Below are 72,089 nucleotides of genomic sequence, written 5' to 3'. Positions count from 1 at the left end.
TGGATCAGAGTGTCACAAATACTCCATCCCTGAAAAAGCCAAGATGTACCACAACAATTTATACCACTTCAGCTATACAGAATGTTATTCTTCATCAATCTTTATACAGTGGTACATCCGGTTAAGTACTTAATTTGTTCCGGAGGTCCGTTCTTAACCTGTAACTGTTCTTAACCTGAGGTACCACTTTAGCTAATGGGGCCTCCCACTGCCACTGCGCCACCACTGCACAATTTCTGTTCTCATCCTGAAGCAAAGTTCTTAACCTGAGGTACTATTTCTAGGTTAGCGGAGTCTGTAACCTGAAGCATCTGTAACCTGAAGCATCTGTAACCCGAGGTACCACTGTATAGGAGAAAGGGCTGAGATTCACATATGAAAATTCTGCTAGCTAGTAGGATTTTTTATTCTCTCATTTGAAGAGCTGGCTTCCATGACTTCCCTCAGTTTTTGTTTTTTTTTAAAAAAAACGCTATTTTCATGGAAGACAAATTTCACTCATGTATTTCTTGGGTGTTTGTATCCTGGTCATGGTTAATAAATATTAGGATTTCTTCCTTAATAAAACAAATGATTAGTCATTGGCTGTAGAATCTGCCAGCAGTTCAATATCACTTCAAACCATGGGTGATATTCAACTAAGTTTTATTCGCATCAGACACACTGAAATGAATGGACCAAATTTAGTCATGTAAAACTTAGTTGAATACCACACATGGTTTCTTATTATAAGAATATGCCATTGTGAGACTTGTGCTTGTGTGCTCCCACACCTTCTCCTTCCTTCTTAGCACATGTGGGCAGAAGATTTAAAGCTTCTGTTCACAGTATGGAACAAGCCATAGTTTTATGACAACAGGAAACTGTGGTTTGCGGAAGCCATATTATTTGACAAAGCAAGACGTCAAACCAGGCTTCAAACTGTGGTTTGACATTCTGGTTTATTAGCGAACTATGGTTTATGTCTGTGTGTGGCCTTCATGTGTTGAGCAGTTTAAGCAATGCTCAATCGAGCAATTAGCACAGCTGTGTTGCCATTCAAAGACTGGAGTGGGAGCTTCTCGACAATCCCATACTGTTCCCTTGTCTTCTTAGTAGTTGTAGCATCAATGCAAAACACACGGGCAGATCTACTATCAAACTAATGAATCTTAAGCTTCAGGGCTCCTAATCCCGGAGGGGCCCCAGAAGTGACTATAGTCCACATTGCTTAACAAATTTGGGTCTAGTGGACCCAGTTTGACTCACATGACTCAAATTGATTAATTCTTTTGTTGTATACATTTCAACAATCCCAAAGTTCCAGAACCAGAAGCAAAGATGTTGTAAGGGTATGGTGAGCTGTCATCATCATCATCATAATGATAATAATAATAATAATAATTTATTTGTAAATACACTAAAAAATACACCAAAATGTCACACATTAAAAAGTTCCCTGAACAGGGCTGCCTTAAGATGTCTTCTGAATGTCAGGTAGTTGTTTATCGCTTTGACATCTGATGGGAGGGCGTTCCACAGAGCGGGCGCCACTACCGAGAAGGTCCTCTGCCTGGTTCCCTGTAGCTTTGCTTCTCGCAATGAGGGAACCGCCAGAAGGCCCTCGGCGCTGGACCTCAGCGTCCGGGCAGAACGATGGGGGTGGAGACGCTCCTTCAGGTATACTGGGCTGAGGCCGTTTAGGGCTTTAAAGGTCAACACCAACACTTTAAATTGTGCTCGGAAACGTACTGGGAGCCAATGTAGGTCTTTCAAGACCGGTCATGGAATAACCCCACTGAAGAAGATAAAAGTGGTTACCCAGACCTCGTTGTGAAGGGGCGCCCATAATACTTCGAGCTTCAGGGATCCAAAAATGCAGATCCGGCATTGCTCCCATGTGAGGTAGGCAAGGGAATTGCCTGTTCAAGCCATTTACAAGAATGTCCACAATACAGACTATAATTAGTGCTGAGTAAAAAGTAAAAATAAAGGAGCTACCAGTTAATTTCCAGAATCAGTTTGAAGTGCTGGTTTTGAGTCTTATGGGGCTCAGGAACCCAATAACTCCGTGGTCTCCTTTCCCTGCGTGAGCCAACCTGAGCATTGTGTTCATCAACTGTGGTCCTTCTCCATGTGCCCTCTTTGAGAAAGGTGTAGAGGGCAGCGCCACAAAAACAGGCCTTTTGGGGGGGGGCTCGCTGCTTATGGAATGCTGTCTCCGGGGAAGTATGCCTGGCACCATAATGTCTTTAGGCACCAGGAAAATCAATTTAAATTTACACACTTTTTTTCCTTAGTTGAGAGGCTAACTAGGAATAATAATAATAATAATAATAATAATAATAATAATAATAATAATAATATTTATACCCTGCCCATCTCGCTGGGTTTCCCCAGCCACTCTGGGCTGCTTACAGCAGAATATTAAAAGACAATGATTCATCAAATATTAAAAGCTTCCCTAAACAGGGCTGCCTTCAGATGTCTTCTAAAAGTCTGATAGTTGTTTATTTTTTTGACGTCTGATGGAAGGGCGTTCCACAGGGCAGGTGCTACTACCAAGAAGGCCCTCTGCCTGGTTCCCTGTAACTTCACTTCTCGCAGTGAGGGAACCACCAGAAGGCCCTCAGCACTCGACCTCAGTGTCTGGGCTGAACGATGAGGGTGGAGACGTTCCTTCAGGTTTACTGGGCCGAGGCGGTTTAGGGCTTTACAGGTCAGCACAGGCACTTTAAATTGTGCTCAGAAACGTACTGGGAGCCAATGTAGGTCTCTCAGGACCGGTGTTATGTGGTCAAGGCAGACGCATACCAGTGTATGCTCTGAGCTATTTGGATGCTGCATAGCTACATCCCCCTGCCCCCATTTCTGATTCTGCTAAAGAGGCACCAAGGTCCATGGGTGGATCTGCTTTCTATATATATTGAGTTTGTTTTGCGGGGAGCTGCACATCAGAAATGTTCTTCTATGACATCTCTACCTTCAATATGGGCCCTTTCTTGTCCCTGCAGATATCCCAATCCTTGTGTTTCATAGTCTGCTGTCAGACTGACTACATGTACACAACACATTGTGTCATGCTTTATTTATGTCACACAGTCTTAAATACACTCCTTGTTTGTCATCTTTCCAAGCTATTTCCCACCTGCCGTGGGAGGGACGGGTCCTGACTGACTCCAGCTACAAAAACTGAGGCTGCTGAACAGACTGGGATATTGTTTGGGGGGTTTTGTCGGTGGGGTTTGGCTGCTATTGAAATTATATTTTTATATCTCTGTTCTTGATCTTATTATGACTTGTGTGGAAATTGTTCGATTTGGTTCTGTACCTTTCGATTTGTTATTTGACCACTTATGTTATTTATGCAATTTGTGTGTGTGTTGTAAGCTGCTTCGAGCATGGTTCCAACTATGGAAAGACAATATGTATATCAAATGATGTAGGTATGTACAGGATAAGTGAATACATCTCACTTCTGCTCAGAATGTTTGCAAGCACAATATGTTCCATCTCACGCAGGTAAGTTAACAGCAGAATAGCTCCTCCTTCTACATTTGTTTGTTTGTTTCTGTAAGAGAGGATGCTCAGCAGTCTAGCTGGGAAGAATAATACAAATCCTTGTGGGTTTGCGTGATCAAAAAGGAGAGAATAGCATTGTGAACCAGCTAAAAACGCATCTGTCGAATTGACTCTCACAAAGAGGTTCTTAACTTTGAATGCTACATTGATCAAAGCCTCCTCTCTTCTCACTATCCTTTCTAAAGCTGAGATCATTGAGCAGAATTTGGAAGGGATAAAAATACAACATCTGTATTGTTAAGCTTCAAAACACGGGGAAGGGAGGGGAACTGGACCATAAAAGAATCAGATTTATAGCAGCCTCATTAATTTGATTTAATACTTCAGTAAATTCATTTAATATTTTTTTTTTTAGCACTGGACAGAACAATGTAGTTTATTATTTCTCTCTGGCTTTCTGCCAACAGCTTGGGGGGGAGAGAGCTGGAACCCTTGCATGCACAATAGCTACTGTTAGAGGAGTCCTATTTATCATAAGATGGTTGCAAAAATGAAGAAAGAATTTATTGATTGATTAGGATAGACTCCACCCCCTGATGTGCATTCTCATATATGCTTCCTGTGGGCTAGTTCACACAGTCAGTTATGTCTCTACGTCACACTCCCCCAAGAATTTCTGGAAACACATTTATATACAGACCAAGCAGCCACACTAACAATTTCAATGATTTCTGTAGCAGATTTTCCACCTACCACAATCACAGAATTTTCCTGTGGAAAGTAGCAGTCATGTCCAAGGACAGACCACTTCATCAGGCAATAATGTTAATTTTCATGACATTTTTAAAAATTATTATTACATTGTTGTTCTTCGATGTTTTATTGTTAACTTCTCCTAACAAACACATTTTTTGTATGCACTTTTGATTAATGTCCCCCTTTTTATAAGTCATTTAGCCTAATATAATGCATCTTAATACATTATTTTCACTAATACGTTCACTTTGCATTTGCAAACATTGGTTGGCCGACCGCATCGCAAAATTCAGATAATGGCGAATTTTGAAGAACAGCTGGGATGGTGCAAATTTGATAGATTCAGTTTCAAATGCAAACTGAATTTAATTTCTCTCCCACTCCTAATTTCCATTCAATGGGTTTTCTTTTTTAATAACTGAACATATTGCCTATAAATATAAATAAACAATGACTACTGTTTTAAGGTATTTTGCTAATCTGCTGGAGGGCTTTCACAGGGGGAAAACAACACATAAATAAAAAGCTAGCCTTGTATAGATCAATTTGCAATTTTTCTTATTATTATCCTAGCAACAATTCTGCAAGGTAGATAGAGTGGTCCAAGACCGCCTAGAGAATGTTGTGGCAATGTGAGGACTCCAGTGACCCAAACTCCACCATGGTAATAAGCAACTTTTAACATGACCTGTCACACAAGAGGCCTCTTTGAACCCATTGCTGAGAAGCTGGCAGAGATTTAGCATGATTTATTTTGAATTTCAAAAGGCATTCACCAAAGATTATTAAATAGGTTAAGCAGGTGGGAGGTGGGAGGACACATGCCATTTTGCATGAGATAGTGGTGAGGTGGTGGGGAAGCACAAGTACCGTATTTTTTGCACCATAGCACTCACTTTTTTCCTCCTAGAAAGTAAGGGGAAATGTCTGTGCGTGTTATGGAGGGAATGCCTACGGGTGGCATGCCTACGGATTTTCCTCCTCTAAAAACTATGTGTGTGTTATGGTCGGGTGCGTGTTATAGAGCGAAAAATACGGTAAATAAATAAATGATCAATTCCCTCCTATCTTATCCAAGTTTAACGTTCGCGTTCCAATACAGAGTAATTTCTTTGCTTTCAATGAAGTGGCTGTTTTAAGTTACATTTTCTCCGTACCAATTTCTGATGAAAAGCCTAAGCTTTCTTATCAGCAATTCCTGATTAAGGCATCATTAGCGAAAGCAAAGCTGGAGGCTGCCCAAACTATTTCGGTCCTTACATCAGGAAATCTAAAAGACAGTCTTCACCACTCACGCCACCACAATTTTAAAAAAAGTGATAAACTCAATAAATGGCCATTTGCCACTATTTAATGGCATCTCCAAAACTCTCTGCCCTAATGGCAGGACCAACTCTCAGCAGAGCAGTGCTGAAAGATAAGGAATATAATCTACTACAGCAAGAGAAATTTTGTGCAGGACCTTTTTGAACATAAGAAAGAGGTGTTTTTTTTTCTTTTCTCCAAAATGGCTGCAGCCTACCTGTTGCCCGTGCTTCATGTCAGCCTTGAGAGCACAGAGAGTGAGATGATTTGTGTGGTGAGTTCCCCCCCCCCAGTGGAAATAAAGACACATGACACAATTTTTTAAGGTTAATGGGCTAAATATGGCCACAACTTTATTGGTTACAGGTGATGAGTGGTATTGGCTTAGGCATTGGTCCTAACAGACTATCCGGGAAGGGTTAACCACATCAACTAGGAACTCCCCCGGGGTCACCACTCAGGGGCGTGCCTTAGGCCCTCACTTCCATAGGCTTCGGACAGGGCCACGCCCCCCGGAATCCTTTATCGGACTACCCTTCAATATGCGGGGCTACATGTCAGCCTTGAGAGCACAGAAAGTGAGATGATTTCACAGAGCTGTGTGGGATGTTAGGGGAGGGATAGTACCTTTGATGGGGGACACATCATATGCCGTCTGGGGTAGTTTATCCCCCATCCTTCACTCAGCTCTCACCTGTGGCTACTAGAAACTATCAGCATGTGACAGCGGCCATACCCATGGACTAGCTTTGACTGGCTCAAATGAGGGTAGCTGATGGGTCTCAAGCCTTCAGTGAGTTAGGGACTTCCCCTGCATACAAAGACAAGCTCTGGCAGATTGAGCAGATGAGAACAATAATAGGTCCAATGGTCAAAAAGGTGGTTTCTGCATGTGCTGTAGAGGGAAGCGAAGGGCAGATGGAGCTTGTCAACCTGGGAAGGTAGCCCATGTAGGAGAAGGAAACTCTGATCCTAAAGTCTCCATCTGAAGATCTCAGGCTTGTTCACAGCTTAAAAATACAGGGGGGCGGAGCACAAAATACATCATAAAAACAGGAAACAAAACAATAACCTCCCCACACACATTTAAAAGGCATAGAATGTTAAAACCCTAATTACACATTTTAGCCCCATCTCTGATCTGATTCAGGACTGGATTCTTTTTTATATAATAATTTTTATTGATTTTAACATATAAATTATAAAATGTACCAGAAAACTTATCACTTATACAATCTTTTCAGACTTCCATCAGCACCTCTGATAATCCACCGTTTTGTCCACTTCTTATACATTTCTTAACTTTATATTGCCTTTAAATCTCTTAACAAATTATCCTTCCCCTTATCTATTTTTGCAATACTTCCCATAATACTCCTCACAGAACTTCTTGCAAACCTACAAACGTCGTCTGATCTTCACAAATACATTTCAAATAGTCCATAAATTTACTCCAGTCTTCTGGGACTTCCGGGGTGGCGCCATCGGCAATGGCAGACTCCCTCTGAACTGGAGGGACTAGCTCCGCGCGAAACGGGTCTTTCCCGCTACGGCGAAGCGGGGACCCTTTAAAAATCACAGGCGGATGAAGCCTGTGACCATGGGACTTGGCGGGCACCTTTAGCACGCCCCAACCCGCAAAGGAACCCATTAACGGGCTCCGAAGCGAAGAGGGGGAAGTGGCACGGTGCTGTGAGTCAACTGCTATTTCCGTGGAGCGAAGCCGCATAGCCGTTGCCGGAGAGCGCTGCCTTCTTCTTGGGACAATTTGGCTTCTAAAATAATCACCTGTGAGTACTTAAACTTGGAACAATTGGACTCTAAATAAGGACTTGCGAGTAGAAAGGAATCGGTCTTAAAAATTTATTTCAATTTGGTACTGAGACGGGAAGGTCTAAACAGGAAGTCAGCCTTCCGTTTCTTTGTAGACTGAATAAAGCAAAGGCAATGTAAACTAGAGCTCAGAAAATCATCTTTAAAGGATTGGCTTTCATCATCTAAAATTGTTGAACTACCCTTCGGTAGCAGGAGAACCTGCAGAAGTGAGTTTAAAGTAAAGTAACTTTCCATCATTCTGATCCTGGAGCGGGGTGTCAGGACTGACGTTTGAAGCTCATTGACCAGAGACAAAAAAAAATTTTTTTTGACAGATAGCTAAAAGAAGAGAAACATAGTGACTCCATTGTTTCCTTCCGCATTTCAAAGGAACAAATATCGACAAAATATCTCAAAAAAAAGAAACTTTGTTGTTAGATTTGTCCTCAAAAGAAAGAACAAATAGAAGTTTTCCCCCTAGAGGGAGACTGTGAAATTGTAACTAATTCCAGGGAGCATACAGCTGTCATAGATTACAATCGTGGGAATAGACTTGTGACCTTGTAGGACAATGTATTCAGAAGCTCTGTTGTGCACTTTTTATAAAACAAATGCCCTACTGGAACAATTACATGAGAAGACGAATTTGATGACCGACTCGACCAGAAATTTTAAACAGGCAGTGGGAAATTTTGAACAGGCAGTGGGAAAATATATGGAGCCCACCCAGGAATTAAATCAGGAGTGTGTCCTGACAGAACAGATGAGAGAAGAGGATGCTGCTGAATCCTGGGCGCCAGAGATGGAAGGAGCTGCGGACCTGCAGGAACATGAGCTTTTGGATTTGACAAATGAACTTGGAAAAAACCAGACTTGGGAAGATAAAGCTTGGACTGGTTTGGAAATGAGGGGTTGGATTGATCCCCCTGTGCAGGGATGTTTGGACTTCCCGAGTCTGGCAATGGGCCGCGAGAGGTTTGGAGCTGTGGGGGCTCTCAATTTTGGGAGGATTTTGAAACATGTTTTTAAATACCACACGGAGTTTAATTTGGACTATAGAAAAGGGGCTGATTTGTTGGAAAGGGTCAAAAACATTACCAAGCTGGAGTCCCCACGAGTGAAGGGAGAATATGAAGAAGAGTCGCGGGAGGGACATGGAAGAGACTTAAGGGCCTCGGATATAAGGTTTCTTTTTCTTTGTACTAGGATTGTTTTATAAAATTGATGAATGTTAGAAGGATGTTGAAATGAAATGGCTTGGCCCTAGCAAAAATGTTTAAAGAATTAGGAAAGAATATTATGGTTATGAGAAGTTGGTAAAAATAAGACTTAAGCTTTAAGTTTTAAGGTTTTCTACAAGATAAGATGATAATAGATTAAGGTAATGCAATGAAAGATTAGGATAAATAAAGAGGGAAAGGATTTGCTGAATTAATAAATTGAATTGGAATACAAAAGAGGGAGGTGTGAGGAGGTCCGGGAAATAAGCAAATGAAAGATAAGCAAAGGAAAGATGGAATTGTTTTTAACTATTTTTATTTTTGTATTTTTCTTTTTTCATTCTGTAACACTTTAAAAATCTTAATAAATATCTATGAAGTTATGGAGGGGGAAAAAATTACTCCAGTCTTCCGTGAATTTCTGGTCCCGCCGGTTTCAAATTCTTCCTGTTAGTTTATCTAGTTCTGCATAGTCCATTAAATTCATTTTCCATTCTTCAATCGTCAGTAATTCTTCTTGCTTCCATTTTTGGGCCAATAATATTCTTGCTGCTGTTATTGCAGATTCAGGACTGGATTCAGAGCAGGGTTCGTGGTCCCTAGGGTGACCCAAGTCAGGTTAATTGGATGCACCTCAGATTGGAGGCATGAGGGCTATCAGAAATGATACTGCATGTGAACAATCACGTGATGCCTTTTCCTTTGCCCACATGATCAAAATGGTCAAAATGGTCAATGAGAGGTGGAGAAGGTGATAATCCACCCCCCTGTCTGGAAACATTTTCCTGCCCCTAGCAATGAAGCATCAATTGCAATGGCAACCTGAAAATATTAGTATTGACACAACTGAAAGAGGGTGGAATTTCTAGTTCCTGCCTAATGTTGAAACTAGTGAATATTTATCACAATTTCTATGCTAAAGATATTATTGGTAGGGCTGCCATACATTTCGAATTTCCCATCAGATATAAGCGTCCAGGCAGAATTTCCAAAAATCACTAAAAATGTCCAGGAAAACCTGGGCGTATGGTGACCCTACCGATAATGTCTTTAGCATTTTGATTTGGGGGTGAATTTCCTAAGAAATAGCTAAAAGGGCTTCCGGATATTCACTTTTTGAAATATGGTAAACCTAATTATTATGGGACGCGGGTGGCGCTGTGGGTAAAAGCCTCAGCGCCTAGGGCTTGCCGATTGAAAGGTCGGCGGTTCGAATCCCCGCGGTGGGGTGCGCTCCCGTTGTTCGGTCCCAGCGCCTGCCAACCTAGCAGTTCGAAAGCACTCCTGGGTGCAAGTAGATAAATAGGGACCGCTTACTAGCGGGAAGGTAAACGGTGTTTCCGTGTGCGGCTCTGGCTCGCCAGAGCAGCGATGTCACGCTGGCCACGTGACCCGGAAGTGTCTCCGGACAGCGCTGGCCCCCGGCCTCTTGAGTGAGATGGGCGCACAACCCTAGAGTCTGTCAAGACTGGCCCGTACGGGCAGGGGTACCTTTACTTACTTTACTTAAACCTAATTATTGGTTACTTCTGATATGTTGTACTGCACTAAGAAAAAGATAAGAAAAGAGAGAGAAGTATGGTGATTTCATCTTCCATGGCATCATGCATTTGCTGTTATTATTATGAACTATGATGTCTATTAATTCAGCCACTAAACATGTTGAAAATCCTAAATGAATAACTTTAACATTGTTTCTGTAATTTTTGGCAAATGAAAAGAAATGTCTTCCATGGAAGGAAACATCTTTCTCGACATTATTGACTAAAGCTGCCTTGTCCCAGTAGACTTGCTTTTAAAAATATCCAATGTTTGCTTTCCTGGTTAAGGCAAGACCTCCCAAACAACTTTAAGTAGGCTGCAGTTGATTTGCTTGACTTTGTTTCTATTGCGGTGAAAGATGACTTCCATCTTGCAACTAAAAAAAAAAAAAAAAAAGATTGGGAAAAATAGCAGGCACAAAGCCCACTTGAAGTTAATATATAATTATTGAAGAATTCAAATTGTTCTCCAGGAGAAAGCTGAAAGGTTTCCATTAACACTGAATAATGTTTCTATTTTGGAGTCATTACCCTTTCTTGATAAACCGCAACTCCTTTTCCCTTTGAAAAAGACACAGGAACATAGGAAGCAGTGTTGAACAAAGTCTGACTGTAGCCCAGTATTTTCAACACTTGACTGCTATCACCACACCAGGGTTTCAGTGAGGGGATATTCCCAGCCCCACTTGGAGATGCCAACCATTGAAACTGGGACCGCCTGCACAGAAAGCAGTTTCTCTACCACTGAACTACAGGCTCACCAATAGGGCTTTAAAGGTAAAGGTAAATGGACCCCTGACCATTAGGTCCAGTCGTGGCCGACTCTGGGGTTTCGGCGCTCATTTCGCTTTAATGGCCGAGGGAGCCGGCATACAGCTTCTGGGTCACGTGGTCAGCATGGCTAAGCTGGCGAACCAGAGCAGAGCACGAAAACACCATTTACCTTCCCGCCGGAGCGGTACCTATTTATCTACTCGCACTTTGACGTGCTTTCGAACTGCTAGGTTGGCAGGAGCAGGGACTGAGCAACGGGAGCTCACCCCGTTGTGGGGATTTGAACCGCCGACCTTCTGATCAGCAAGTCCTAGGCTCTGTGGTTTAACCCACAGCGCCACCCGCGTCCCTAATAGGGCTCTTAATCTCAGGGTTGTGGGTTCAATCACCACATTAGGTGAAAGATTCCTGCATTTCAGGGAGTTGGACTAGATTACCCTCCTGGTTCCTTCCGACTCTACAATTCTATGATTCTATGACTTAACAGAGTCCCAAGATCACAAATTTTACACATTCACATGGCAGTTCATTCCAATTTCCACAACTTTCCCCAAACTATTAAGCTCTGCATTGTATGTGAGCTTTCTCCCAATGTAAAAGCCCCTTCTGAAACTATAGTGGAACTGCAGATGAATATAATACAAATTTAAGGCTATTTAGCACTAAATATAGGTGCCAACTCCCTGGGGCCCTGGGTGCCCGAGCACCCACAAAATTCCCCATGAAGGGGCTAGGCAAATGTCAGTGCCAGGGCCATGCATGCTGCATGGCACCCATGCCCCCGGGCACCCATGGTCACGGGGCCAAGCTGGCACCCCTGCCACTAAACTTGCACTAGATTCCACTATAGTTCCCAAAGTGACTTTTACACCATGTGAAGGAACGCTGAAATACAATGCAGAACTTGACAGGGAAAAGCCATGAAGATTAAACTCCACATATTTGTGTGAAGAGGGTTTGATTGTTAGCCCCATTACTGGGAGGGCAATAGGGGACTCCTAGCAGCTCTCAGCAGTTATAGCAAACCACAGTTCACAGAATTCTCTTGGGGGAAGCCATGGCTGTTAAAATTGGTATCATATAGCACGGGTGGCACTGTGGGTTAAACCACAGAGCCTAGGCCTTGCCAATCAGAAGGTCGGCGGTTCGAATTCCTGTGATGGGGTGAGCTCCCGTTGCTCGGTCCCAGCTCCTGCCAACCTAGCAGTTCAAAAGCACGTCAAAGTGCAAGTAGATAAATAGGTACCGCTTGGGCGGGAAAGTAAACGGCATTTCCGTGCGCTGCTCTGGTTCACCAGAAGTGGCTTAGTCATGCTGGCCACATGACCTGGAAGCTGTACGCCGGCTCCCTCAGCCAATAAAGCAAGATGAGTGCCACAACCCCAGAGTCATCCGCGACTGGACCTAATGGTCAGGGGTCCATTTACCTTTAGTGCTGCAAGTGTATGGTATGGATGACTGTCCCAGGCCAGGTCTGCCATGAACCTAAGACAATATGTGCTTCCAAAGGAATGTTCAATCTTCTCCATTGCCTTTCAGGTTTTTGAGAGAAGTGGAAGGAGGCATCAAGGCAGCAGCAGGTATGGCTACAAGGCCTTTTTCAAGGCAAACAGGACAGAGGCACTTGACCACCCCCAAATGATCCTTCTCATTCTGCTTTGGGTCCTGTAACCAGCAGAGTCAACATAGCATTTTGTACAGGTTGGGTTGGGATTATACACAGATGCACGAGAATGCAAATCATTTCTCTCATACACACTGCGAGAAAATTTATAAACCCAATGAGATGAGGCACCGTTTCAGTTCTTCATCAGAAAATTGCATATATTTAAACTGGAACCCTGCCAGCCTTTACTGTTATTACTTTTTAACCAACGAGTATAAATGGAGGGATAAAGCAGAGAGGGTGTTCTATAACGCTCAGATAACATTGTGCCTGCAGGATGCTGGAGATAAGTGGCAGAAGCGTCATTAACATAACATGACAATGCCAAATTAATTCTAATTATCCTGATCACTGAGCATTTAAATGAAAATGAAGACATTAAAGGTAACTAATTACCGAGAAGGGCATTTCTTTGGATGAATTATGAGGGGGCTTAAACAAAGACAGCGTACAACAAAGGCCCTTTGCTGCCCAACCGTTTGTCAGTTTATTTGTAGCGATTTCACCAGAGGAAATTTGTTTCTCAGAAAACATGAAACGCAGAAAGCCCCCTTTTTCCCAGCTAATTGCATATTTTTATTGCATTTTTATCAAATGTAATAGTCCTGCTAATCACAACATAACTCGTGAGCCATTATCGTTATATTAGCAGGCTCAGTGGTCATAGGTCATAAAGTGGCTGGTTCACCAAGGGCCAGTTGGAGGGGAGGAGACATTACAGGTAGTGGAAGCATTTCCTAAACCACAGTCTCACAGCTGAAAGCTTTGTGGACGGATTATAGAAATAGCACACAATCTGCAGGGGGTGTGCAACCGCTCTCTTCTGGGGTTGAACAACAAGGTGGATGGGGGTGTTTCAGGGTGATTTCACCCATCCCTGAATCAACCTTGAGTCAGCTCAAAAGCCCCACAAAGTTTTGTAACACTTTGTCACTCTGTTTTTCTTTACTCACGCCTTGTCCGCTAATATAGCCTCTAAGTTTTTCTACATCTCTATGTTTCTCTACTCTAGACCTCTGGGTTTTGCAAGATATGGATGATTTGTTGTTGTTGTTGCTGCTGCTGCCTCTGTTAAAGCAGAGCAGTAGAGGATTATTATTATTATTATTATTATTATTATTATTATTATTATTTCTGGAGCTTTTCGGAGTTCTGCAGGAAGCAGTAATGCCTGTCGGAGGATGTCCCCTCTCAACACTCTTCCTGAATTTTGGTTTAACTGGAGAATTTCTGAAATTTATACCTTGCCTTTTATCAGAATCGCACAAAGCAACTTATATAGAAGCACAACCTAACAACAAAATCACAACCAAACCAAGAAGCGAAAAACAGCAGGTACCTTCAGAGGACTGTCCTCTGGCAACCCTTCAAAGAGAGGACTCTGTCTTCCATAAAGTAGAGCACAGGGCCACTGAAACACAGAGTATATCCATCTGCAGAGGTTGTTCATTTTAATGGCGGGCAAAGCCTTTTGTAGATTTTGCTTTGGGTGAAAAAAAATATAATCTTGAAGACCTGGGCTATTTAAAAATTTATTCCTGCATAATCAAAATGTACCTGCATTACAAATTGCTTTTTCAAAAGTTGCTTAGCATTTCAAAGGTTCAGCCTGATTCAAACCCTTAAGAGGAAACAAATGGATTAATTTCGCTTCTGAAATGAAATTATCGACCTGACAAGGGGTAACTGTCTCTCAGGTAAATAATATCAAGGATTTATTTTTTTTAAGGAAAGGCCTCCTATTGTCTATAATGAAAATAAGTTCTACCCTCCCCTTTTGAGTTCAATTTAAATGGTCTTTGCAAAGGCTATGGCCTTTGAGGTAAGAATTCATTAGCATTATTTGCATTCTTTTAATATCAGCAAGGTAAAAAAAAAAATCTGTTGCTTTTATGTGCCACCAAAATCCAGTCCCCAGTGCTTAAAATTCTCTTGAAGATAGCTAAGCTCAGATATTTGTACCTATCTAAGGGCTGGACCTATCTCATAGTTCTTTCTTTCTTTCTTTCTTTTTTGAAAAATGAGGTGCTGAAACTAGTATATTGATAAAAGTGTTGTGGGCGTCAGCACAAAATGGCTGCCAAAATGGGCAACGAAAAAGAGGTGAATGCCAGTGTGTTCTGTCACAAATAATCCACACATATATATCCCACATTTGATGATGATTGTGATGATTTGCTAAATTTGTATACCACCCTATACCTGTAGGTCTCGGGGCGGTTCACAACGCAAAGTTACAATATACAAAGCACAAAATATATAATAAAAATAATCAAAGCACAAAATACATTTGGCAGGTTAAAACAGCCCTATTTGTGTGTGTATGTGAGCAGGAAGGCTGGGGTGGCACTGAAAGACTGGGGTGGTGTTGTGGTCTAAACCACTGAGCCTCTTGGGCTTGCCGATCAGAAGGTCGGCAGTTCAAATCCCCGTGACAGGGTGAGCTCCCATTGCTTGGTCCCACCTCCTGCCAACCTAGCAGTTTGAAAGTAGGCCAAAAAGTGCAAGTAGATAAATAGGTACCGCTCCGATGAGAAGGTAAACGGCGTTTCCATGTGCTGCTCTGGTTCGCCAGAAGTGGCTTAGTCATGCTGGTCACATGACCCAGAAAAACTGTCTGCAGACAAACATCGGTCACCAACTCCAACCTCCTGCAATGCAGGTATTTTCTGTCCAATGTGTGGCTTGAACCCATAACCCTGAGATTAAGAGTCACATGCTGCTCTACCAGTTCACCCATTTCCTTTCTTCCCAGCCCAAGCATCTGTTCAGTAGCCTCAGCTTTCGTAGCTGGGGTCAGTCCAGGCCCCACCTTCCCAGGCCAGGTGGGAAAAGGCCTGTAAGGCAGGGAACAGGTCTTCCAGGAATTACAGCCAGTTCATTTCAGTAACTCACTGATCATTTAGGCTTTAACGTTTTCTGATAATCTTACACTTCAGAGCACAGGAGTAATCATCCTGCTCTTGTTTTAATGAAGAGTACAAGAGAGGTGTGGAACTAATCAAGCAGAAATTCCATATCATCTGCCTAGTCCTGTAAAACCATCATTTTCATAATGAAATCATCTTATCACAATGCCAGACAAGGTTAAAGCAAGGAGCTTTCTGGATACCAGGCTATTAGCATTTGGGTTGACATGATACCTGCCTTTGTCATTTCCATCAAACAAACGGCAAAATCCTTAAAATCGAATAAAGAAGAGTGGATCAAATGGCTGCATAAGTTCAGATCTCAGATGAGATCTTATAGTTTTATTCAGTCATTTTGCAGTCAAAACTCTAAATTCCCTTGATGGTTTGAATTAGGGCTGTGCACTGGATCTGGCGGGATCCTGGAACCCAAACTGAATCAGGCTAATTTGGGTCAACCCAGGAATTGACCAGATTGGGTTGAGGCAGCCTTAGATTGCCCCAAACTTGATCGGCTCCACCCAGAGTGCTCCAGGGCTGATAGCCAGGAGACGAGGGATATACATAGGCAGCCTGCATGCTTCTCCTTCCCACTGCCCCCAAAAATCTATCTATTCACATATTGTACAAGGCCCAATGACCCTAATGACACAGTGTCACCAAACCAGTCATTTATCCCTAAATCCACCTCTGGAAGTGGCTTTCTCCAGTCTGGGGACCAGGGAAAAATGGGTGTGTTGGCGGGAAAACCATAGGCACCACTTTGAGTTCTCTGGAAGAACAGCAGGACAAAATGTCATCAGGGGGAACAGCAGGACAAAAATATAATTGTGTCAGGGGTGGAAGAAGATACTGCAAGATGCTTGGAATCTGGACACCCTCAGCTGCTTAACAACTCATCTTCACAAATCATACCTACCAATATCATGTTATTATGGATTAACATATATGACACTTCATGGAGGGAAAAAACAACCCCTAAGACTGATTCCTGATGTGAAGAGTTTACAGTCCAAACACGTAGAAAGAGAAGAAATAGGGAAAGGAGAGAGAAAGTATTTATAACCAACCAAAGTTAGCCATACTTAAGCTTCCTTGCATTTGGAATGATGAACTGGGGGGTTTGGAAGCCTTGAGCAGTCTCCTGGAAAACAAGAAGCCTTACACAACTTCCTCTCCCATCCCTCTGTACTTCTTCAATAAACCAAATTTCAGGTGAAGCTTGCCTGAAACCAATACAGAGGGCTGGGAGACTTCAGAGGAAGTTGCATAAATGTTCCATTTGGCAGGGCTTTTGCCAAATCACTGGTCAAGGTTCACATATCTTTCCAGTGAACCTGGGCTGTTTCCAGTGAACCGTGGCGATGGATGGTTTCGGATGGAAAGGCTGTGGTTTCGTAGAATCCTGACCTATAATCAGGCAAAAACTTAAGCCATTTAGGGAGAGTTTAGTCTTCAGTTCTGTGGTTTGTTTGATCAGAAACCTCAAAGCAAATCTCAAGTGACCTGGAGCTTTAAAGTAGTTCACGCAGAACTACCGTACCCAAACTGCTGAGTTTTACAAGGGAAACGTCTGCTCTTTCGCTGGTCTCTGAACACACAGCAAAGCTGACACTCTGTTGCATACTCTGCACAGTGTACTCAGCTAAGGGTCACCCAAGTACAAAGCACATGCAATTGCTGTCAAATGTGAAGGTTTAGCAGATCTAGAAGTCAGTTAGTGTTCTTTAAAAAGCTTAGACATGGTGGCCATAAAAGGAGCAACACCCCTACTCCCATTCCTGAAATTTGAGCCAATTTTTGCATTTCCATCCCCTAAGAATGAGATAGAGTGCATATATATATATATTATGCCTGGGTGTTCCTTCTTCTGCCATGATGTGTTCGACCACCAGCCAAAGGCAGCCAGTGGCCCAGAAGCCCAAGCGCAGCCCGAGGTCATGTCTTGTGGCCCTTTCAGGTGCTTGGCAATCCCAAATGGGTAGCAAAACCAGGATATTTAGCAGACTCCTATGCATGGCTCAGGACTGCAATACTTCAAGGACCACCTCTCCTCATATGAACCAACCTGAACCTTCCCAAGCCCTTTGTCATGTGTCGCCTCCGTGAGAGGTCCAGAGGGTGGAAACATGAGAAAATACCATTACACTTACCTGAAGGATAGAGAACCTATTAGTGTTTCCTTAATATTATTAACACAAGAATATTAACACAAATAGCAGTATATCTGAAGGAGCGTCTCCACCCCCATCGTTCTACCCGGACACTGAGGTCCAGCACCGAGGGCCTTCTGGCGGTTCCCTCACTGCGAGAAGCCAAGTTACAGGGAACCAGGCAGAGGGCCTTCTCGGTAGTGGTACCCGCCCTGTGGAACGCCCTCCCACCAGATGTCAAAGAGAAAAACAGCTACCAGACTTTTAGAAGACATCTGAAGGCAGCCCTGTTTAGGGAAGCTTTTAATGTTTGATGTATTATAGTATTTTAATATTTTTTTGGAAGCCGCCCAGAGTGGCTGGGGAAGCCCAGCCAGATGGGCGGGGTATAAATAATAAGTTATTATTATTATTGTTATTATTATTATTATTATTATTAGCACTGGTGCAAAACATACCATCAAATGCCTTGTTGGGGAGAGCATTCCATGCATGTGGGCAGGGGCACAAAAGGACCTTTCTCTTGGTATTATCCTCATCACCTCTCTTGGAATCCACATATATGTGGATCTTAGGTTTCTAATACACATTTGTAATACTTTCATCCTCATTTGATCACATCATAATAGGACAGGGCATACACACGTGTGATTGTGCTATTGGCCTGTAAGTATATATGTCACAACAATTCAGTACTTCTGTGTCAGATTCTCTCTCTCTGGCCTGTACCTTTCTTTAATCCTTTTTCCATTTTGTTTTCTCTGCTGATAAGTGCACATTATCATTTATCCTCTTTTCTTCTCTCTATATCTGGCTATTGCATCTCCCAGAGACAGAGCAAGCTAAAAATTGTGGTTGATGTTAGAGTTTGATACCCAAGTGTGGAAGTATTGTGAGTGACAAAGGCTAGAGATTGATGGTGCTGTGATAGAACTGCCATTACCCTTGTTGTGCCCATTCAGCACTTGGTCTCTCTTCCATTTTTTATTTTCTTTTTAAACAGAGGTTCAAAAACCTGCAAAACTTGCCTGGCCAGAAATGATGAGAGAGCAAAGGAAATTAATGTATACACGCTGGACAATTGAGGTTCTGTCATACAACCTTCACCTCTCTATAAAGTTGTTATCTGTCTCCATCCAAAGGAATGTCACCTTAACACCTTCAGATCCACCTCCTTCAGAAGATGGGAACCTGTGGTCCTCCATATCTGAGGTCACCAAGATGTTGCTCATAATATATTGTTGGACTACAACTCCCATTAACTGCAGCAGGCATGGCCAATGACCAGAGACTAGTAGTTTACAACATCTAGAGATCACCATATTGACATTGCCTTTTCTAGATCTTGTTCAGGTCTGTCAGCCCTCATCTGCATAGCAAATGGCTTCATTTCATTCTGCATTTGGTTCATATGTTGTGTTTGGAAGAAGTTTTAGTTGCTGGCGGTTTAGAATTTCCTAAGTTTTAAAACTGCACTTGATCGTGGTTTTGATTCCTATGATCGTGGTTTTGTTTGTTTTTTACTTTTCCAGTGAACCGCCTTCTGAGGGCATTGCGCCCTGAACAATGGATTGTACATCTAATAAATAAATAAATAAATAAATAAATAAATAAATAAGCAAGCAAGTTCAGAAAGCAACCAGGACTACACAAACCACAAAGAACAACTTTATTTGCAAACTTTAAATAAGAATAAAAAGCCCCTTCCAATTGGCGTTGGAATAAGTGCAATACTTTTCTCCACGATGCAAAAAAAAAAAAAAAAAGAACAACAACAAAGTATTGGCAATCTTGTGAAAGGCAAATACATTTTCTGAATGATTTATTCCAGTTAGTTAAATAAGCAGAAATTATCAACAATTCCAGAGTGGTGCAGGTACAAATAATTTTTCCTTGCCAGAGGCGGGAATGGAATTTGCAGTATCACCATATCACTGCTTCACTGCTCACCTCACATAAACCTTATTTCTAATTAGTTGGAGCTCCATGAGAATCAATCAGAGACTATATAAACATTCTAAACCCATACTGTGTCTGCCACTTCAAATTTACCACTAACACGTTACATTATTTCTGTTAAATATTCTCAGGAAGTATGCCACGTTGCACCACAGGCATGCTTTAATAATCCTCCTGTCTTCGTTGCCTCTTAGACTTTTCTAGCCCTTTTTTAAAGGACACCCAAACATATATAGCTAGGTGACGGTATATCACCAAGTTTTTTTAGACAGAGGCAGCAAGCATGGTGCCTGAAGAAACTGATGGACTGCAATTCCCATAATCCCTAGCCATTGGCCATTGTCCGGCTGGGGTGGGTGGGAGTTGGGGTCCAATACCTGGAAGGCAATGTCTGGAGGGCAAAATGTTGGCTACCCTGTTTTAGACACACACAAATCATGTTAAGATGTTCAGAGTTCTCTCAATTTTCAATCTGAAAGGTGCATTTCACTGCAGTCATGTTCCAGAGGTTTTGAAAAGATTCTTCAAAAACTTAATTAACCATAAATGTTTTTTTTTCTAAAAAGTGGAAGAACACGTTCTAGACCTTCTTGATCATTATAGAAGACCCAGACAAGATGCTGATGGAATTCCCCTGGTATGAATCTGCTACACAATTTTGGAAATGTCTATTTCTCAAGTGAAATCCTCCACATAAATTTACCATCATGAAGAATCATGTCCAGTACTTCACACATGAGAGCTATGATGTGTGTCTTAGTCTGCACAGCTTAAGATGAGGAAGGAATCTGTCCTACTGGGATTCCAAAGTGGACTCACCTGAATTGATGACTCACCTGAATTGATGTGGGTCGATCTTGCCTCTGGTTGGATCAGTCTGCAAACCTGGCCAACTCACTGCTCACCCCTAACTGCAGGTCATTCATGGACAAGTTGAAAGGCAGAGGTCTCAACACTGAGCCTTGTGATAACTCTACTCCTTACATCCCTCCACTGTGACAAGTGCCCATTCGTTACTTCTTTGCTTCCTGTTCATTTCAGAGAAAGCAACCTAGGAAATCCTAGCTTTCAAACTCCTACCTTGCAACTTTGTTGGACTGTAATTCTGGCTCCAGTCAGCATGACCAATGAACAGGGATGATGGGAGTTGCAGTCAGGAATGTTAGATAGGGTTGGTGTCATAAGGCTTGTTTTCTATATTTGCATCCATGGCTTGATAAATGTCTCTTATAAGTAAATTACAGAAATTCAGATGATATTTGGACATTTGCTGCATATATCCTTCTAGGCCTCTTAAAATATTAATCGCTACCATCAAATGTAAGATAGGGTTGCCATACGTCTGAATTTTCCCATGGCAGAAATAGTGTCTGGGGGTTTTAGATTTTGGGGGGAAATTTGCAAAATGTCTGGGACCCAGAAGTGTCTCCTGTCTGAGTATGACTTTTTTTTGCATTTGGGCTTTTTTTTTGCTAAAAAAATAGCTCAACAACTTTGAGCTCAGCATTTTTTCCCCTGTCCGGATTTTCGCTTCTTGAAATATGGCAACCCTCAGTAAGATATACAGAAGCTTAAATGAAACACAGCCACATATATCAATATTTGGACCTAAAAGACCTCCTATTCTAGCACGAAAAAGGGAGCAATCAATTATGCAAGTCAAGGTCCTTGTTATTAATTAACCCCTCTTTACTCTACTTATTGATCAAATGTAACTTCTATTTATTGCTCTAAAATTTCCTGTCAATAGCTTCAAGTGAGAACATTAGCAAGGATGCTGAGGCCTGCTTCAGAAAGTGCTTCAGAGAGGCATAATTGCCCCTGGAAGATTGAACTGCATGAATGCTTCTCTGCCCAGTTCAATATGTGTAGGAAGTGGCAGTTGTATTGTCTGTACCAATACTGCCCATGCCTCAGTGACTAGACCACATAGCGATTGTTCAGCTTTCCAAAAGTAGGCATGTTGCTGAAGTGATGCCTAAAGAGGGCCATCAACCACTTCCATGGTGGTTAGCCTGGAAAAGAGGAGACTGAGAGGAGATAAGATAGCCATCTTCAAATATCTCAAGGGCTGACACATGGAAAAGGGAACCAGCTTGTTTTCTCTTGCTCTGGTGGGTAGGACTGGAACCAATGACTTCAAGTTACAAGAAAGGAGATTCTGATTAAGCATATGAGAAAACTTTCTGACAGTTAGAGCTGTTCAACAGTGGAATGGTCCCCTCAAGAGGTGGTGGACTCACCTGCCTTGGAGGTTTTTAAGCAGAGGTTGGATGGTCATGGATGCTTTATGTGATGGCCTGGGATTCCGACTCGAATGCTGAACCTGAGGCATCCCAGCCTGCACAGGAGGAGTCCCTGCCTCCAGAACTAACTGAGCCAGAGCTGGGGCATGAGCCTGAAGGGTCCTCACCTGTGCTGGATCCTCAGGTGCAGGCACAAGCTGAGTCTGCTCTGGCTCCTGAGGTGATGGAGGACCCATTGCCTGCAGGTGCTCCACTCTCAGCCCCGTCAGAGGAAGCTGAGGTTGTCTCTGGGTCCGGCAACCCTCCAGCCTCTCCTGAGCTGCAAAGGCTCAGGGCAGAGAGGTGGAGAGAACTAAGTTCCTGCAGGAGGAGTGTCTCCTCCAGGCCATGAGAGGTGAGTCACCTGAGGATCGGGGCCACCCTATGCCTCGGGGCAGATAAAAGCCGGCCAGCCCCAGTCCCAAGTTGTGGGAGCAACATTGTTGGTTGCTAGTTCCTGTCTGAACTCTGTCCTGCTTTCCTGCCTGAGCTCCTGACCCGCCCTGGCTCCCTGCTTGCATGCCTGTTCCTGACTTCACCCGACACCCTGCCCTGCACCCAGCTTCAGCTACTACGGACTGCCTCCATGTTGCACCTTTGACCACGGACCGGACTTGGACCTTGCCTCTCGGGTAACCCATGGGACCAGCACACTTTAGCTGATATTCCTGCATTGCAGAAGATTGGGTTAAATGTCCTTGGAATCCCTTACAACTCTACAATTCTATGATTCTATAATTCATGGATAAAGCTATCAATGACTACTAGTCACAGTGACTGTGTTCTACTGTCAGAGACAGCATCCCTCTGAATACCAGTTGCTAATAATCAGAAGTGGTGCTGCTCTCGTGTCCTGCTTATGGGCTCCCCATAGGCAACTGGCTGGCCACCATGAGAACAAGATGCTGAACTAGATGGGGCTTCTTGTGTTCTGCTGTTCTTTTATGCCTCTTTAAGTCTGCCTGGATTTCCTGCACCACGAGGTAGAGGAAAGAAGGGGAAATATGAGGATTGGACACTAGGAAACTCCTGCAAAAGTTAGTGATCAAATAGAGGACTGCCCACCACCATTTTGCATTTGGTCATATTTGGTCAGGAGAGCATCATGTCATGGGTGGTGTTGCCTGATTCTGGAAAAGACATTGAAATATCTGGCCCAACAAAACGGGCATATTTCACATACACATTATCAATGGAAAACCAGAGCTGACATTATCAGGGATGATTAAGCTTCCTGATGATTATTTTAGCTCTCCTGTTCGTGCGTAAAATTGTCCAGGATAAGCTTACTGGAGTGGGAGGCTGAACACTAAGTGTGGACATCCCTTTCTCTCTTCCCCACCCCCCAACCTTCACAGCCCTGCATTCCTGCGATATTTCTCTCTGGGTGCTCTTTGGAGTAAAGTGGAAACATAAACAGGGAAGTGTCTTGCTCTGTGATTAATGAACGTGTCGGAATACATGAAACAGCCAAAGCAACAGATTCAAGCCTGTTGAGAACATGAAAGAAAATGAGAAAGAATTTCTTCCCATTGCCAGCTTCATCAAACGCTCCGATAGCACAAGAAAGTCAGTGGTCCGAATGGAGATAGCGTGCTGGCATTCACGCCTGGAATGAGATAAAGGGTCAAAAGGAAATGGGACACTTCTGTACCTTAATGGTGTTACATTAGCAAATGCATGAATAAAAAGGAAGCATGTATTGAGATGAATTTCTTTTGTTAGGGCTCATGGGTAGCTCATCTGTGGACCAGCGTTTGCACTTGAAACAATACCTGCAAGGGTAAAGAAAGTTTTGATTGGGGCATGCTCTCACTTCCCACATAGGAAATGGTGCTCTGATGGAGAGTGGGAAATTTATTTATCATTTGTTCTGCAAATGTATGGTGTGACTTGCATGCATTCTGACACAAAGAAGGAATTTGTTGTTTGTGCAAGCAAATGATTGTGTTGGAAACGAACCTGAGGTGGGCCTCACTCTGATAAATCTGAAACTGGATGAAGCAGCGAAAGAACAATGGTTAAATAAACTTACTGAATATACAGAACTTGAAAGTATGACATCTAAAATAAGAAACCAAGATGACAAATGGACGAGAAGTGAGTGGGAGTATTTAGGGGCATATCTACAACAAAATTACCAGTATCTCAAATATAAATTCCAGGTAGGAGATATCGTGTGACCAACAGTTGACAATATAAAGCTTATGAGAATGTGGAAATTAAAGTAAAGGAATTAATGTATATGCAGCTAAGGGAGATGTGTAAAGAACTGTCATGGAATGCTGGGTGGGAAGTCTAAAAGAACTACTATACAAGAATGGAAAATGGTGAAATTGTAAAACAGAAAAGAAGAAGAAGAAGAAGAAGAAGAAGAAGAAGAAGAAGAAGAAGAAGAAGAAGAAGAGACGTTTAGGTCCTTGAATAGTTTACATCATCCCAACCTCAGCACAACTAACTTAATTAAGGCTGCAATCCCTGGGAGTAAGCCTCATGTGACTCAATGGTTCTTACAGTGCATGGGATTGTCCTGTAAAACTATCAGTTCCAACACTGATGACAGGTATGGCTGCCAACCTCTTAGCATATTCGGGTACCATTTTGCTTACAGGAGTCCATTGATATAAAAACATAGATGCATATCAATGCACAGGTGCATGTACAGAAGTCAACTGATTTACACCAGCAATTCTCAAAGCATACCCCTCATTTTCTTAGAACTGTATTGCCTCAATCCCCCTCCCCCTTTGGCACACAAGGCCAAAGAAATGTGGTGCCTAAGATCCAAAGAACTGCAGAGCTCATTCTGCATGCCCAAGGAATCTTGTAAATTGTGGGTGGCATCTAGTGCACTTGTTTAATTAGGAGGAAGATTTACACTTGTGCAATGGAAATCCTTCTCCCTCCTCCACATGTGCCCCCACACTCTCCCCAAATTTGATCCAGAGGGTTGGGAGACCCCCCAAAATAAATTTAGGAGAACCCAGGGGGTGTGGGGTGTGGGGATCCATTGTGCAAGCATAAATCCTTACGAAACAAGCTGTTTATTGCTATATTGGATTCAGCTTTGTTTTTATTGAATTGGAACTCCTCTTCTCTCACCATGGCACATGACAAGAGCTTTTTTGGGGGGAAGGGAGGGTCTTGGTGGTTGAAGGGGGCATGATGGTAAAATTGATGGGGAAAACTTTCATCAGGCCAGTTTCACCTGGCCACTTTGTCATCTTCGTCTTCAACTTCTCTTTCCTCGTGCTCCTTTTTATTATTACTACCACAGGAGGAGAGACTGCTCTTGTGCCCGGGTCCTGCTTGTAGGTTTCCCACTGATGTCTGGTTGGCCCCTGTGGGCCATTGGCCTGAACACGCAGGCTCTTCTTATGTTCTAATGAATGTATTATTATTTTCTATGTAGGGACACAGGTGGTGCTGTGGTCTAAACCACTTAGCCTCTTGGGATTGCTGATTGGAAGGTCAGCAGTTTGAATCCCCATGACGGGATGAGCTCCCATTGCTCTGCCTCAGTTCCTGCCAACCTAGCAGTTCGAAAGCATGCCAGTGCAAGTAGATAAATAGGTACCGCTGCGGCAGGAAAGTAAACAGCATTTCCATGCGCTCTGGCACTCGTCACAGTGTTCCATCACCCCAGAAGCGGTTTAGTCATACTTGCCACATGACACAGAAAGTTGTCTGCGGACAAATACCGGTTCTCTCAACCTGAAAAGTGTGCCAGTAGTGGTTTAGTCATGCTGGCCACATGACCCGGAAAACTGTCTGTGTACAAACACCGGCTCCTCGGCCTGAAAGCAAGATGAGCGTCGCAACCCATAGTCACCTTTGAGTGGCCTTAACCATCCAGGGGTCCTTTACCTTTTACTTTATTATTTTCTATGTATTCATGGAAGGACTTCTGGTTGTGCAACAGAACCTCCCATCCTTAGCTTCTTTCTGCATTCCCCCCATCCGCCCAATCTGCTCCAGAAGGTTGGGAGAAAACCCAGAACAGATTCAGGGGCTGCACAGGGAAGGAGAGGGAATGGAAGCGCAACTGCAGAAACAGAAATCATTATCAAGTTAAGGAATGTACATCTCCAGTTTCAGCTGTCCACTTCACAATGGATTGTGGCTTAATTCTGTTAAGACAAAGCGCTAGGAGTTGTAGTGGGAGAGGGTGTTATGAAAGGAGCCTGCCTTCCTATGCAGTTCCTTGATATGGTTTGGCCATATGAGAAGCTAGCGTTTAATCTGTGTTCCAACCCTGGGTGATAGGCATTTTCAGGATCAAAGGACATTTACACATACAAACTGTTTTTAAGGGTAGGTTCAATTTTGGTTCTGTCAACCATGACAGAATGTCACTTTAATCTGCCCTTACAAAAGTCAGGATTCACAGGCAGTATGTTCAGGTTGCTGGCACATTATGCATTTTTTCCCTTCCAACCATGCTGATAACATTAAAGGAAAACACTGTAAAAAGGATGGTTATCATCTTCTTGCAGCCACATATAGAGTGAAAAGAATTCAGTAATTTCTGGCGAGTAACATCTCTTAGAGAAAAAGAATAGTTATGAACACGCCAAAAGCATTACAATGTAGATAGCCTTGTTTCTTTGGATTCCTAATCTGCCTGTGCCAGTTCATTTTTATAAAACCTTGTAGAGAGAGTCTCTATAAAAACCAGAATCTTAATGCTGCGAGGAGCTGTAAATGGATGTTGTTACTCAGGTTTATATAAGCATATTAATTGATTTATACAATGTTTTACATTGCTATCTATTGAGTGGCAAAATTTACAGTTTTAATGGTAATACTGGCAATGTTCCAGGCATTATAAACTTTTTACAAGTTTTCTGCTTTCTTATTTTGATTTCCTCCCTTTGATTTACGATTGCTTTCAACCCCTTTGAACTATTTTGAAAACGAATGCTCCTGCTGGAGACCTCGATAGATGCGTATAAATTTCAATTATGCATTGGAATGACATAACTAAAAAGAGAACAAACTATCTGATGATATGATTCACATCTGAGAAGAGTATGGCCATGGAATGTTCTTAAGCATTATTATTTTTCCCCAAGCAGAAAAATCCAATGGGATCTCTCTTCTCTGTATCTGTTGATAGGTTCCTCTTTATATGATTTTGTTTTACATACTCTTTCTGAGGTTTTCTACAGCTGTTAAGAAAATCTCACATTAGTATATATGTTTAAATTAGTATAGATTAATGGTTCTTGTGGTCCATGTGAGTTGACATTTGTTCTTTCTTTCGATAATATTTGCAGTTGTTCATACTGATATCTGTTTCTATGGGTTGCTTCTAATGCTGTACCAGTGAGACTTCTGTTTCCTCTTCTGCCCTGTGTGCTCCCAAAATCTGCGCCAGAGAATTCACCCAACACTCTAGAGTCAATTTTGAGGGTGGGAGGTTTGAGGGGACTGGAGATGAAGATTCATTGCATCCATCCAACTTCCTTGCACCTACAGAGCTGCAGAACTGAATACGGCTCTATATCTGTATTTGAAAACCAGTGCTGCTGCACAAATAATTCCATCCATTCTGGGTGCTGGTGTCTCTCTGTGAATATTTTCATGCCTGCTACAAATGTAAATATTGTCTGCCTCTCTGCTTATATTACACTTGTAAATAATCTTTATTTTTATTTTTAGAAATCGCATTGTGAGTATCCAGTGGGGAAGCAGGAGAAATTTAATGTGGATTGGAATTAAAATGTGGATCCTACCTTATTGTGCATTTCCTGGAACAATACATGAACTGAAATGAAGCTCTGCTTTGAAATTTGTACTTCTCTGAATTTTGCAATGCAGTTCTTAAACAAACAAATATGGAACTGCATGTGTGTATGTTAACTGACTGTTCAAGGGAAATGTGCATTATATTAAGGATCTACTGCAATAAAAATGTGCACACTGGCTGAAATTGCATTTTAAAACATGCACATTAGGGAGAAGTACACTAAAATACTCCTGAATTTTAATCAAGGTTGTTTTTAAAAAGCAAAATGATGAAATGTGATGAACTGAAGAGTAGAAAAAATGAAAAATTGTGAAACCAATATTCCACTCAGTTTTTCAACATGTCCGTGATGCTATATGAACTGCACCTAAGTCAAAAACCTATTTAATAGCTAGTGTTTCCATTGAACTCCCAAGGAGAATGTTCTGGGTCCGTCTGCTATCTTTAACGCTCCTTTTGTCCATATTGCTTCCTATAAGAACTAGCTTTCTGAAAATTGCCAAGTACCACTAGGCGTGATTCAGCAAACGTAGCATACCTGTGGTAGGGAAAAGGCCATACAAGGATGCTCTACATATGAACACTAGACGCATCTGATTGGCTAGTGATAGAAACAGGATTTTGGAGCAGATTGCCTTGGTCTGATTGAGCAAGGATCTTCCTTTGTTCTTTGACAGCATTAAAAAAAACAAGCACCCAACAACTTCGTACATCTTCTTCAGATCAGGAGCAGTGCATCCCATTTTGCCTTGTCCTGCCACTGTTAACAGCCTGCCACCACCCCTGCCAATGGTGAGGAAATGGGACCCACATCAGGGCCAATTTCCAGCAGTGAAATCTTGCTGATTTCTGGCAAGATCTCTCATGTTCTGGAAGATCGCACGAGATTTCACTGGAAATCAGTGTTGATGCCAACGCTGCTTCTCTCACACCAGTGGAGGTGGCGGGGCAGGTGAAATGTCCACAGGGGTGCTGTCTCAGGGGCTTCTACTGCCTGAGACAGTGGCTTCATCCTACCTAATGGCAGGACTGACCCTGCTTCAGATACACTATTCCATGCTGGTAGTAATTCTACTGACTTCAGTACGTAAAGCATGGCAGAAACGCAACACGGCCTGTTTCCTGCTCCTTTTTGAGTAATTTCTACAACATTTTTAGAGCATCTCTGTGTTTCTATATCATGCATAAAAGACCATTTTGTTCTCTTTGAAGTTCCGCGAGCTTTTAAAAATAAGATGCCTATCTAATCTGAACTCTTGTTGTTGTTTGGAAGGGGGAAGGTGGGGAGAAAACCAACAGAAGCCAAAACTCTGCAGAAACACTGCTACTCAAAGTTATTATCCCAGAAATGCGTATCATAAACAACTTTGCTTCTACTGTCCTAAGGAAACAGATGAAAGTGTAAATGCAAATCGTATTATTGAGTACTTTACCTTTATATAAAAATCGTTGGGTTGCTCCAAATGACCCACTAAACAAAGAAGAAATGCAAGCCGCTGGGGCACAGTTAATAGATTTTAGAGCCAGCACCACAACAGAGTGTGTGACGCGGGACACCAAGCAGACGCATAAAGCAACAAAACGCCATGTAGCTTAATTAACATCACACAAAAAATAGCTTCCCATATTTTAGGGATAATAATGGCAGACTTTTTTTTTTTTTTTTACAAAGGCTGAAGTGATTAAAACAACCAGCGCTGAGCCATTTGTTGCAAGTGCAGACTAATAAGGTCTGGAAGGAAAAGACATTACGCTCTCCAATTATAGAACAAGCTGCCTCTTTCTGTTGCAGGGAAGCACTCTCAGTGGGCCTTTAAATTTTCTCTAAAGGCTTGTTTCTTCTCCACAGTCCTCCCTTAGGTTTTTTAACCCCCTTTTTATAGGAAGCTGCTGTTCGCATTATTGCTCGGTGCCATCTGAAAGAAAGTGTGTTTTGCTACCAAGGACATAGAGGGGGGCATAGAAAGATTTTATATTTCCTTCCATTCTGGATAATCGTAATGAAGCCAACATGCAGCTCGCAACAGTTTACAGAGTGGCTAATTTAGCCACAATAATGGTTATACATTATGCAGGCTCCCTGTTTCATAGCAGGTTGGATTTAAGATTCCTTTGGAGACTGTTAGATGCTGGTGCCATTTTCTTCAGACGTGAACTATGATGGGAATACCACTTCTACTTCTTCTTCTTCTTCTTCTTGTAAGCCACAGCACTGAAATGCTGTTCTTTCCTGTCGCTGTAATTCAACCATCCTCAAATGGACGTCATCCATTGGACATCCTCAAACAGATGCCATCCAATGGTCCCAACTAGATTCTTATAGGAATATAAGAATCTAGTGGGACCATTGGCTGATTGGCAGCAACTCTAGCTTGTGGAAGACTGTCGTAATGTATTTAATCCCCTCCCTGCCCCTCCCCAAATGTTGAAATCTTTGTCACTTGGACACAGGGACAGATTCCAAGCAGCTTAGTCTTGCAGATCCTCCAAGTGTTCCTATTTTCCAGGGACAGTTCTGGATTTACAGAAGCCATCTCAGTTTCTGATTTGATCTCTGATTTGATTTGTCCTGCTTTTCCTTAGGACGTCCCTATTTTCACTGGAGAAATGTATGAGGGTATTGTAAGATGTCCTTCTTTTCACCGGAGGGTATGAAGTTATCTGACCCCTAAGCCAAGGAGATAAGTAACTATACAACCTTTAGAAGACATCTGAAGGCAGCCCTGTATAGGGAAGTTTATTGTTTTGTGTTGTATTAAGTTTTTATATATGTTGGAAGCCACCCAGACTGGCTGGAGCAACCCAGCTAGAGGGACATGATATAAATAATAAAATGAGGAGGAGGGTTTGCTCTTGAAAACAAAAATTCAGTCTTCTGAATCTTGTGGTCTCTTGGAGGTTGGTTTTCATCTGATTAATGTTCTATGTAGTTGGGTGGATCCAGACAAACAAGAATACTAGACTTTTAACAACAGCCATTCTTTCATATCTCTTTCTCACCACACATATATGCCTGAATAAGCATCAGTTTGAAATCATGTTCAGTTTCTTTCTTTCTTTTAATACTATAACTTGGTTCAATAAAATATACTGCTGTGTCTTTCAGGAGGATGACAGATATCTTCTCCCTGCAATGATTTTCTATATCTACACCTACATCTATCTGTCTGCCTTACACCGAGTCAAACCACTGGTCCATCACACTTTTCTCTACACTGAAGCAGCATGCACAGCAGCCCACTGATTTAGAACAGGATTGTACTAAAAAAGTGCAATCTAACACTCTGTTGTGTGATTTTCTTTTCAATGTCAACAATGGAACTACTCTCAGCAGCCAGAAGCATCATAGCTAGACACTGGAGAGACCCGTCAGGAGTGAACATGGACCACTGGTATCAAATCATATGGAAGACAGCCTTACTTGAAAAGCTAAACAACACACTGAAACTGACATGCAGACAAACACAAGGGTATGCCTTCACCCCAATATGGGTCTCCTTCATTACATGCGCAGCCGAAGAAGACAACAACAAGAATCCATCAACAGCTCGCAAATCAATATGGCTAACTTGACCCAACAATCCCTCTGCTCCCTCACAAACGCAAACAAATCTAACTGCAGTCAACTAAAGACAACAAACCATGCTCTGCTCCTCACAACCTCTCTCATTACCAAGGGAATATGATAAACGAATAGAAAGAGAACCTACCCAAGTGATACTGCCACAAAAACTCCACTCATACACTAAGTAAAAAAAAAAAAGTACTCTTTACAACTACACACCCCTCTCCCCTCTCTCTCATCCTTCTTTTCTCCCCCAACCTTATACTGTAAGGTAAAGGTAAAGTGACCCCTAACAGGTCCAGTCGTGGCCGACTCTGGGATTGCGGCACTCATCTCGCTTTATTGGCCGAGGGAGCCGGCGTACAGCTTCCGGGTCATGTGGCCCGCATGACTAAGCCGCTTCTGGCGAACCAGAACAGTGCACGGAAACGGCGTTTACCTTCCTGCTGGAGCGGTACCTATTTAGCTACTTGCCCTTTGACATGCTTTTGAACTGCTAGGTTGGCAGGAGCAGGGACCGACCAATGGGAGCTCACCCTGTCGCGGGGATTCGAACCGCCAACCTTCTGATTGGCAAGTCCTAGGCGCCACCCACGTTCAACTTTAATATATCATATTCAATGTAACTGACCAGTAGAAATGACTCTATGGCATGAAATGCATGTACATTTGTAACCTGATAAAATCTTTAATAAAAAATATTAAAGGGGGGGGGGAGACTAAAAGGAAGCCCCAGGTTCACAAGCAGACAAATAACGTGTGATTGTTGCCTTCATGTACCATAGTGGGCTTCCTGGAGACAGTGGCTGACCTATTACTGGAAACAGGATAAATCTCAATTTGCCCCAATTGTTCTTGTCTTAACTGTTCCAAAACAACTTGGTTTGATTTTGCTGCCATTGTATAACAGGCCAGAGAAAAGAACGGGGGCAGTTTAGTTATGTAAGGAAGTTGGGTTTTGTTTTCTTAAAAAGGTGGCTAAGTAAAAAACCGCTCACTCTGACTGCCCAAAGCACAAAGGAAACAATTTCAGCCAATGGTCTCAATTTCACGAGAAGAGAAATGTCTCTGCATATATTTGCATCCAGCCTTTGCAGGTGGCCAGCGCCTGTTCAGAATCCCAGCACCTGTGCCTGACTTTCTTTTGCCGACGCTAATCTCACAGCACATACAGTCTGACGTCTGCAGAACCCATTGCCTCTCCTCAGCTTGGGGGCTGCCAGTTCATAAATTTGCTGGCACAGTTGACAGACAACCTCCAAAAAAATGTGTAAATGTTTATGCATACCAATGTTTTGATTCTCCCCTGCCCCAAACTGTGCACGTAATAGCAAAGACTTGGAAATAAGCCCTGGTGTCTAACCCAATCATTTGACATGAAAGAAGTACTGCTACTTCAAGGGAACATTATCCCAGAATAATCATCTCTAAAACATTGGGAATACATAGCAGCTCACCTCATTTAGCATCTGGAGAGCATGGAACTCTGAAACTGTGTTCATTTGGAGCAGGTAATCTTTTTGAGTTATGACTGGCATAAACTATTATTTGGTACCGGGATTTTTAAAGGGTTATTCGCAATCTTCCAGCCATTGCTGTTAGCAGCAGTTGCTACGCTTTGCTGTAGTTTGCAGATTGTATGCCTGGGGGCAGGGGAGGAGGCAGGAAAGTTCTCCTGTGCCTGAAGTGCTTTTTGAGAAGGGACCACAGTGAAGTTATTCAGGGCAAAGTATAATGCCCATAGTTCAGTTGGTAGAGCATGGGAGCCCCATGTTGGGTGAAAGATTCCTGCATTGCAGAGGGGTTGGACTAGAATTCAGGCACAGGCAAACTCGGCCCTCCAGATGTTTTGGGACTACAGTTCCCATCATCCCTGACAACTGGTCCTGTTAGCTAGGGATCATGGGAGTTGTAGTCCCAAAAAATCTGGAGGGCCGAGTTTGCCTATGCCTGGACTAGATAGTCCTTCTGGTCCCTTCTACCTCTACAGTTCTGTCATTTTAACTTAATGTGGTTTGTGTGTGAGTGTGTGTTTAGGGTGGGGGTTAACCCAGAGCATTCAAGTTTAGAAGGCTCTCCGATTTTAGCTGTGCTGTATCTCTGGTGGGTTGTTGTTGCTTTAATTATTTTTACAAATGTCTTTCTTGGTTTACAAAAGTACATGCATTGCCTCTTTTCTCAGATAATATAATTTTTTCTACAGACCACTTGGAGAGCTTTTCTATCAATCTCCTGAATAGATAATGAAAACAAATAAATTAGCATGCAGTGCTTTTCTTTTTTCTTTATAAATGGATTTGATCTTTCTAAGCATTTTTCAAACCTCATACCTAATTAACCTTCTGTGTGTGGCCATCAGGTGACCACTTTAAATTAAATGGTGAAATAATTTTTAAACCTCTTAATTGTAGAACACAAGTGCTACTGGACCCTGGTCAAAATAGGCAGCATGTCCAGGTATGGGTTGCATGCAGGTAGTCCTGACAAACCATCAACAATTGCAGCTGCTTTTGCAGTACTCATATGGCTAGGGCAGTGATGGGGAACCCATGGCCCTCCAGATGTTGTTGGATTCCACCTCTCATTCCTTGCCACCATGGTCAGTGGTCAGGAATTATAGTAGGACGCGGGTGGCGCTGTGGGTTAAACCACAGAGCCTAGGACTTGCCAATCAGAAGGTCGGCGGTTCGAATCCCCATGACGGGTTGAGCTCCCATTGCTCAGTCCCTGCTCCTGCCAACCTAGTTCGAAAGCACATCAAAGTGCAAGGAGATAAATAGGTACCGCTCTGGCAGGAAGGTAAACGGTGTTTCCGTGCGCTGCTCTGGTTCGCCAGAAACGGCTTAGTCATGCTGGCCACATGACCTGGAAGCTGTACGCCGGCTCCCTCGGTCAATAAAGTGAGATGAGCACCGCAACCCCAGAGTCAGCCATGACTGGACCTAATGGTCAGGGGTCCCTTTACCTTTAACCCTGCAACATTTGGAGGGCAAGTGGTCCCCAATTGGGATTTTAGGCATACTTACACCCTCTAACTGTATTCATGCAAACGCCTGTTGCTTTATCAGTTTTAATGTGTGTGCTTGCAAAAACTGCAATATATATATATATATATATATATATATATATATATATATATATAAAATTTGGAATAATTGGAATTGGAATTATATCTATTATATAATTAACTGTTTGACACTCCTCAGTTGTTGTTGTTCTTTTTATCTAAAGAAAGCCTATTGGTTTGCATGTTTTATCTGTGGCTAAAGGGCTATGTATTAATTCTCCCATTTGTATTGATGTAAACTTCTAGAATGTATTTTGTATAACTAATCATTTAACTCTATCTTCAGTACATTGTATTTTATTATATCACTATGGCTTGTGGCTGATGCAACTAAAGATTCTTCTTCTTTCTTGTGTGCGTGTCTTGTGTGTGTACAGGTGACTTTTTTTTTAATGGGCAGAAATTTATTCCCGTATTACTGAATCTTAGACATGTCAGTGATTTCATCAGTCACATAGCTAGATCATTTTTATAGAAGAATGTTAATCATCAGCAATAATTCCTTTTAATTCTTTTTAATGAGCTCTTTTTATGAAGAGCAATATGTTAGCATGGCATCAGAACCTTTGTTTTTAGCCAAAAGGAACCAGATTGCTGTGAAATGGGACTTATTTCTGGAATGCCTGAATATTTTATACTCCAGATTATTTGTTTCAATTTGCAACAGCTGCTATTGTTGCCAATGACTTCTTATTTTAGCACTTAACACCCACTATTCTAATATTGGTGTATGTAAGTAAAGTCAGTGAGGCAGGCATCTGGCCAGAATGGAGGTGGGTGGGGAGAAGTAAGTCCATTATGCCAAAGCATAGCTACAAAACCACTCGGTCCCGGAGACGGCATCTTCACAATGAGCCATGCTTTGGCTTGTGTTGTTGTTGTTTAGTCGTTTAGTCGTGTCCAACTCTTTGTGACCCCATGGACCAGAGCATGCCAGGCACTCCTGCCTTCCACTGCCTCCCGCAGTTCGGTCAAACTCATGCTGGTAGCTTCGAGAACACTGTCCAACCATCTCGTCCTCTGTTGTCCCCTTCTCCTTGTGCCCTCCATCTTTCCCAACATCAGGGTCTTTTCCAGGGAGTCTTCTCTTCTCATGAGGTGGCCAAAGTATTGCAGCCTCAGCTTCATGATCTGTCCTTCCAGTGAGCACTCAGGGATGATTTCCTTAAGAATGGAGAGGTTTGATCTTCTTGCAGTCCATGGAACTCTCAAGAGTCTCCTCCAGCACCATAATTCAAAAGCATCAATTCTTCGGCGATCAGCCTTCTTGTGGAAATGTGCAAATCAGGCCGATGGACCTTCTTCTTCCCAGAGGGCAAGTTGCACAACACATCATACAGTAGTACCTCGGGTTAAGTACTTAATTCATTCCGGAGGTCCGTACTTAACCTGAAACAGTTCTTAACCTGAAGCACCACTTTAGCTAATGGGGCCTCCTGCTGCTGCCGTGCCGCCGGAGCATGATTTCTGTTCTCATCCTGAAGCAAAGTTCTTCACCTGAAGCACTATTTCTGGGTTAGTGGAGTCTGTAACCTGAAGCGTCTGTAACCTGAAGTGTATGTAACCCGAGGTACCACTGTATATACTTGCATTGCATCCTTCTGGGACTCACCGGGCTCAGTCTCTCTCCTTTCCTCCTTCCTCTTCCCACAAGGAACAATTCCAGAAAATGAGCTCCGCAAAGTGTATTTTCCCAAACTGTGTTCTGCAGCTTTTACAGCCGTCAGCTGTCATTTTGCATTACCAAGCCTTCTCCCGCTGTTTTGAGTCATCTTCGCACATTAAAGCTCTCCTCTGAATGAACAATGAAACTCTTCGGCTGCAGAAGGCTCCGTTCGCTGTTCCCTACATCAGGTTGAAATGCATGTTTTAACACAGAGACAGCTGGAGGCAGGCAGTCACCACCAGCCATACATGGTGTTCACTGTATGCATAGAGAAGGGCATAAATGTGAAGAGTTTACTATGTTTAGCGTAATAAGGTGATGGAGAATGTTGCTTCCTGCTTCTAGAAAAGAAGGAGCTTTTCAGCTGTTTGGTGCTATGCTTCTGTGAACAGTATCTCACACACCAAATCACCAAAAGTGGGGTCCATTTTCACTGCTCACAAACACTGCTGCAGTATTTGGGAGGCCTGACTCAACCCTAACTTAAAAGAAGCAGACCAAAAAATGATTGCCAAATCAATACCCTGAGCAGGGGCGAGGAGGCCATATTGTGCTGCTTGCAAAGCATATAGGGTTCTCGCCTTACTGTATTCTTGCATCTAAAGGCTGTTTTTCATTATTAGTTAGAATTGAGATGGAGCATGCCTATTAAGTCATTGTTGGCAAAATCTTAGTCTGAAGTGATTGCCATCTAAATATACAATTTGGATGCCAACCAGAAAACATTAAACATAGAGCACACTTAAGACCCATAGAAATCAACAAGAATTAAGAACTTATGTGCCATAATTTCAGGATTACTTAAAGCAGGTTTGGTCTTCTCTGGATTGCAATGTGTGTATGTTGCAAACACGTTCACATTCACAAAAATACTTTTATGCTCTATAATTATTTTCACATTAGTTGAGTTTTAGATGTCTGACATATTGAAAAATTCATGGTTCAGATTAAAAATGAAGTCAAATATTCAGTGCATCATGACTTTTCTAAAATCTTAATGTTACTAAACACAAAGGATAGCTATCCCCCATCCAGTATTAAGAGCTTTAGTTTTTGTCTTGTTGCCAATCACTTGTGAAAAGTCACAATTGTTGGCACTGAAAAGCATGTTTTCATTAATCATTCTATGACACTTTAAAAATTATGATCTGGATGGCAAAGTGTATACAGCAATATAAAATTAAAACCAAATCCAAGTGTAAATTAAATCTAGGGAGAGGTTTTTGAAATGTAAAAAGCAAATTGTCAAAACAAAAGTGATGCAATACGTTCAAAACATTCATCTCTCTCTCTCTCTCTCTCTCTCTCTCTCTCTCTCAAGGAACATTTTCCCACAGCAAAAGAGGGACATTGCCAACACGCCAGAAGACTCAGGACTCAGTACTGTGGAGAAAAAAAGTTATATTTATAAAATATGAAAGCCTGGAAGATCTGTAAATCAAATTAAAATGGGCCAAATCAAAATATAATTTATTAGTTCCCTAATAAAGAAGGAACCAGGTTATTTCCCACTCCTGGGCATGTTGACAGGAGATGTCTGTAGCCTTGAAGCAAAGGATGCCAAGCAATACTTCTTGTTCTGGGTATGTAAATTGACAAGCATGCCGTGGTTCCACCATCTTGGCGTTCACCCCAACATGCATGCTAAACCTAAAAGGCACCCCTCATAACTGCTTCAAAGCAGCATAACATGACCAGAGTTCCTTTAACTTAACACTTCCTAAGTTATTTACCCCACTTCCTCTTGAAATGTCTTTCAGGCCTGGACTAACAGCCAACTAGACCAATAAAACTCAGCACTGCTCCAAACACCCATCCATATGAAGTAGATGAAAAAGAGAAGTCCTGAGGTCATATAGGAGCTCCCCACAAAAACTCCTACTCAGCGCTCAAACAGGCAGCTACCAAAAGCCAATAGAAGGAGGGAGGGAGTGTGCTTCAAAGACAGGCCACCCCAAACCTCTCCCCAGGTAAGGCCTCCCAGGGAAAGTTTTTCCCAAGCGAATCAGGGTGTGGCCCATTTGCCCCCACCCACGTGCAAGAGAAGCATTGTGAAAATGGATTTGGGGATCCTGCAATTTGTTCGCATTAGGTGAGGATCGTGTCCAGTAGGTATTCTGGAAGGGCATGAGGGATTCTCTTTGTCGTTCCCTCCACTCCACCTATATTTGAGAGATCACATATGATCATTTCTCAGAAGCCCACCCTGGGCTTGTGTCATTGTGGCCCATGCTATGAATCTTGGCGTGCTTGACTAGCCGTTATTTGTTTTTGTGCCTATCCTGTTACAAAGTCATAAAAATATTCAGTGCTTTTTTTCTAAAAAAATAAAATATGTTCAGGGGTACTCTCATTTTGACTCACGAAAATCACTGGGAAAGGAAATGAAGCAGCCGTCGGAGGTGGTAACAACGAAACTGACCAATCACTGTGCTAGACCCCAATTCCTATTTCACACATTAAACACTCACTTCCGTCTGAGACTCTGGAAATACCATGACAGGAAATGAGGCCGCCATTGGGGGTAGCAACGGAACTGACGATTCGCCGTGCTAGAGAAGGAACTGTTTTTTGTTTCTTCTCCCATTAGATTCACAAAATGTTTAGGGGTATGCGTACCCCCAGAAAAAAGCACTAAAATACTTTTATAGGGAGGAATTCAGCGTCACACTGCCTGCTTGTCCGATGGAACAATGCCCCTCTGCTCCCCCCCACAGGAGGTTCTCTCTCTGGTGCAACTGTTCAGTTGAATTCAGCCCATTGTATTTACTGCTCTAAAATACGTGCAGTTTTAATCTACGACTCTTCTGTTTGCATAGTGGATTTTTATTTTTATTTTTTAAACAATGCATGCATAATACCTGCATTGATCTTTTAATTGACCCACTAATCTGAGGGTTCATATTTTATGTTTCTTTTGTTTCTTTTGTTTCTTTGTTTGTTTATTAGCACATTTATATCCTGCCACTGAAGTAAAAATTCACTAGTCAAGGCATCTCTTTCAGTCTGATAAAAACAGCCTGAAACAATGGCAAAAGACACAGTTAAAAAATAAATAAATCATAAAACACTGTCTGACTCATTAAAAGAAAGTGGAATACCTGTTAGTCAACGAGAGAATTGGCATGATGTTTGTTACCAGTTTTGAGAATGAAACATTATTATTTTTTTCTTGTCGGTCAATCGTACTAATGTTGAATAAAGAACTGGTAAATGCTTGCCACTCGTCAATAAATAGGAATGGTGTTTTGTTCAAATGTGGGCAGACACATTCACCATACAGAAAGCCATGGAAATCATACAGTTTTGCTTCTGTAATTTAGAGCTAGGGGATGTTGGAATTGAATTGTCAGGAAGCCAATACACAATATAACAATGAATAAAGAGGCATTGTACAAAAGATGCAAATGTGCGGGCATTGGAGTTGTTATGCAAATGGATATCATTTGGAATTCCTGTATACATACATTACTTGGCACAAGATCAATTGCTCGGCTCCTATTGAAGCCTGTGGATATAGATTCCTTTTGTACGAATGGATGCACATTACATCCATGAATTTCAAGTATTTTGATTGTTTAATAACTTAGTCTTGTCTTCATTTATATCCATCACAAGCAGTCTTCTCTATACAGAGACTCGGCCCTCGCACTTATCCACAGACTCCACTAAATGTTTATGAATGCCTAAGTTCAATTGTCTGAATTACATTCACTCACGTTTGGCTGCATGTCAGTAAAACCATTTCCAGCTTTAGCATCTGGTCTTTAAAAATGTTACCTGGCCTACTCTTTCTTCCTGCTATGACTGTAGAAGCAGTGTTTTCTTTTGCTTCTTAAGACCCTAAATACTGAAAACCATTCTCTCTCACACACACGTGTGTGTGTGTTCTCTGAAGGAATTGCAATATTGAAGACCGTGAAGGGAGTGGGGGAGATTGGTAAAATAAAATAAATAAAATAAAGAAGTCGACTAGCCCCCCAAGAAAACACCCTCGGAGTTTTGAATTGTTAACTTTTTCTCATTTTCTTGCTCTGGCATCACATATCTTGAGGAGAAAATAGTTACTGTGACAAACTAATGGATATAGACATCATTCAAACCAGTTTCATGCATACACGAAGTGTCAGTGTGAATAGAATTTCAAACAAAAACATCTAAGCAATTACCCAAGCAGGAAAGAATTATATTTGCTAGAAACAAAGGGAGCTTTGTCACCTCCTGACTTCATAGAAATAAGTGCACTTGTGTTTGTATGCATGTTCATGCTCCTGCAGTCACAGTTGGGCTTCGCCAGTTGAACAGGCCAGTCAAAAAGAGAGAGAGGGAGAAAGAGACATTTTCTGGAGCTAGTGTTAAGAATGTTAAGGTCAAGGTCAGGCTGAACATTATACTTCCTTCAAGTACAAGGCTACTGTGTCTGGAAGTTGCCTTTTTTGCTAGTGGGAACACATGGACATTCAATACGGGAGGGAGCCAAGCCCTTTCCTGTTCATTTATTTACTTATTACAATACTAGTCAGGTTTTTCGCCGGAACAGGCATTCAAGGCAACTGGCGATAATATAACTGATCGTACCCAAACTAGCAAGACTGTGTCTGTGAGGGGCAGGGCTTTTTTTTCACCCGGAACTTACCAGAAGGCACCTCTCATGTGGGAGCCATTGCCATTCTAAGAGAACGAGGGAGGTGTTCATAGTGAGTTTCAGCACCTCTTTTTCTAGAAAAGAAGCACTGAAGATGACTATCTTGCCAAGAACCAGTGTTGGACTAGAAGTGGGTTCCAATCTCTGCTTAGCCAGGATGAAGCCATGAGTCTTGGGTCAGCCACTCTTTCTCAAGCTGGCATATATTAGGGGGTTGCTATTAAGATAAAAGGGACATTATGGTCACCGGTGGTATCTTGAAATGCTTGCAGGAAAGACAAGATATGCATGTGCTAAATACTCACAACGAGAACAAATCAGTGAAGAGATTGTTGACTAACCATGTTGGAAGTGTGTGAGGGAGGAGGTGCTCCCCACCCTTCTGTAGCCACTCTGGAAGTCTCCTTGTTTTGTATATAGGATACTATATATTTTGGAAAGCTTTCGTTCACTATACATTTAGACACCTCTTAAGGATATCATAACCAAATTTTGCACGATGGCTCCTGAGATCAAGGAGCAGTCTATGTGTTGATACAGTTGGAAGCCATTTTGAATCAAGATGCCAGACTGAAGCTTTCAAAACATCAGGCATGAGACTGCTGGTATGTACTGTAGATGTTACAGAAATACATATGAAAACAGTAACACAGTTGAGAATATATGTCAGAATAGGCTTTGCTTGTAATCTACAGCCCACTGAAGTCAAATGATGGCAAAATCCATATCAGTGATTCCTAACCCATGTGTGGCAAGCGATACTGAATTATACTTTGGAAAATTGACCCTCTATGTGGGATATATACATCTCAGATATATAAAGATAAAGTTGAAATGTCCAGGAGAATCCCAGAAAATTTACCACCACTCAAAATGCTACTCAGAAGCTTGGGCATTCCCTGATCTGTTTTGACGCTAGGAATGTCAGATAATTCCAACAAAAATGGAAATGGAGGCAGAAATTACTGGTGTTTATCTATTCGTCCCATGTCCAGAGCAGAAATCAATTCAGCAAATATGATGGGTATTCACTGTTGTTGCTTTCAGTCCTTAAATGATACATAGTTGATTATATTTCCCCACATCTGCAATGAATTTCCTTTGCATTGAAATGACTGAAATGGAATAATGTAATCACAGCATACCTTACACAATTAATTAAATAAGCTACATAATTTCACCTTAGCAGACAGCGAAATGAATAACGTGGTTTTTGGTGGAATGTGAACTGCAGTGGAATGGAAACAGTGCCGCATGTGACAATTACAGAGCAGAACTGAAGCAGTGCCTTCTTACATCCCTCCCTGAGGCACCTTGCTAATGGTGCCATGTGCACAATGTGACTTGGTAACATGAAAAACGACACTGAATCAACTTGATTTGCCTCATTATTCAGGGCACATGCATAATTAGCGCACGCCACTACATGGAGCTGCTGCTGTTCCAGTCTCTTTCTCCATAGCAAGTGAGGACTGCTGCAACTTAGAGGGTGCTTCCAAAATTCTCTTCATCTAAATTCCCCCCTGATGGGATGGCAATGCTCCCATCGCAATCCTGTGTGCTCCATTTCTTAAAAGCAATTGCTTTGCGTGTACACAGAGGTGGACGGATAAGATCAGTTCCGGTTTGTTCCACTTTCTCATCACATCCATTTTTGCAGTAATATGTGGATTCTTAAAGAAGAAATCTGCTCAGAATTCTGACACATCCTTTCACAAGAAGGAATTACTCGGTTTTACGAGGTGGTCTGAGAGCTGCCTTTTAACTTTTCTGTCTTTCTTAACAGCTAACAGCTGCTTCGAACAGCTGTTGCTGCACGATAGAACTTTTTTTCTCACACCCCTTAAGGGGTGTAAACTGTTTTGTACAGCTAGCAAATGTGACTGCAAGTGCACACCTTGAAATCTGGGGCTGGGAAACACACCTGTGATGGGGGGTGATGACTCGAAGGTAACTTGCATCACATGCTACCATAGCTCTGTAATGTCTTAGATTCTTCAGGGGAACTGCACTCTAATCAGCACATAACTCCTGGACATGCAGATCAGGTAAGTTAGGAGATGAAAGCAGACTCAACAAGTTCCTCTCCTATTCCTGCCTGTGCAGCAGGTACAGGAAATCTGTGGTCCTCCAGATGTTCTTGGACTGCAACTGCTATCAGTCCAGTGAGCATAGCCAGTGTTGGGTGTGTGTGTGATGGGAGTTGAAATCCATTAACATCTGGAGGGCCACAGGTAATATGCACTGTAGATTTTGGTTTTGTCAACTCTTTCCCTAATCCTCTCTGCACGCATCTCTGTACTATTTATGAACCACAAAAAAACTTTTCGCATCTAGATTTTGCAAAACACTGCACAAAAATAATCTCTGATACCACATGCTGTCAAATCAATATTGCATTTTTTGGCTGTGTTTTATCAGTGTGCCTTGGAAACATACTGGAGTGGGAAAGAGATGCAAATGAATTGAAACCTATAGCAAGCTGTGCATGTGCCGGTTCTGGGATTAATTTTGGCATTCTCCTAGTTGCATTGAAATGCAGGAGGAAATCTGTTCTTTACTACCCAGTTCCTTTGAAGTTTACTTGGGGTCAATGGCCTAATTTACCTCCCTGGTAGGGATGAGCAAATCTGTCAATTTTGATTTCTCATAGTTTCTTACTTTTCCAATCTTAAATTTAGTTCTTCACATTTTGCACATCCATTTGCCCTAAAAAGCACATCCATTTGCACTAAGCATTTTAGTGCCACTTTATTCTAGGATAATATTTGTATGCAATTTGAATGCAAAATATATACATTTTTGCAAAGTAATTTCCCCACACTGCATTTTGTATATTATTTTCATGTTCATAGCTGTCAACTTTTTCCTTTTTTTAAGGGAAATTCCCTTATTCCGAATAGGATTCCTCGCAAGAAAAGGGAAAAGTTGACAGCTATGTTCATGTGATTTTGTATGTTATTTAGGCACACTTCACCCTGGCATGTGCGTTTTTGTGCAGATTACTAGGCCAGAAAACTGAACTGCAAAATACAGATAACTGTAAATTTCAAAGAATGACTGTGGTTCATTTCTTATATTGTTTCAGAAAATTCAGTTTGGGTTGCAATTGAAATTATTCGACCCCTGTTGCAAATCAGGTTTATTATCAAAATTTACAGACTTTCAGCTGTTTGCAATGAGCAAATTTTAAAAAAAAGCATTGAAAGAGCTCAACACAACGGATGCTTCAAGTTTGCCACTGGGGTTGAATAATTTTGATTGCAACTGCCACTATCTGGGAATAGGAGGGACTCATTTTGGTCATGCTGCATATGATGATTCTGTTTCCCTTGAACCACAAGACCATCTCTGGCATGGTAACTAGGAGCCCACTGGTCCCAGTTGCTGGTGTGCTGGCTCGGTTCATTGGCTTATTACATTTATACCCAATCTTTGCCCAAGAAGCTCAAGGTGGCATAATTTCTTTTCCTCCTCCTCCTCCTCCTCCTCCTCCTCCTCCTCCTCCTCCTCCTCCTCCTCCTCCTCCTCCTTTTATCTTCACACCAACATTCCTGTGTGGGAAGTTAGGCTAACAGTGAGTGACTGGGCCAGGGTGGTCCAGGGAGCTACATTGCCAAGTGAGGATTTGAACCCTAGTCTACCAGTTCATGGACGCGGGTGGCGCTGTGGGTTAAACCACAGAGCCTAGGACTTGCTGATCAGAAGGTAGGTGGTTCGAATCCCCGCGATGGGGTGAGCTCCCGTTGCTCTGTCCCAGCTCCTGCCAACCTAGCAGTTCGAAAGCACGTCAAAGTGCAAGTAGATAAATAGGTACCGCTCCAGCGGGAAGGTACACGAAATTTCCATTCGCTGCTCTGGTTCACCGGAAGCAGCTTAGTCATGCTGGCCACATGACCCGGAAGCTGTATGCCGGCTTCCTTGGCCAATAAAGCGAGATGAGCGCCGCAACCCCAGAGTCAGACACAACTGGACCTAATGGTCAGGGGTCCCTTTACCGTTACTACCAGTTCATAGTCTGGCACTCTAACAACTACACCATACTGACCATAAGCTCTTAGCATGTCTCATTCAGCAGGAGAACCACTTGCGGCACCAGTCAACACATACACACTGTGATTACCTTGCTACTACCTTGTGCCTCCTGACTTGTTTAGCCTTGCACTTCACCCAGCCCCTTCAAGATTCTGAGGAAACTTTCCCGCAGTTGGAATTGATATATAGCTTAGCTTCGCAGCCCCGGGTAATTATATGGCTCTCATCTGGAAAGTCAAATTATAGTAATAATAAGTGGAATATCCCCAGCATCTGTTCAAAAGGTTTTGGACAATTTAACCTTGGACAGCAAGGATCCTCTCAGCTCCAGCTGACTGACAATATTAAATGTCTGTCAGGTATCATTGTCTTTCATGATACAGTATCAGATGCCCGGAAAAAAAGAGGGGGGGAGAGATCTCAAATTATGGGAAAGGATTTAAAACTGACAGTTCAGGCAAAAAAAAGGATTGTCAGTTATAATAGTAGCTGTATAAGGACGACCAGACATGGCTGACAGAATACTTAACTTAGGTTTAGAAGACCTGCTTCCAAACCACACAGAACCAAGTAGAGGTGGTTCTGCTTTTCAGAAATGGAGATGTGTGGCCTTAAAACCCTATTAACAACTGAATTTCATCAGAGCACAGGATGGCCTGAGGCTATGTGTTGCTATCGTATTTTTTAAAGCTAAGCTGATCTCAGACTTAACAATGCATGGAGAAGAGTCCCATCTATGCTACTCAGAGGAGGGGTAGTGAAAAACAATTTTACCCCTCCCCTCCATTGTCTATCCTCAAAGGAGTCCTACAGAAAATGTGCTGCATTCTTAAGCCTGTTTTCCAAAAAACAAAATTTAGTTTTATTTCTGTGGAGGGAGAAAAGTATGCTTTGCAGCACCAGAGACACTTTTCCTGGGTACCAAATTTTCTGCAAATATTTGGTGGCCGACATAGATGCAGCCTTCAGCTGCTCTGATCAACCTTCCTGCACTCCGAGGTCTCCAGAGTTAGAGTGGGCTGCCGTCAATAGGAGTGTTCATGAGAAACTCTCTCTCTCTCTCTCTCTCTCTCTCTCTCTCTCTCTCTCTCTCTCTCTCGTGCATATCACCTTGGGAACAGAGGAATCTGCCTTATATCAAGCCAGTCCATTGGTCCATCAGGTGAGTATCATCTACCTTGACTGGCAGAGCCTATCCAGGATTTCAGAGAAGAAGTTCTGCCTGGAGATGGTGGGGAAAAGACCTGGACGCTTCTTCAAGCAAAGAGCTATGAGTTTGCCTGCCTCACTCCCACCTGATGTTACATGTGATGTCAGGTGTAGAGCGGGGGGGGGGCACAGCTTGGGGAAAACAGCCTTGAGGTCCAAATGGAAGCTATGTGTGACAAATTCAACCTGTGGACCCACATAATACAGCTTCAGCCAGGCTTTCCCATGTTCCTGTCATCTTCCTATTGCACAGTAAACACTTGAAACCTTGATTCTGACATTATTTTGAGCCACTCATGGGCTGGTATTCAATTTACTCAAAGTAGACCCACTGAAATTAAGGGGCCTAATGTAATTCCCTCATGCTGTTTCATGCATAATTGGCCCGATATAAGGGAACTGGTGTGTTGGTCTTTATACTTACGCAATCAGATTTTTGTCCTATTGTGGCCATAACATTTTTAGGAGTCCATCACGTTTGTTACTTTCTCCTTGCTCTCAATCTTCCTCCTTCTGAGAGCAAGGCACTCCATCAGGGTTTATACATCTGGTCCCATTTTAAGACATCTTATTTGACTACCCATCTTGATGCATATATATCTTCAGTGCTGCATCACAATCATTTCTATTATAAATCTGTTTAATGTCCTATGTCCCCTGGATGAAAAATGAGGTCTGGTCTCTTGGCTTCTGCAGAAAGGCTCATTGGTGTGTCCCTCCATCATCTAGAAAAGGGGGCATTCCAGGGGCATGTTAGGAGTAAGTCCACTGGATGTAAAGACTTCACATTCTCATTTCATGCCACCAGAACAAGGGCGAGAAGTGCTCCAGTCCTGAAGCGAAGCTCTCAGATTTATTTTCCCTACTTTGGGAACCAATAAAAGATTTTAAAAAGAGGGAAAAAAACATTCCAGCAAAAGGAAATACAATTTACACACACACAAACACGCATACATTGCTATGTTGGTATGAGCCCTGCAGGTTGTTGGTTTTGAGGGTTGCTTGCCTTGATTGTCCCTCTCTCATCTCCTCTGAATTCCTTGGCTGGTCATTCTCCTGTACCCTTTGAATTGTAAATGAATGAGGCTGAAAAACTAGATGCTCCAACAGGGGAGTAAGACCCACTGAATTCAGTTGGACTCCCTTTTGATTAGACCTGTACAGGATCCCAGCGTAAATGGAATTGACAACAGCAGGTTTCCTTCATTCTAGAACACTTGTGTTTACTATATGATTCTTCTACTGAAGCCAAACAACTTATTTTCTGTCATACTTCGGAACAGTTAAAACACCCCTGAATTCATGGCCAATTTTCAGTGCAGGAGCTAGTTAAATAAAGACTTGCACAGTTGAAAGACTGGTTCCTATTGATGCACTTCCTAATGATCTGAAGGAGGGTCAAAAAATATGTGGATGACCTAAAAGTATTTCTGTTAGTCTCAGATAATTGGGCAATGCACCACAGAGCACTCCGAGCTAATGTACTTTGAGGGGAGCAATTTCAGCAACTTATATACACTGATGGGTTCTAAATTAATTGTAAATAACCACTCAAGGGGAAAAAAACCAAACCCCTAAACATCATTTGAGTGAAAACATCTGCTCAGAATGCTGGAATACTGAAGCCATCTAAAGCATACATACACACAGAGGAGAATGTTAAAACAGAATTAGGAAACGGAAAGTGTATCATCTTGAAATATTAAGTTGTTATACAATCAATAGGACATCACCACCTTGAGTGCAGTGGTCCATTCTGTACTGCAACTCTATCTCCAAGCAAGTGAAAGAACGGAGAGACAGCAAAGGGCAAGGTAAAGGCATGGAAGGTATAAGAAACAAGGGGGAGATTTTCCTGTGAAGCCACTTGGAGGAAAAATATTAGGATAATCAAGCTGAGTCCTCAACGGGGTTTAATAAAACACCAGAGAGTCTGCCCCACGATCATCACTGAATATGGCTGATCGTTATAGTTTCAAATCACTGAGCTGAGCAGCTCTTGGGTGGTGTAAATTGCTATTGCTCCCATTGATTTTAAGAGGGCTATAGAGCTGATGATAGTTAAGAATTCAGTTTATTTAATTAGAGAAGGAATTATCATAGAAGAGGGAACAATAGAGTTTTGTAAAATAAGCAGGGCTCATGCATGGGATCATTTGAGACACACTCACTACTTACGTATCACTTATTATATAAAAAATCCACACAAAGGGTATTGGGTTTTTTTAAAAGAGGAAAAAAGAAAAATCTCCAGTGAATTTTTTCAACGCTGAACTCAAGCTGCTTGACTGAATTTGGGGGGCATGAGTGCTAGCATCATTCTGAGAGAAAGAGAAAATATTTTATTGGAACAATGCTGGCATAATTGCAAATGAGAAGGAGGAGGGAGGATAAAAGGAAGGTCTTTAGGTATCACATGCCACTTTTTGAGTTCAGCATATGCTATTTCACTAATCCACTATCGCTGTCCATGGTTCCAATTTCAGGTATGGGGTTTGTAGCTAAGGTCAGTTAACCGCAAATAACCACACAAACAATGCCCCACTTTTTGATAGGAGAACAAACAAACAAAAACACTCAGGATTGTTGCATTTTAACTTAACTATAAAACAAGTTAAATCCTACTGTCATCTGGATTTTGCATTTAAAAAACCAAAAAAAACTAATGGATGACATGAGCATTTCCACACCATTAAAATGAAGGCAGATTTTTTTTAGAAACACATGTTTAGCCACAGGAAAACGGAGATGTTATAATGTGATTGCATGTCCATTAAAAGAAACCAATAAAGACGAATTATATATATAAAAATGAGGGCAGAACGGCCCATTAATGCTGTTTCTGGAAGCAGAATAGAGGAGGCTAATATTTCTTGACCTAAAAGCCACAGATGTCCGCAAAACTTTTAATGCAGATCAGGGTTGTTGTTGATTTTTTTCAGCCGGAACTCAGTTCTGGCACCTCTCAGATGGGTGCCATTGCCATCCTAAGAAAGCAAGGGAGGTGTTCATGGTGAGTTCTGGCACCTCTTTTTCTAAAAAAAATAAAGATGAATTATTGTGGGGAGACTATGCACCACTTGTGTTAGAAGTTCAACAAAATGTATGATAATTTGCTTGTTTCTGGGAACCCTTCGGTCAAACCCCCTCTAGGAGGCTAAGTTCAGAAACTTTGAGCTACCCAGCTTCTACACGCAGTTTTGGATTAACCAAAAAATGTTGCTATAGGTCATGGATAGGCAAACTAAGGCCCGGGGGCCGAATCTGGCCCAATCGCCTTCTAAATCTGGCCGGCGGATGGTCCAGGAATCAGCGTGTTTTTACATGGGTAGAATGTGTCATTTTATTTAAAATGATTCTCTGTGTTATTTGCGGGGCATAGGAATTTGTTCATTCCCCCCCCCAAAAAAAAATATAGTCTGGCCCCCCACAAGGTCTGAGGGACAGTGGACTGGCCACCTGCTGAAAAAGTTTGCTGTCCCCTGCTATAGGTGATATCACACTGCCCAAGCTTGCTTGGCCTCATACAACTAAATTTCAGGTGGTTCCTCATGGCATAAGAGGACATGTGAACCCATTTCAGACATCATAAAATGACTGCTGACAGGCTCCATATACAACATATATGCACTCATTGTACTCAGTATCTCTGAAAAGGGCTCTAGCCCAGTTCATCCCGATGAATACTCTTATGAAAGCACTCCTGTATTTTCAAGCCTGCCGTGGAGAAAGTCAAATGTAAAAATAGACGGGAAGGATGTCTTTGTGCAACCTGAGATGTCAAAACCAAATTGTGTGAAGGTCACTCCCTGGTATTGTGTGATTAAATAGCCTCATGGGCATGAAAGATATTTTATCTACTCTTACTAAATTACTTCTCTGAAGCTCCAACAGAGAAAGAGCTGTAAGGGAAAGGTAGTCATCTCCACCCCCAGTGGAATGAAGATTTTACACACACACACACACACACACACACAGAGAGAGAGAGAGAGAGAGAGAGAGAGAGAGAGAGAACTGTATCCATAGAGCTTTTGTTTTAAATGTTATTGTTCTAATCAGACAAATCAGATAAATAAATCAGAAGCTGGATCCAGAACCTAGTCTGGATGTTGACTCAACAAAGGAGAACATTAAGGAATTGGGATGCCCAGTGCATATCAATGTACATTCCAGGGATGTGGATGGCACTGTGGTCTAAACCACCAAGCCTCTTGAGCTTGCTGATCATAAGGTCAGCAGTTCGAATCCCCGCGACGGGGTGAGTTCCCGTTGCTCTGTCCCAGCTCCTGCCAACATAGCAGTTCAAAAGCATACCAGTGCGAGTAGATAAATAGGTACCGCTGCGGCATTTCCATGCAATCTGGCACTCATCACGGTGTCCTGCTGCGCCAGAAGCATTTTAGTCCTGCTGGCCACATGACCCAGAAAAGCTGTCTGTGGGCAAACGCCGGCTCCCTCAGCCTGATAACAAGATGAGCACAGCACCCTATAGTCAAATTTGACAGGACTTAACCGTCCAAGGCAGGCTTGTCCTAAGTCCGGCCCGGGGGCCTAATCCGGCCTGCCGGTTGGTTTAATCTGGCCCCTGTGGCAGTTTATTTCCTGGGGTAAAATCGTAAAAGAAGGTCAACATCTTGAATCCTAAGAAAAAGTTAGCAACTTTGGGGGGAAATCCCCCCAAAAAGCTCACCAACTTCAATCCTAAAAAGGTCAACAACTTTGGCCAGCACTCACGCATGTTCACTTCCATCAAATCTGGCCCCCTTTGGGCACCCCTGCTCCAAGGGGTCCTTTTCCTTTTTGCAATGTACATTGTTGACTGCTCTTTCCCCCTTTCAGTTGCTCTTGTACATAAAGTGCTCATTTGAATGTCTTAATGTACATTAATGATTGTTTTCATTGGATTGTATTTTATTTATTGTTATTGTATGTTTCATTGGGTATCTAAAGGCAGGATTTTTTAAAAAAAATCAGGCAAATATATAAATATAATGGAATGACTGAATGTGCTTAGATAATATTGCTGCCTGATTAGTTGCCCTGTCTCTTCAGCCTGTATATTTGAAATACACAGTATTCTGACACAAGGCAGAGATTTTACAGAGGTACTTGTCAGCCAGTTGCAACTTGTTTGGTTCAGTTTCTTCAAACTTCAAAGTAAAGATGCAAGCCCTTCATCGCCCTCCCGCCCCACATATTTCCACAACTGTCCATATTATAGAATATTTCACCCTCTCATCTTATTTGTTTTCATTTTTTCCACCAAAACTTATTTGTGACCCAAACCAGCCGAAAAACAACAAGCTCTTCCAGAGGTCTTGATCCGACAAAAACCAGCAGCGGAATGAGAGGGAAGTGCTGCCGCGGCCACGTTTGAGTGGCAAAACCCCGCCCCCAAGTCTCCATCTGGTTGGTTGGCTACCTGGGGGCGTGGCGAGGCAGCCAGCCCAGCTGGGCAGGGGGCTGGAACGCCCCCTGCCAACGCGGGAAATGGCTCCTGCTCACAACTCCTCCCCTCTGTAAGGAGGAGAGGCTATACCACTTGATTGCAAAAGGAAAGGAAAACCTCTAAGTGGCTTATGTTAACTTTATATATAAAATCAGTTTTTTAAAAAAAGAAATTAAAGCATTTTAAAATAATTAAAATTAACGGTAAGAGAGGTTGAAACGTATCAACATCTACATGTCTGGAAAGGCTTGCCAAAACAAAAGTGTTCAAAGCAGGCCTCAGAAAAGGAGTACCGCCAAGACTGCTGCCTGATGTCAACAGGCAGGGAGCTGTATAGGTGCTGCCACACTAAAATATTGATTTCTTACCACTGTGGAACCTCCTAAATTGTAGTTTTTTGTCGGATTGTGTACAGGACAATTCAATATACCTACCTTCCAATCCATGCATGAAATCCTTCCCCACACCATACTCTGATACCATTAACTGTCCCACCCCTTCACTTTGCAGCAAAAAAACAACAATTATTAAATCCTATCGTTATAAGCCAGATTTGTAGTGTCTCCGATAAAGAAGAGTTCCCTTGAAAGGTAAATCTACAGATTAAATAAAGCAATGCTAAGAATTCAAATACCATGATTATCAGAGACAGGGAGACAGCTGTTTTAAGGTGTGCACTAATGGTCTCAAAACACTTTTTTTATATAAAAAAAATCCATTGAATCTATAAGACGATAAGCTTACGAAATATCACATTGGTGATTCCATGTGCTGCAACATTGGTAATTGTCCCTAGAAACACAGAAGTCACCTTAAAATAAGATTAATGAACACTGTCAAAGGGAAGCTGATCTTTAGTGGAATGTAGTTTGGGCAGAATGTATTGCTAAAGTCAAAACTCTCTATTGCATCTCTTTACTAATAAATAGAACAAAAGTTGGACATTGATAAATTCCCCCTGTAGGGAATGTTATTGCAACAGATGGCCTCGAAATATGTGACTTATGTAAAATGCATCACGTGCCAGCCATTTTTATAATAAAATCTTAACTAAAGAAAATAGGCACATTACAATTATAGACCTTAATTGCCTCCACAGTTACAATAGAACATCTTTTGAACATTAAGTTGAACAAAAAAGAGAAATGTTAATGAACCCAGTACCTAGCTAAATGGCTCGTGACAAAAAGTAATAGTATGTATTTCTAAGGATCCTTCAAAGCACGACACCGCAGCTCCCCCCTCCCAGAAGAAAACCAGTTTTAAATGATTTAACTAAAATGTCTTCTTTGTAAGACCTTGTTTGATGTTTTTACTCGATCATGCCGCCGATTGCTCTAGGAATTACAGCAAATATTAATATACTTGCATTAGCTTCAGTTAGTGAAAGTTACACAAAATATAATTGAGGAGGGTCACATGCTGGATTGGAGAGCAGCACTTGAAAATTCTATACATGTCTGCTGAGAAGAATCATTCAGTGATTCACCCTAAGTTCAGCACAAAGAATACAACCCCCCCCCCCGGCTTGAGTGAATCCTTTTCATGCTTACCGTGGTACCTCGGGTTAAGAACTTAATTTGTTCCGGAGGTCCGTTCTTAACCTGAAACTGTTCTTAACCTGAAGCACCACTTTAGCTAATGGGGCCTCCCGCTGCCGCCCTCTAATCCTTGGATCCAGCAAGTGTTAAAAGCTAATCAATCCAGGCTAGCTTCCCAAATCCCTGGATCCAGAAAATGTTAAAATATAAGTCTGGGTAGCTTCCTCATGAGGTAATTGCCTCAGTGATGTGCCATAAAGGGAAACAAAGAAAATGATATCTGTGTGTTGTGGCAAATGGGTGGGGGTGGGGTGGGGGTGGAACAGCCTGTGGTTAGTGAGAAGGACAAAAGTCAGAGTTTAGAGTTTGCAAGGATGTGACCTAGGAGGAAAGCAGTAAGGTGGAAAGAGACAGTTAGAACACAATGTTTTATTTCTGTCTGAATCCAAGGCTGCAACTATGAGGACCTTCTTAGGGTGTTAATACTGTGAACCCCTCCATCATAGGCTTAGCTTGTATATATATGTAAATAAATCTTCTTCTTTTTTGACGATCATTCATAGCAGAGTAAGATTGTCTTCCATAAATGCAGTCTTAACAGTGAGTTGATAAATGACCGTGGAGGCCAATTCTGGATCCACACGTCCTTCCACAGTAGGAACATAGGTTTATGGGCGGGAGCTGATCACAGTGAGGGTTTGCCAAACATGCCTTCCTCTTAGTATATTTCTCCCTTTCATCCTGAGTTTGAGTGTATTCAAAGTCCATTACACCTTTGGTAAAGGCTGTTCTCCAATTGAATCGCTCTCAGGTGAGTGTTTCCCAATTGTCGGTGTTTATACTACATTTTTAAAGAGAGTCTTTAAACCTCTTTTGTTGACCACCAGCATTATGCTTTCCATTTTTAAGTTTGGAATAGAGTAGTTGCTTTGGAAGACGATAATCAGGCATCCAAACAGCATGACCAGTCCAACAAAGTGGATGTTGAAGAATCATTGCTTTGACACTGGTTTTGTTTCTTCCAGTACACTGACATTAGTTTGCCTTTCTTCCCAAGTGATATGTAACTTTTTTTAGAGACACCATTGATGGAATCTTTTGAGGAGTTGGAGATGGCGTTTAAGTGGTCCACGTTTCACAAGCGTACAGTAAGGTTGGTAGTACCATAGCTTTGTAAACAAACATTTTGGTTTCCCTGCAAACGTCCTGGTCCTCAAACACTATGCACTTCAATCGGGAGAAAGCTGCACTCGCAGAGCTCAGGTGATGCTGGATTTTGGCATCAATGTTGGCCCTTGCGGAAAGATAACTGCCCAGGTAGGAAAAGTGATTGGCATTTTCCAACGTTACACCGTTAAGTTGGATTTGTGGTGCTGCAGAGTGGTTGTTTTGTGTTTGTTGGTACAGCACTGCCTCATTTCCAAAAGGAAACATGAAACCTGGGTAAGCATCTGGAATCCCTAGAATCTCACAATGCTCCGCGATTTGGCTGGCGTGCAACAATATTTTAGGATGCTTACTGTAGATGTAAAGAGATAAACAAATTGATACATTAAACCACAGAACACATAGATTTGCTGGAAATACAGATTAACTTGAGCGAAAGAAAACCACCCAAGGGAACCGCAGTCTACAATCTTGGAAACTTCTCTATATATCCGCTGTAAGAGTTTTGGCTTCAGTTGATTGAAGCGAACTCTCCCTAGCCATTTCCTCAGCTTCTGGGGGGTTATGAAATGTTTATGAACATTCCAAATGCTCAAAAGTTTAAAAGACGACACCCAGGGACAGGTGGGACTGTTTTTTGTTTGTGAGAAAGTGTTCAGCAGAGAAGGGAGCAGGCCACACTCTCAGAGTGTAGGTCAGCTTTTAGGTGAAGCATTTGAATATTGCATATGGTACATGAGTGATATGAATTAAGAAGGTGGTATAAATGTGAATGAGACATGGGAACAAAGGTGCTGGTGTATGTTAAAAGGGAAGTGTATATGCATTACACAAAGAAAACAAATTTGCGCATGCTTCCACTTGTATTTACTATGCACATATCATCCAAGGCATAAGAGAGAACAGAAGAGCAAACAAGCATTTTTTATCCATTGCAAATAAAAGGGCACCTGTTGTGCTAAAATGTAATGGTAGCAGAGCAACTGCCATTACAGCAGCTTTAAATTGGTGTGGGATGAAATCAGCCTTGACTCCAACTAACACAGTTAGACTCAGTCCAGACTCAATGTTGCGAAATGCAAAAGCAACTCTCAGAGTTACTTGTTCAAAATATGGTTCATTTAGGCAGATGACTGATCAAAATTTGAGGTCTTCAGGCTCATATGGAGCTGCCACAGAAAGCACAGTGCCTTGTATTACAGTCATGTTCTTAAATCCTATCCCGGGTGAGAAACATTGAATTTATAATTTTTATGCCTTCCTTTAAAAGTAAGGAAATAAGCCCTGCTATGACCTCTCTGCAACCATCACCAATGTAAGAGAGAGAGAGAGAGAGAGAGGGAGGGAGGGAGGGAGGGAGGGAGGGAACACACCTGGTTTTCCACTTGGGAAACAGAGGGACCTCACAAGTGGACACATTTCACCTGTTTAGTTCACCTCAAGTACAGTGGTACCTCGGTTTTTGAGCATCTCAGAAGCCCAACATTTCGGTTTTCAAACACCAAAAACCTGGAAGTAAATGCTTCTGTTTTTGAATGCGCCTCAGAAGTCAAATGACTTCCGCTGTGTGTTTTTCAATTTTCTCCATTTGCTACCAGCCCTTTGTGCCTCAGTTGTCAAAAGTTTCAGAAGTCGAATGGTCTTCTAGAACAGATTACGTTTCACAACCGAGGTACCACTGTATTTCTCTCAGGTGACTGAAGAAAAACCTCAAGGTTTTCTGAGCATTCAACAGGAGCACTTGAAAACCCGAATGGGTTTTGAGGTGAGTGTGTGGGGAGTGGGGCATATTCACATATCTCTAGAACAAATACCTCCAGAATTGGTTCTTTACAGAACAAAAGGCTTGTTTTCTTCCTCAGTTATTTCCTTTTTTCTGACCCAGAAAGATAGCCTTAGTGGGTTTCTTAAGGAAAGCTAATTATATGGGCCCCTTAAAACTTCTTTTTTATGCCTTTTTACTTTCCTCTGCTCCTTTATTTGTCTCTGCTGCCAGAAGCTGTCAAAGAAAGTAATCTTGCAGTATAAAATGGAGATTAAAGGCCGGCTAGTTCCATAATGCTAAAGAAATTCCAGGTAGTACATTTTAAAGACGGCCTGCATATCAGCAATTTATAATTAAAAATGAAGATAAAACCTACATTTAAATTGGGGATTGAGAGAACAAATATTTATAAAGCACATTCATTTTTTTTTATTAAAAAGGAAATAAATGTTCTTTCTGAAGAGCTAAGCAGTTATAAAATCTATTATACCTAAAATATACTGTTTCATGTCTACCCACATTATGCCTATGAAAAAAACAAAACAAAACAAAACAGAGTTTTCAAAATGATTGTTTTATGAAGTATGCATTTCGGGACCTACCACTGCACTGCATGTTTGTAAACAGCAAAGGAATATGAAACATTAGGGAGAAGAATGCACTTATATGCACTTTTGTCAAAACTGGAAAAGTGTGATATCTGACTGGACTTTGTGATCTGATCTTCAATCAAGTTCAGAAGCACCTGATCAGGTTGGTCCAAAAAAATGGATGAAACAAATTCCTCCTTCTATCTCTGTCCTCACAGAGCTACAGTTCTCAAGAGTTCCCTGGAAAGAGCAGACGCTCCAAATGTCCTTATTTCCCAGGGACAGTCCCGGATTTACAGACGCCATCCCAGTTTCTGATTTGATCCTCGAATGTCCTGCTTTGCCTTAGGACGCCCCTATTTTCATTAGAGAAATGTTGGAGTGTAGGCTAGGAGGTCCCTATTTGCATTGGAGAAATATTGCAGGATATGGAGTTGAGCCAAGGAGATAAGTAACTACACAACAATTAGAAGACATCTGAAGGCAGCCTCGTATACAGAAGTCTTAAAATGTTTAATGTTTTATTATGTTTTTATATATGTTGGAAGCCACCTGGAGTGGCTGAGGAAACCCAGTCAGATGAGCGGGATATTGTTGTTGTTGTTGTTATTTAAGACATCCCTATTTTCATTGGGGAAAGTGTGTTCTCATTAAAAGAGAGCACGTGTTGTGGTTGGAGCCAGGCAAGACACCCCGCAGTTGCCAGGCAGTTCAGGATAGTTGAGGCCTGGCAAGGATTGGTTGTTCGTGTTGCTGGGGTAAAGTTGATGTTGCCAATTTGGGGGTGGAAACAGGATTACTTAAGCAGTGCTCACAGCAATCTGCTTTCTCTTTCGCTGTGGGCACCGGATCACCCGCCCGCCCTCCCTTGTTTTGGGCTTGTGCTTTGACCTTGCTATGCCTGTCATGGGGTCATCTGCCATTGGGGCAGGGGCCTGGTAGGAATTTTGTCCATCTGGCTGATTGGCTGGTGCCATTTGGTTTTTGCCTACTGCGTAGCAAATCATCACAACTCGTAAGGTTGGCAGTGGGGTAAGGATTGGCTGTGCCTGCCCCTCCAATGCTGCTGCTGCAAGGGAATTCCATTAAAGGAATTCAGGGTCTTGCCATCCTTTCATCCAAACCCCTGGAATCGGGTTTGGGCCGCATAAGCCTCTGGGAGCATGCGGGGAGAAGCTGAGGGCCTGTGTCGCAGCTCCAGTTATCCCCAATATTGTTTCCCCTCACTGACATTCGCTGGAATCTGGGAGTCAGTTCTGTCCCCAAGGCAGGGGGACAGATAGTCATAACCAATGCCTAAGCAACTGCTCACATCTATGTATGTTAATAAAGTTAACATACATACATACATACATACATACATAATTTTGGCCATAATTTGGCCAAAATTATGCCAAAAAACCTTAAATAAAATTCTGTGTGATGTGTGAGTTATTGGGGTAGGGGTGTTTTGGGGGACCTCAACACGCAAATGTTGGAGGGCATGAAAGAGGGATTGGTTGCTAAACCACTCTGGGAATTGTAACTTTCTGAGGGGAATAAGGGCCTCCTCACAAGCTACAGTTCCCAGGAGTATTTTGTGAGCTGGAGGCATGACTGCTTAAACAGGCATGGTACTGCTTCCAATACATAGTGCAGATAAGACCAAAGTTTAACAAACATAAACTTAGCTTGTAGTGAGTTTCCCCATAAGTGCAGCCAGCTAATCCTTACCGGAGCAAGGCTGCTGTCTGAGGCAACGGATGCTGAAGAGCAGGGATTGAGGGCAATAGATTCGAAAACAGAGCATTATGTACCCTGTGCCCTCTAAGCTAGCCTGTTGCCGTCAGGTGTGGTGTAAGATGCTGCTAGTATTCATATAAATTCAGCTGCCAGCCTGGTTGGCTTTCTGTAGAAGGGATTTTGCCTCAGGCGACTAAATGTCTTGGGCCAATCCTGGCTTGGTGGCTCACAGGTTCCATTGTTCTATTTTATTATGCTCTGCTTGTGAGCTTCCTAGGGACACCTGACTGTCTTCTGCTGGAAGCAGAGTCTTAGAAAGGAGAAAGCTCTGGCTATGAATGTCGTGCTCACTTCCTAGATTGTGACCACTTTCTGTAAGAGGACTTGGCCACAATCCAGTTCATGGCATTGTGCGTTTTAAGTCCCATTAAAATCAAGGACACGTAAGTACGAGCTGGGTTGCGGTCCTTGCGTCTGATTCCATTTGCCTGAGAGCAACCCAATCATTGCAGCATTTATAGCAAATGATAGATGATAAATGACAGATGGCTGATGATAAATGATTAATACGAATCAAAGGTAGGGTTTTATTAAAAGCAACAACAGGCGCACTCCCAGTCTTCGGGAACACACCGAAACCAGCTGCTTTCAAGCCGGCAATAGTCAAAAGAATTTCCTTCTGTTTGGACAAAAGCTTCCCTGCTCTTAAAGGCCTGAGACTAAGGATTGAATTGTGCTGCAGATGTTAAACTTACCTCTTCTTGCAGAAGCAATTTGCACATCTGTCTGCGCTGCCCAAGGTCCCAGCTCACACAAGACCAACGCTGCTTCTTGCTCAAGTTCAAAAGTCTTTATTGAAGTTCAGTCTCATTTCCAGACGTGCAGCGCGCAACGCTACATCTATCCGTCAGATCATAGAAGTCCCATCTGAATCTCCGCCCCCCTGACACCAGCTTAAGATTCTAGCTTTACTCCACCTCTTCCTCTGTTCCTTCTTTCTCTGGGTCCTTCTGCTAGTCGGAGTCTCTGCCCTCCGAGATTCTTCTGACGCTGATTCTCCCGACTCCTCCTCCCCCCTCTTTCGGGCTTTAGGACCTGGCTCCCAATCCGGGTTTTCTGCTGTCCCGCGCTCCTCCACATTTGAACTTGGCGCGCGCGCGCAGCCTCCCACTTTCCTTCTGACCGTTACACTTGTGTCACTGCTCCCCCTTTCGGGGAGGCTAGCTGGACCTGCCCTTCCCTCCGTCTCCCCACTCCCCGATGGAGGAGACGCTGGTCCTGACTCCCATGCCTCTTCTCCCCCACTGTGCTCTGGTGGGGGAACTGGCCCTACTTCTCCGCTACTCCTTTGGGACTCCCCTCTGGTTCCCTGTTTATGGATCGTCCCCTCTGGGATTCGCCTCGCCCTTACCATAGGCGCCCCCTCCTGGGAATCTTCTGATTCGCTGGAGAAGCTCATGGAATCTCTCGGTCCACTGTCATATTCCCCTACGCTCCCCTCTGATTCCTCTCCTCCGCTCTCTATTTGCTCTCTCCCCTGCTCTTCTGCTCCTGAGCCTCTGACAACATCCTTAATTCCCTCAAAACAATTTGAAGGAATTAATGTGACTCAAGCCCATGAAGGCATTTTGGTGCATAAATCACACACTTTTATTATGTCTATGGAATATACTAATATAGTATCGCTGGTAAGGAGGCTGAGGAAACAAGCAGTGGCTTCCTCTCTCTCTCTTTCTCTCTAATAAAACACAGATCCTGGAAATTATTGACAGGCAAAAATAGCAAACTCTGATGAGCCATATGGGAGACATGCTTTGATAGGGAGAAAATCACATCCCATGAGAATAAAAGGAGGTGGGGAGATCTGGCAGACCAAAAATTACTTTTTATAGGCTATGCAGATAAAGAATTCGGTTTATTATTTTATATGGCATGGCTGTCATTAGGCATTTAGGCTGATCTTTGTCTTCTGCTTAATTTTTATATTATTTTAAAATGCATTTATGCCCACAGATGGTAGAAAAACAAGGCCGGGAACCTAACCACCCAGCCTTTCTTTCGTGAGCAAACAAACAAAAATCATCTGAAGCTCAGTGACACACACACATATATAAACACAGAGACACATATATGGAAGATCAACCTAGATCTGACTTTAATAGATGAAGATGAAAGCACTGCATATTGCATGCAAGGAAATATCAAAATTGCACAAATGTGCATCTCACACAAATATTTTTTTCTTCTGCAGAAATATTTTTATCTGATTGAATGGCTTGTTTTGGAGAGTTTTAAGTAGGTCAAAGTACGCAGCATATAAATGATGTGAATTTTGAGAGGCAGAAATATTCCCACAGTCACATGCCTCTCCTTAGGGTGACATGAATGGCCTGGGATGACTAAAATTGAAGCAGTTGTGGGACTAGCAAGACATTTCAAGCATGAGCACTACTACCCCTCCATGAAATGAAAACTGACCTGGATCTAAGCCATGTCAGGAATTTAATCATACTTCCTAGCTCAGGAGCAGTTCCTTTACAACTTGCTCCCAAAACAATATTTCTAATCTTGTTCTAATATCAGGGAGTGATATCAAAAGAAGAGAAGAGCAAAATTTGGAGGTAGCATACAATACTTCTTAGTCACTTAGCTTTTGACCCCCTTTCCCATAATACACATAAGATTTGTTTTAAGGACACAGTAATGCATCCTGTCAGTATATTTTCCTTGACCTTATTTTAAAAGTCTACTTTTACCCATAATTGTTGCTCAAATGCGGAATTACATAACCACTAATGCAACACACACAGGCAAAGCATGCTATCGCCACCTTTGCCGTACTTCCAAGTGCACTTGACTCTCATCGGTATGGACAAGTAAAATTCATTACACAAACACAATCTTGACAGCACATTAATATATTCTTGCTTTCAGGACAGAATTGAAACACTGGAAGCCTATGCAAGCAACAACTTAATGGCAGATAAAATGAGATAGGGACACTTTGTTATCCCAAAGGTACAAAGGCCAGAATCCAAGACAGGCTTAGTCTCTGAGATGTTGTGCACTTACACTGAGGTGCTGCTTTGGGGAGGAAGTTCCATTGGACGCTGCAGAATTTTCCTATAAACTTGTATAGAACTGGGTTCTATACAGCCCAGCCAATTACATCAAGGGGGAGGACAACCCTATCCAGAACAAGTCCAACCACACCATGTAGATTACCATGGTTCTTGAATAGTAGGGTGAGTCCAGCAGATGGCCAGCTCTTAGAAATCTTTAGCATGGATTGGAAAAATGCCAGTCCACACAAAAGCAATGAGACTTGGGCAAGCAGCTTTTCTGTCTGCTTTGGGTCAAGGTACATGCTGCTTTAAATATATTGTTGATTCTTATTCTTAAAAGCCAAAAGAGCCACTGGAGCTCTCATCCAGGGCAGTGCTGAAGCCTAAGGATGTTGTTCACTGCCATTTTCCAGTTGAGAATTTCCCCAAGCTGCTATATGCAGGTTCAGGAACAAAAAGCACATGGGGGAGATTTTTAGCAGCCTTCCATACTGTGGATTTGACCTTGATCACAGCTATTATTGGGAGCTACTATTATTATTATTATCATCACCACCACCACCACCACCACCATTCCCTTCCTCGACCATTGGACTGAACAATGAATTTCAATTAAGAAGTATTTTGAACATTACAGTGGTACCTTGGGTTATGTGATGGCCTGGGATTTGGACTCGGAGGCTGAACCTGAGGAATCCCAGCCTGCACAGAAGTCCCCACCTCCAGAACCAGCTGAGCCGGGGCTGGGTCCTCACCTGTGCTGGATCCTCAGGTGCAGGCACCAGCTGAGTCTGCTCTGGCTCCTGAGGTGATGGAGGACCATTGCCTGCAGGTGCTCCACTCTCAGTCCCGTCACGGGAAGCTGAGGTTGCCTCTGGGTCCGGTAACCCTCCAGCCTCTCCTGAGCTGCAGAGGCTCAGGGCAGAGAGGCGGAGGGAACTAAGTTCCTGAAGGAGGAGTGCTCGCCTCCAGGCCAGGAGAGGCGAATCACCTGTGGACCGGGGCCGCCCTATGCCTCAGGGCAGATAAAAGCCAGCCAGCCCCAGTCCCAAGTTGCGGGAGCAACATTGTTGGTAGCCTGTTCCTGCCTGCACCCTGTCCTGCTCTTCTGCCAGAGTTCCTGGCCTCACCCAACTCCCTGCCTTGGACCCCACTTCAGCTTTGATGGACAACCTCCATACCGCACCCTCAACCACAGACTGGACTCGGACCTAACCGCATGGTTAACCCTCAGGACCAGCACAGGTTAAGTACTTAATTCGTTCTGGAGGTCCGTTCTTAACCTGAAACTGTTCTTGACCTGAAGCACCACTTTAGCTAATGGGGCCTCCTGCTGCTGCCGCGCCGCCGGAGCACGATTTCTGTTCTCATCCTGAAGCAAAGTTCTTAACCCGAGGCACTATTTCTGGGTTAGCGGAGTCTGTAACCTGAAGTGTATGTAACTTGAAGCATATGTAACCCGAGGTACCACTGTAGTTCTTACTTGCCGTATCCCCAAGTTGATGTAATCTGGCTCATAGTACCTTGCCAATGTGAAACTGTGTTGTGATGCCCATCCTTATTTGCTGGTGTAGAAAATGTTAGCATCAGGCCAGTGGGCCCGATTCTTTCTGACAGGGCATGCATGTCTCCTGCAACATGTAAAAACCCTCAGTGACTCGAGGGGGAGAGAAAGCTACAAGATCAGATCTGGCACCAGTGGATCAAGTTCCTTTTATGGCGATGATAGAATAAAATATGAACATGCTTGCATCGTGTCAGCAGCCTGTCAGCTAAAGTAAAATCATATCACTTTTCCTGTACCCACTAATGAATTTTTTAAAAAGCTAACAATGACTTTATAAGCCTTCTTCTCATTCTTGCAAAGGCCTCAAGCAAAGGTTATGTGAATTAATTTGCAAACCTGAATGTACATTCCTCCTCCCCACCCCACCCAAGGTTGGAAATTGTTATGACTCTTGGAGCCAGAGAATATGTGATGGAATAATACATCAGTCTAAGTACCAGAGGTGATGCAGGGTCAGTACTTAAAGTTGAGGGTGACTTTATTTTAAGGAATACATTTTCACATTATGCATTTTAAATTTCTCACCAAGTGCAAGGGAGCACATATTGATATATGTGTTTTATTTTTAAAGGGAATGAATCAAATAAAACCTTCCTGGAGAAGATTTAAGCACCAGCATCTGCATACGAATGGGCAATTCCCAGCTTTTCTGCTGCAATTTTTCTCTTAGTGCTATCTGCCATTTGTAAGCATTTGCCCCAGACACGTTTTATGGGAGCAAACCAATGCCTTCAAACCAATGGAATGCATGCAGGAGACTGTGAGCACATTGCACTTTTTAAAAGCTGAAATCTGACCAGTGTTGGACTAGGACACAGGGGATAGTGTTATGTATTGAGGTTCTCACCCTGGTCATCAGGAGTATCATGTATATAGTTTTCATTCACGTCCATGTCAGTTAATTTAGGCGGGAAACACTGGGTTGTTGTTGTTGTTAGAGTGTTGACATGACATGACAGCCGGCTGCCTATAAAAGCAGGCCGGCTGAGCTGTTTGCTGTTCAGTTCAGTTCCAGCTTACTTATAAAGAACTACTTGGAGAAATCTCTGTGTCATCTGCTAATAATGTCCACCCACTATTTAAGTGGGTTCAAATTCCCACTTGGCCTTGAAGCTCATTGTGTGACTTTGTGTTAGTCTCAGGCTAACCTACCTCACTGACTTGTTGTTTTGAGGCTAAAATGAGGAGGGTGGGCTTATTGGAAAAAAGATAGGATATAAATGTGATGAATATTTGGAGGTGAAGAAATCCAGTCACGTGTACACACACACACACACACACACACACACACATTTTTTGTCAAGCTCTGGCTGCTGAACTCAGTTGGAGCACTGTGTGCTTCCAGTTAATGTGATTCCTATCCAGTTAGGGACACATGACCCAAGATCTGCTTCCTTATTTATTTATTTGGGTATTTAAGGTCTTTTTTATATATACTGCCCATCAATCATATTCCTTGAGTAGTTTACAATGCACTTCCTGCTTCCACGCACGCATATCCCTTAACCGGATTAAGAACTGCTTTGAGCAGTTTTGAGATGAAAAGTGTAATTATCTTACATTCATATATATATATATATATATATATATATATATATAAAAAAGTACAGGCATTTTGAAAGCTTTCAGATGGCACTACAATTTTGTCTTTTGGTAGATGGGAGGATTACGCTTTTCTCATTTTACTCCATGATAATGGAAATCAGTATTCATGATTTTGGCATGAAAGATGAGCACTATCGTTGTTGTTGTTGTCTTAAAAGAGGGGAAGAACATTTTTTAAAAAAGAAATTAACAATGAAATCTTTTACATGTCTGCTCAGAAGTAAGGCCCACGATGTCCAGTGAGGTTTAGATCTCAGTAAGTGTGTTGCGGGCTGCATCCTAACAGTGCATTCAGTGGGAGTTACTCTTGGCCGGGTAAGTACTGACAGCAGAGGTGGAAAACCCTCAGAGCTCTGTGCGATTTTACAGACTTCCAAGCCTTACTGTTTGGCCCTCAAGTCTCTTGAACTGGTACGGTATCAGAAGAGCTTATGCTATGCAATTCTGCTGTTTGTATCACTTGGCTTTCTTCTCGCAGTTTTGTCCAAAATAAGAGGCCTCCCATGTTCAGACTCTGAGGTTTCTATATTCAGATCCCATCAGCACTGATTTGGAAGTACTAAATGGGGTTCCCCGCGTTGCCTGGCTCAAATGCCATTAGCACAAATTGCAGTTAAAGACTCCCATTCTGAGGCAACAAAAGCCTCTCGGTGGTAGAGCTCATAGTTTTGCAGCCAAAATATCCAGTCCATTGACTCTTCAGGTAGGGCTGAGAAAGGCTCCTTTCTGAAACCCTGGAGAGCTTCTTCCAGTCTGTGGAGAGAGTACTGAGCTAGATGGAGAAACGGTCCATCTGCTGCATGCAATTGTGTTTACATGTCATATAGTTTACAGCTGAGCTCACCTGCCTGAGTTATAGAATTTTAAACTTGACTTGTACTTACGGTGCGGTTGAACTTTGGACTGTGTTAAAGGTGATTGCTCCTAGTCCAACCTATAGTTTCAGTGCCTAGTGGCAGTGGACTTCTAAGAACATCCAAGGTGGAAAGATCTCTCTCTCTCTCTCTCTCTCTCTCTCTCTCTCTCTCTCTCTCTCTCATAAGTTCTGCTCTTGCCTGAATACAAGGGTCTGCCCTTTGACCCTGCCAGGAACACAGGAAATTACTGAGTCAAACCATTGGTCCATCTATCTCAGTTAGTTGTCTACACTAACTGTCAGTGGTTATCTGGGGATCAGGCAAGGGACATTCCCAGCTCTACCTGGAGATGACGGGGATCAAACCTGGAGCCTTCTGCATGCAAAGCAGATGCCCTTACACTGAACTATGGCTCAACCCCTGAGGCTGAAAGTCACAGCTTCCCATAAGTATGGTCAGAAGAATAAATTCACATGTTCTGAGGGTGAAAAACTCCACTAGTCATATTGAAACTTTGGCTCATTTTCAACTATTCTCTTCTGCAACTGGGAAGAAGTTCTTCCATTCATGGACAGCCTTGATCTTGAGTTCGAATCTGCAAAAGGAAACCTTCCACATGTCACCTTCCACAATGTTCTGGAGGATCTCAAACCTTCTGGACCAGATCTGGGGAGAGGGCAATGGGGAATGCAGGAGGATCTAGCAAAATTTGCTCTCTCTTTTTTCCATTATGATCCACTAACAGAAGAGTGCAACTGAACTGTAATTTGAACTGTATCCCGTACACTCTGATCTGTAAATCTTAGCTGTGTAAACTGTAATGATGTCTTTGTTTCTAGAATGTTTCTCCCTGGTTCCGGGAATTATTATCCGTTGTGTGGACTTTGATTCTATTTTTAAACTGTTCTCCACTGTTGATGGATCAATTGGAAAGAGAAGACAATACAGGAGCTGAGGTCAGAATGGAGAGTGTTGACCTCATTAATAAAAAATATTAGAAAAGCTCTTGGGAAATAAGAAGCAATATATCTATTGCTTTTGCTACAGTACATGAGACAGAGTTGGCAGCCTTCCTGTGTTTGCTTGGTCTGAGAGTGGTAATCTTTTTTGTAAGAATAAGAGTACTATGTTATCTATGTTACTTCCTGTTTATTAAGTGAATAAATATGGATGTTGTAAGCAAAAACCAATATCATTGCAGGCCCATCAAAATGTGTCTGTCATTGCAGTAGAAAACAACATCTCTCCACCTGTTCAGTGAAAACATTGCTTTTAGGGTGCAACACCACAAAACATTTTCCTTCCACTTCTGCTTCTTCCTTACAACCATGCCTCCTTCTTAGTCTTCCTGTATCCATATAGTCCACTGTAAAACAGGACAGAAAATTATTTTTATAAAAATTGAAAAAGATAGGGGGGCTGTTATTTTTTACTCAGCTACCAAAGCAAATGGGAAAAAATAGCTATGGACAATTCTAGAAATCAGGAAGGGTAAAGCAGAGGTTGTTCTAGGGTTTCTTTCAAAGTTTGTATCATTTTATTTTGCAGCCTGGGTGTCAGTATATGTATGGATCTGGGTATATGAGCATAGAGCCATGTGGCTTTTATATTAGTGAACCAGAACGTCAGATCCAGTATTTACTTACAGCATTTTTAGCCAAAAAGGTTCTGTCTCGGAGCATATTACAAAAATCAGAGCTAAGACAGTTCCTGTTCTCAAACTCAGTCTAAAAAGAAATGACGTACAAGGAGAGAGGAATGGGAGGGAGGGGGGTAAAGCAAGCTCAGGCACAAGTTCTTAAAGGGTGTGTTACACCCAATGTCAGTAGTGCTTCTGACTGTCTTGTCCTTGATAAAGAGCAGTCGCTCCCTCGATGCGCTCCTTCCCCAATTTCAGATCCAGGAAGAGAGCTGCTAAAATATCCGGGCGAAGAGGAGAGGGCAGCTCAATTGAACTCAATAGAGTTTAAAATAGTAATGACTATGGTTGGCTGGCATATGTCTGTCTCGTGAGACCATGGAAGAATGCATCTTTGGGGGTGAAGTCAAAGTGATGGGGGTCTGTTCAACCTGGCATGTCTCCATGCCAAGACAAAAGTGTGGTGGGTCCTTATCCAAGAGTATTGGTTACTTTGATATATTTATGTCAGTGGGGGTAAAAGCATGACTAAGTTGATCTGGATCCAACTCCCAAACCTTTCTCATCCATTTTTAGCACATTTACGAAAATCCAGGAAACAGTGGTGGGAGAATCTGTCAATTTCAGTTTCTCACTCCCCCCCCATCTTAAATTTAGTTGTTTGCATTTCCACATCAGTTGGCAATTACTATTGAGTATGACAAGTGGAAACTCACTTTCCCCCTTTTCTGAATATGCATAGGATAGCATGTATTTGATGGTGGAAAATGTTCAGTTCTCATACTTATTTGATTCTGTTCCCTCCGTTCCCCTTGGCAAATGACCAAGGAACCGCAAGAAAAATTATGCAAATATTTTTCTCTGCTTCAAATTTCTCAATATTGCCAAATTCAAGCATTTACAAACCATGCGTCAAATCTCCCTAAATGAGAAAACCTTGAAAAATAAACAAACATTTGGGTATCTTTTAATTTCCCTTTATGATTTCCAGGCTTAAGGATAAAAGTCTTTCACATTTAGCAAAGGGGAAAGCTAATAATTTGTTACGGCCCACTGCTAATGCTGCAAATTGTTCATTCATTTCTTTGATGGATTGCCATCTATGAGCTTGGAAGATGGGGGGACTACTGTGTGTTTCTGTGTGAGCAAGACAGAGAAACCTGATTCATTGACATCTGCCAAAAAGAAAGGTGTATAAAGAGAAAGTTGCAACTGATGATGTGCTGATAGATTGCTCACCTGTGTCTTTACATGGATGGCAAAGTGGGTGATGCCCCTGAAGCTGACAAAAATTAGAAGGAAAAAAGAAAGAAAAATCTTTACACGAACAGTTGAATCACATCATTAGGATTGATTGATAATTCAGTTACTATACCACTTCATAGATTGAAAATATCTCTAAGCAGTGTACAAAAAAATTGAAGCAACAACAAACAGCTTAAACAAAATATTACAAAAATGCACAGTTAGCTATAAAAAGATTACATTATTACAAAGGTTTTTTTAATCTATATCTATCATCTATCTATCTATCTATCTATCTATCTATCTATCTATCTATCATCTATCTGTCATCTATCTATCATCTACCTATTTATCTATCTATCTAAAGCTAAAGGACCCCTGGGTGGTTAACTCCAGTCAAAGGCAGTCAAAGGTGTAGCACTCATATCGGCTTCAGGCCAAGGGAGCCAGCATTTGTCCACAGACAATTTTCCGGATCATGTGGCCAACATAACTAAACCTCTTCTGGCACAATGGGACACTATGATGGAATCCAGAGCACACGGAAATGCCATTTACCTTCCCGCCACAGCAGTACCTATTTATCTACAGTGGTACCTCAGGTTACAAACACTTCGGGTTACAGACTCCGCTAACCCGGAAGTAGTACCTCGGGTTAAGAACTTTGCCCCAGGATGAGAACAGAAATCGTGCGGCGGTGGCGTGGTGGCAGTGGGAGGCCCCATTAGCTAAAGTGGTATCTCAGGTTAAGAACAGTTTCAGGTTAAGAACAGACCTCTGGGACAAATTAAGTTCATAACCAGAGGTACCACTGTACTTGCACTGGTGTGCTTTCGAACTGCTAGGTTGGCAGAAGCTGCAAGAGAGCAACAGGAGCTCACCCCGTTGCCGGGATTTGAACCACTGACCTTCTGATCAACAAGCCCTAGAGCGCAAGTGGCGCTGTGGTCTAAACCACTGTTCTATAAATATAACAATATCAACACGTTCTCCTTCTGACACACCGTCCCTCTCAGTCTCTGGGTTCTCACAAAGTGTGTTCTCCCTCATGGAGAGCACAGGTTGCGGGCGGGGCTGACAAGACACCTCACTGTTACTAGGCAAATGGTTTGGCCATCCTTTAAGCAGGGGCTGGCTGTTACTGGGGAAATCTAGATGTTGCCAATTGTTGATTGACAGCCCTATTTGTTAAACACAATGCTTGCAGCGAGGAACTTCCTCTTTTCGCTGCTTACTTCGGATCACCCACCCTCCCTTCCCTAATTTTAGGCTGTTTGCTTGGCCTTGCTATGCCTGTCATGGGGTTGTCTGCTTTGGGGCAGGGGCCTGGTAGGAATTTTGTCCATTTGGCTGATTAGTGTGTGCCACTTGGTTTTTGCCTACTGCGTAGCAAATCATCACAACTTGTAAGGTTTGCGGTTAGGCATTGGTCTTGGAATTGGTTGGTGGAGGGGTATGGATTCGGCTGTGCCTGCCCCTCCAAAATGCTGCTGCAGCTGCTGCTTCAAGGGTTTTCCATTAAAGGAACCCAGGGGCTCCCCATGCTTTTGTCCGAAACCCCCTGGCAAGGGGCTAGGGCCACGCAAGCCCCTGGGAGCATTCTGGGGAAAGGTGAGGCATGGTTCCCAGTCCAGTCTCTCTCCCCAGGTGACTTACCCTTGCTGACTTCGTGGGGGGTGCGAATGTCAGAGCTGTCCCCAGGCGGGGTCAGTTAGTGCTACCAATGCCTAAGCAACCACTCACATTGCTGTAATTTGAATAAAGTTGTGGCCAAAATCCTTAAACAAAAATTAAGTGTCAATTGTGTTTTTCTTTGGGGGGGTGTCTTGGGGACCTCGATGCACAAACCAGGGTCGAAACAAACTTTCAGTTCGCTTTCAGTTCGTCTCACAGCACAACAAAAAGAGTTCCCGAAAACAGCAGACATTATCCCAGTCTCTCGCTCTAGTCTTGATTTTTTTATGGTGTTTGTCCACAGCTGCTTCTTATTCAGCTGCACATTCCACACCCAGTTCCAGGTGCAGCACATTGGTTGACCAGGGATACGGATGAGGCAACATATTTGCAGAGAAGGGTTCCCCAAGCTGTCTCGCAGCTTTTCAAAAGCATATACTGATTTAGCTTTTACTTCTACATGGGTGCTTTAGCTACGGCTGCCACACATCTGAATTTCCCGAACAAATCCAGGAAATAGTGTCCGGGTGAAATTTCCAAAAATCGCTAAAAATGTCTGAGGAAATCTGGGCATATGGCAACCGTCGATTATTTCGTGAATTTCTGGGGGGAAAAACAGCTCAAAAACTTAATTTTTTTGTTCAACAACTTTGCCTCCCACCCCCAACAACAAGAAAAAGCTCAACATCTTTGCCAAAATTTGTTGAAATGTGGCAACCCTGGTTTAAGCATAAAAGCCAGGGAGATAATTGCTTGGGTTGTTTAGTTGCTTATACTAAAATCCTGAAAGCAAATGACAGATCTGGAAGGTAGTGTGTGTTTGTATGTTAAGAAATACATAGAAACAGTGAAGACTGCCCTGTTTTGTTTTGCATTTTCCTGTTGCTTGCCTTTCCATATAATCTCTATCTCTCAGACTGCTCGGAGTCTTAATGGAAAATAATAAAGGAAGACATGTTGTAAAGGAGGGAGGAGAAAACCTTCCCCTTTAAAACTGTGCATCCTCGGGGAATGTAGGCTCTCATTTTAAGAACATTCCTCCAGAGAACTGGGAACCATCTTAATCCACCATAGACTGTTGTCCCCCTGGAGCTGCCTTACTTCTATAAGAGATTTTTTTATTACAGAGTGTTTCCCCCTCTTTCTGTGCATCTAAAGAATATGGGAAAGACCATTAAACTTGGAAGTACAGCACAGACAGAGCTTCAACTGTACATATGGTTCCCCAGTGATAAACACTTTCCCCTTTATCTGTTCATTTAGACAGTTGGGAAGGAATGCTTGACTTCCGATGATATTTTAGGGTGATGCTGGTTTTGGAATAGTGAATAAAACATCTCTTACCAATGGAAATCTGACTTAATAATAGCAAAATATTAATACACAATCTGCATTGAAACCAACATTAATTGCTGTCATTTGAAAATAGTTTCCACCAGTTGAATCAAATGCAGTGAAAAAGGAAAGGAAAGGAAAATAATGTCAAGGGGAAAAAATACATTTGGGTGTGGGGGGAGAAAGCGCTTATATTTAACTCTGTTAAGTTGGCTCCAGTGAGCTAGCAGTGGCAACCAAAAAGGACCAATGTACTTACTCCAAAAAAATAAATTAGAAAGATTTATTCAAATCAAAGCAGAGAAATGATGAAAACATATAAACTCAGCAATTATGGGGGTATAAGAATAAGAGAAATAATTGGCAAATAAAAAATAATTGACCAAACAGCTACCAATGAAGCATGTATATTGCAAAGCAATAAATTTCAGCCTCCTAAAACTTTCATCTGTCTAAATTAGTTAAATTCTCAACTATATAACAGTTTAATGTAAAGATTAAGGTGGGGATTGCAGCTACCTATTCAAGCAGGGATCCAAGGGTCAGTTTCCTGTAGGCTCAGCAGGGAAAGTTAAGAAAGGTTAATCCAAGACCCATTGTTCAGAATCCAGAGTAAGCCAAATTGAAAACTCTGCGTTAAAATGGAAACAGTGGTACCTGAGACTCGGAATGAACAAAATGAAATGAAGACGGATTTTATGTAAAATAAAAAGCCAATAAAAGCTGCAGCTATTCAAATAAAAAATTATGAGCCAAATATCAGGGCCCAAAAGACTGGCACATGAAAAATGGTCATAAGCAGCTTCAAAAACTGGAAGAATGAGCTGAAGGCAACACATTTCCCCTCTTCTCTCAAAGAGCAGGCAAAAATGCAAACTGGATTCCAAAATGCCCTGGACAAAAATTCCAAAAATTCTGCTAACGCAGTTGAAACTAAGCAATAAAATAAAATTAAGGAAAGTGGGAAAGTTTGCTTTAGCACTGAGAGACAGTCTTGGTTCTGATATCCTCCTTGATGCCTGCCTTCTGATTCTTTCGTGCCTCT

This window comes from Podarcis raffonei, chromosome 4 (assembly GCF_027172205.1).
Source record: "Podarcis raffonei isolate rPodRaf1 chromosome 4, rPodRaf1.pri, whole genome shotgun sequence".
Classification (NCBI taxonomy): domain Eukaryota; kingdom Metazoa; phylum Chordata; class Lepidosauria; order Squamata; family Lacertidae; genus Podarcis; species Podarcis raffonei.
This window is presented reverse-complemented; position numbering follows the sequence as displayed.